The sequence below is a fragment of the Nerophis ophidion genome, linkage group LG11 (genome assembly GCF_033978795.1).
Source record: "Nerophis ophidion isolate RoL-2023_Sa linkage group LG11, RoL_Noph_v1.0, whole genome shotgun sequence".
Classification (NCBI taxonomy): Eukaryota; Metazoa; Chordata; class Actinopteri; order Syngnathiformes; family Syngnathidae; genus Nerophis; species Nerophis ophidion.
This window is the reverse complement of record NC_084621.1, coordinates 13,510,456-13,582,544: the sequence shown is the minus strand read 5'-3', so window position 1 is coordinate 13,582,544 and position 72,089 is coordinate 13,510,456. Positions and strand designations below refer to the sequence as shown.

General features: G+C 41.6%; 1 protein-coding gene across 3 annotated transcripts; it reads left to right on the top strand.

Moving 5' to 3' along the window:
- The first annotated feature begins 22,919 nt into the window (after positions 1-22,919).
- eva1ba (eva-1 homolog Ba (C. elegans)) lies at positions 22,920-69,385 on the top strand. Of its 3 annotated transcripts, XM_061915127.1 has the most exons (5): positions 22,922-23,214; positions 50,689-50,771; positions 57,131-57,269; positions 61,584-61,673; positions 68,501-69,385. In XM_061915127.1, exons 4-5 carry the CDS (start codon positions 61,607-61,609, stop codon positions 68,935-68,937), a joined length of 504 nt encoding a protein of 167 aa, XP_061771111.1. In that variant the 5' UTR covers positions 22,922-23,214; positions 50,689-50,771; positions 57,131-57,269; positions 61,584-61,606; the 3' UTR covers positions 68,938-69,385. The 3 variants fall into 3 exon arrangements, with proteins under 3 accessions (XP_061771112.1, XP_061771111.1, XP_061771110.1); XM_061915126.1 differs by lacking the exon at positions 50,689-50,771; XM_061915128.1 differs by lacking the exons at positions 50,689-50,771; positions 57,131-57,269 and having other exon boundaries at positions 22,920-23,214.
- The last annotated feature ends 2,704 nt before the right edge of the window (positions 69,386-72,089 follow it).

Below are 72,089 nucleotides of genomic sequence, written 5' to 3'. Positions count from 1 at the left end.
CTTGCTTGCCCACCTGCTCGCTCTTTCAATCTCGCTGTCTCCCCCGGCGCCGATGTAACAGTCCGGGCAGGGGAAACTAGCCGGACCGGTAACTTCCGAGGCACTCCGCCGAAGGACCGAGCGACAATACAAGACTGTGGTGCACTGGACCCCAGTGCTGATACTCCGACATAGAGTCGCTGGGCGAATCGGACGTGTAAAACGTTAGTCCTGATGTTAGCAGAGGAACGTTTTGCCGCGTTTCCACTAGACCCGCACGCGCTCTTCCTCCCTCGCTTGCGCGCCTGCTCGCTCTCTCAATCTCGCTCCCTCCCCCGGCGAAGCTGTAACAGTCCGGGCCGGGTAAACGAGCCAGACCGGTAGCTTCCGAGGCACTCCGCCGAAAACTGTGGCGCACTGGACCCCAACGCTGATACTTCGACAGAGAATCGCAGGGCGAATCGGACGTGTTAGTCGTGATGTTAGTGTGAATTATATTTATATAGCGCTTTTCTCTAGTGACTCGAAGCGCTTTACATAGTGAAAACCCAATATCTAAGTTACATTTAAACCAGTGTGGGTGGCACTGGGAGCAGGTGGGTAAAGTGTCTTGCCCAAGGACACAACGGCAGTGACTAGGATGGCGGAAGCGGGAATCGAACCGGCAACCCTCAAGTTGCTGGCACGGCCACTCTACCAACCGAGCTATACCGTTCGGGGCTAATTGTGCTACCGTACACACAGAGACAATTTTTTCTTATTTGGGTCCAAAATGGTTCTTTCAACATTCTGGGTTGCCTACCCCTGCGTTAGTGGAAAAGCGACAAATGAGTGAAAGCGACAGAGACGTTGCCATGGAGATGAGGGTTTTCTTACGTGCCTGGCTGCACTTTTCCGTCAGTAATAACAGTCCCCGATAACCTGGACCAATTCAAACCGTTATTATTTTTTTGGGGATGTTTAATTTGCATTGCCTCACACGATGAAGACTACATATATTTCTATATGACACCGGATAACACTACGGAAGCCATCACTTTTTTTGTGTTTGCTATTCCGGTACTTTCCCGGCTATTATCCACTGACCGCCGTGTTGCCGTAGGGAAGGAAAGCGGAATGACACACATTGCGGAAATAACATTATTCTCTGTGCGTCGGCTAAATACAAATATATTCAACAACCCCAAACATGTCTTTTTCAAAGCCTGCAGTGAAGAAAAGGTTAGTGATGAGCAAAGACAATTCCAGGAAAAGTGGGGGATGCAATATTTCTTTGTTTTATTAGTGTCTTATTTGCACAGAGAAAGTTGCGCTGCACAATTCTCGTTTTGTTCATTTATATTTTCTGAAGACATTTAAAAAATTATTTTTTAAGAAATCTTTTCTTGCAGCCCAGCCTCACCCCGGACTCTGCATCCAGTGGTGAAGTGAGTTTGAGACCCCTGATGTAATGCCAGTTTCCCTTGTTGGAATCAGCTTCTTTTTTGTGCACTTCATGAACTCTCTGTGTAAAGCAGAAAAACATCTTTTTGTTTTGCAAGAGAAAAGAAAAAAAAGATGACATCACAAGACGATCACGACTATCAGACTTAATGCCAGAACAGTCATGACATGCTTTTTCGGGCCGCAGGCAGGAGGTAGATCATTTGGCACCGACAAGCTGAGGCTCCGATGTCATGGTGAATTTGATGTTGATTCCAGCGTGAATGTTGGGATGAGAGCACGAGGCCGGCTGGAAAGGCAGCAAGGAAGCTAAGCAACAAACATTCTCTGTTAGGTTTGTACAGAGCTCGGTTGGTAGAGTGGCCGTGCCAGCAACCTGAGGGTTGCAGGTTCGATTCCCGCTTCCGCCATCCTAGTCACTGCTGTTGTGTCCTTGGGCAAGACACTTTACCCACCTGCTCCCAGTGCCACCCACACTGGTTTAAATGTAACTTAGATATTGGGTATCACTATGTAAAGTAATTTGAGTCACTAGAGGAAAGCGCTATATAAATATAATTCACTTCACACTTATGAAAGGCATCCCCGCGTCTTTGTTTCAAAATGTTTTTTTTGGATCACCCCTTATTTTTTGCAGCTTTTTGATCGATTGATTGAAACTTTTATTAGTAGATTGCACAGTACAGTACATATTCCGTACAATTGACCACTAAATGCTAACACCCCAATAAGTTTTCCAACTTGTTTAAGTCGGGGTCCATCCATCCATCCATTTCTACCGCTTATTCCCTTTGGGGTGGCAGGGGGCGCTGGTGCCTATCTCAGCTATAATAGGGCGGAAGGCGGTGTATACCCTGGACAAGTCGCCATCTCATCACAGGGCCAACACAGACAGACAACATTCACACACTAGGGACCATTTAGTGTTGCCAATCAACCTACGTTTTTCAAATTTATTTGCCAATTCTTATTCTGGAGCAGGGGTGCCCACACTTTTTCTGCAGGCGAGCTACTTTTCAATTGACCAACTCGAGGGGATCTACCTCATTTATATATATCATTTATATTTATTTAGTTATGAAAGAGACATTTTTGTAAACAAGTTAAATGTGTTTAATGATAATACAAGCATGTGTAACACATATAGATGTCTTTCTTTCACAAAGACAAGAATATAAGTTGGTGTATTACCTGATTCTGATAACTTGCATTGATTGGAATCAGACAGTAATGATGATAACGCCCACATTTTCAAATGGAGGAGAACAAAAGTTGTCCTTTCTGTACAATACCACATGAAAGTGGTTGGTTTTTGGCATCTAATTCATCCAGCTTCCATACACTTTACAAGAAAAACATTGGCGGCAAATTCCGTAGCTTGCTTGATTGACATTCACGGCACCCGAGGGTCTTGTGAGATGACGCTGGCTGCTGCCAGTTCATTATTATGAAAAAATGACAGAGAGGAAGGTGAGAAACACTTTTTATTTCAACAGACTTTCGCGCCGTCCCTTCCGTCAAAACTCTAAAGGCCGACTGCACATTTCCTATCTTCACAATAAAAGCCCTGCTTCATGCTGCCTGCGCTAACAAAATAAGAGTCTCGGAAAGCTGGCGTGCACAAGTGATGTGCACGCCAGCTTTCTGAGGGATCGCTTGTGCACGCCAGTTTTCCGAGACTCTGTATTTAGTTAGCGCAGGCAGCTTGAAGCAGGGCTTTTATTGTGAAGATAGGAAATGTGCAGTCGGCCTTTAGAGTTTTGACGGAAGGTACAGCGCGAGAGTCTGTTGAAATAAAAAGTGTTTCTCGCCTTCCTCTCGGTCATATTTTAATAATAATGATCTTGCAGCAGCCAGCGTCATCTCACAAGACCCTCCGGTACCGTGAATGTCATTTAAGTGACGTCTTGGTGAAGATTGATGATCACTAAATTTTAGGTCTATTTTTTTTAAAAGCCTGGCTGGAGATCGACTGACACACCCCCCGCGGTCGACTGGTAGCTCGCGATCGACGTAATGGGCACCCCTGTTCTGGAGGCTTGCATGACAAATGAGGAGTTGTCATTGTGTTTGTGTGTGTTGTTCAACTGTTGGAGTGTCTACAAACCCTGTTTCCATATGAGTTGGGAAATTGTGTTAGATGTAAATATAAACAAAATACAATGATTTGCAAATCCTTTTCAACCCATATTCAGTTAAATATGCTACAAAGACAACATATCTGATGTTCAAACTCATAAACTTTATTTTTTTTTGCAAATAATCATTAACTTTAGTATTTGATGCCAGCAACACGTGACAAGAAGTCTGGAAAGGTGGCAATAAATACTGATAAAGTTGAGGAATGCTCATCAAACACTTATTTGGAACATCCCACAGGTGTGCAGGCTAATTGGGAACAGGTGGGTGCCATGATTGGCTATAAAAACAGCTTCCCAAAAAATGCTCAGTCTTTCACAAGAAAGGATGGGGCGAGGTACACCCCTTTGTCCACAACTACGTGAGCAAATAGTCAAACAGTTTAAGAACAACATTTCTCAAAGTGCAATTGCAAGAAATTTAGGGATTTCAACTTCTACGCTCCATAATATCATCAAAAGCTTCAGAGAATCTGGAGAAATCACTCCACGTAAGCGGCATGGCCGGAAACCAACATTGAATGACCGTCACCTTCCATCCCTCGGACGGCACTGTATCAAAAACCGACATCAATCTCCAAAGGATATCACCACATGGGCTCAGAAACACTTCAGAAAACCACTGTCACTAAATACAGTTGGTCACTACATCTGTAAGTGCAAGTTAAAGCTCTACTATGCAAAGCCAAAGCCATTTATCAACAACATCCAGAAAAGCTGCCGGCTTCTCTGGGCCCGAAATCATCTAAGATGGACTGATGCAAAGTGGAAAAGTGTTCTGTGGTCTGACGAGTCCACATTTCAAATCGTTTTTGGAAATATTCAACATCGTGTCATCCGGACCAAAGGGGAAGTGAACCATCCAGACTGTTATCGACGCAAAGTTCAAAAGCCAGCATCTGTGATGGTATGGGGGTGCATTAGTGCCCAAGGCATGGGTAACTTACACATCTGTGAAGGCACCATTTATGCTGAAAGGTACATACAGGTTTTGGAGCTACATATAGGGACGGCGTGGCGCAGTGGGAGAGTGGCCGTGCGCAACCCGAGGGTCCCTGGTTCAAATCCCACTTAGTACCAACCTCGTCACGTCCGTTGTGTCCTGAGCAAGACACTTCACCCTTGCTCCTGATGGGTGCTGGTTGGCGCCTTGCATGGCAGCTCCCTCCATCAGTGTGTGAATGTGTGTGTGAATGGGTAAATGTGGAAGTAGTGTCAAAGCGTTTTGAGTACCTTGAAGGTAGAAAAGCGCTATACAAGTACAACCCATTTATCATTTAACCCATTTATATGTTGTCATCCAAGCAACGTTAACATGGACACCAATGCTTATTTTAGCAAGACAAGTGTTACAACAGCGTGGCTTCGTAAAAAAAAAGAGTGCGGGTACTTTCCTGGCCCGCCTGCAGTCCAGACCTGTCTCCCATGGAAAATGTGTGGCGCATTATGAAGCGTAAAATACGACAAGACACCGGACTGTTGAACGACTGAAGCTCTACATAAAACAAGAATGGGAAAGAATTCCACTTTCAAAGCTTCAACAATTAGTTTCCTCAGTTCCCAAATGTTTGAGTGTTGTATAAAGAAAAGGTGATGTAACACAGTGGTGAACATGCCCTTTCCCAACTACTTTGGCACGTGTTGAAGCCATGAAATTCTAAGTTAATTATTATTTGAAAAAAAACAAAAAACTTTACGAGTTTGAACATCAAATATGTTGTCTTTGTAGCATATTCAACTGAATATGGGTTGAAAATGATTTGCAAATCATTGTATTCTGTTTATATTTACATCTAACACAACTCATATGGAAACGGGGTTTGTACTTTTCTCCAAACAAGAGACTTGAAAGATGAGGCCAATAGAGCGGATTAGCTGATATATGGTGGCTAAAACCAGAGGACACTTGCAAGTCAGCAGCTGCTCTTGGCCTCCTTCCTCTTTGTCTTGAGTGTTGATGTGCTTTAGTTCACATCTCCAGGCTCCAGCTTGCTCCTGGCAGACCATAATTGCTACCCTGGTGTCAGCCTCCAACTTGACACAGTGTAAGTGTTAGCGGCGGTGGTCCCAACACGCCAACTTTCATTCAACTGTCATCCGACACAACCGCGTCAAGCTTTTGATGTGTCGGATAAAATATTTCCTTGTTTGCAAAAGGTGTTGCTGAGGTGATTTTATATCAGTCGTCATTCCTTTTCCTCCATAATGCTCCCCTTGTTTTCATGTCCGCCAGACTGAAACTTTACACGTCCAATGTTTATACGCACCGTCCTGAAAATACATTTTCTGTAAAGGCTGCTCTAAATTTCAACATTTATAAGACGGAAAGCACAACTTTGCTCTTTTTTTTTTTTTTGCTTATTCTGGGATGCCGAACTTCACCGCGTAAGAGAGAGAGCCCGTCATTATGTGTGGTATGTGGAAAACATGATTTTGGTGGATGTTTGCGCCAATAGAAGTACTGTTCCACACGTGGGCACTAGTGTAGTATCGCTTTACTAAGGAATCAAAAATGGTACTAAACCCTGTTTGAAAAGTAGCGGTTCCCAGGGATGACGTCACGTTGTGACATTGCTGGTTTTACGAGCAGGGGAGCATGTTAGGCAGCGCACAATCACAGAGTAATAATAATAATAATAGATTTTTTGGGGTAAAAAGCACTTTACATTGAGCAAAGAACCACAGAGTGCTACAGTGTATTTAAAAATAATGATAATAATTAATCCATCCATTTTCTACTGCTTGTCCCTTTTGAGGTGTTAGGGGGTCGCTGGTGCCTATCTCAGCTGCATTCGGGCGGTAGGCAGGGTACACCCTGGACAAGTCGCCACCTCAACATTCACACACTAGGGACTACTTAGTGTTGCCAATTAACCTATCCCCAGGTGCATGTCTTTGGAGGTGGGAGGGGCCTATCCCCAGGTGCATGTCTTTGGAGGTGGGAGGGGCCTATCCCCAGGTGCATGTCTTTGGAGGTGGGAGGGGCCTATCCCCAGGTGCATGTCTTCGGAGGTGGGAGTGGCCAATCCCCAGGTGCATGTCTTCGGAGGTGGGAGGGGCCTTCTGAATTGAATTACATTTATATAGCGCTTTTCTCTAGTGACTCAAAGCGCTTTACATAGTGAAACCCAATATCTAAGTTACATTTAAACCAGTGTGGGAGGCACTGGGAGCAGGTGGGTAAAGTGTCTTGCCCAAGGACACAACGGCAGTGACTAGGATGGCGGAAGCGGGAATCGAACCTGCAACCCTCAAGTTGCTGGCACGGCCACTCTACCAACCGAGCTATGCCGACCCCAGGTTCATGTCTTTGGAGGTGGGAGGGGCCTATCCCCAGGTGCATGTCTTTGGTGGTGGGAGGGGCCTATCCCCAGGTGCATGTCTTTGGAGGTGGGAGGGGCCTATCCCCAGGTGCATGTCTTCGGAGGTGGGAGTGGCCAATCCCCAGGTGCATGTCTTTGGAGGTGGGAGGGGCCTATCCCCAGGTGCATGTCTTTGGTGGTGGGAGGGGCCTATCCCCAGGTGCATGTCTTTGGAGGTGGGAGGGGCCTATCCCCAGGTGCATGTCTTCGGAGGTGGGAGTGGCCAATCCCCAGGTGCATGTCTTTGGAGGTGGGAGGGGCCTATCCCCAGGTGCATGTCTTTGGAGGTGGGAGGGGCCTATCCCCAGGTGCATGTCTTTGGAGGTGGGAGGGGCCTATCCCCAGGTGCATGTCTTCGGAGGTGGGAGTGGCCAATCCCCAGGTGCATGTCTTCAGAGGTGGGAGGGGCCTATTGAATTGAATTACATTTATATAGCGCTTTTCTCTAGTGACTCAAAGCGCTTTACATAGTGAAACCCAATATCTAAGTTACATTTAAACCAGTGTGGGTGGCACTGGGAGCAGGTGGGTAAAGTGTCTTGCCCAAGGACACAACGGCAGTGACTAGGATGGCGGAAGCGGGAATCGAACCTGCAACCCTCAAGTTGCTGACACGGCCACTCTACCAACCGAGCTATGCCGACCCCAGGTTCATGTCTTTGGAGGTGGGAGGGGCCTATCCCCAGGTGCATGTCTTCGGAGGTGGGAGGGGCCTATCCCCAGGTGCATGTCTTTGGAGGTGGGAGGGGCCTATCCCCAGGTGCATGTCTTCGGAGGTGGGAGTGGCCAATCCCCAGGTGCATGTCTTTGGAGGTGGGAGGGGCCTATCCCCAGGTGCATGTCTTTGGTGGTGGGAGGGGCCTATCCCCAGGTGCATGTCTTCGGAGGTGGGAGGGGCCTATCCCCAGGTGCATTTCTTCGGATGTCGGCGGGGCCTATCCCCAGGTGCATGTCTTTGGAGGTGGGAGGGGCCTATCCCCAGGTGCATGTCTTTGGAGGTGGGAGGGGCCTATCTCCAGGTGCATGTCTTCGGAGGTGGGAGTGGCCAATCCCCAGGTGCATGTCTTCGGAGGTGGGAGGAAGCCGGAGTACCTGGAGGGAACCCACGTAGTTACGGGAAGAACGTGCAAACTCCACACAGAAAGATCCTGAGCCCGGGATTGAACCAAGGAAAACTCAGGCCCTTCGTATTGTGAGGCAGACGCACTAACCTCTCCTCCACCGTGCTGCTCTGTTGTTTAAGTGTGTTGTACAACTAAAGTGGATTGGATTGAATCAATTAATCAAAAACTACTTGCGGTTAAGGTAAAAGACCAAATTAAATTGCGTAATTAATCTGCGTTTAAATATGATTCATGCAAGTTTTTGGGGAGTAATTTTCTACATCTTTGACAAAGACAACAATGCTCAGTTGTGTTGACTCCTCCATGCACGTGGAGAAAAGTTTACAACACGGATTCCGTGCACGGGAGTTCCCTGCTCCAAAATCCCATCCGCCCCATAAAGAGCTGCTGGCAGATGCCTCCGCTGTTATTTTAATGTGTGTGTGTGTGTGTGTGGGGGGGTGGGGGGGGTGGCAAGCAAGGCCAAAGACATGTGTTTTCTTGTGCTGTAGCTGAGGTGGGGAGATCAGCGCCACTGACGCTTTTTCCAAGGACATTTTTCCTGTTTGTTGGTTGCCAAAGTGAAAGAAACATTTTGTTCCTCTTTTCTTGTCGCTCCGTATTTGCTTATTTTTTTTTGCATCCTTGTTGTCACTTCACGCCAGCCAAAGTTTTTTGCAACACATGTTTGCAGTTTGATAGCGGCGTGTGTTTCTGATTTAAAGAGGGATCAACTAATTCTCTCGGGAAGCCTTCCTGAAATGTTCAGCTCGGGATGAGTCATCGTAGGAGTTGTTCGTCTCATGAGCGTTCATTTTCCTGTCAATTTTTTTTTTTTTTTGTCATGATGTTGTACACAATCCCTCCTTTTGTTAGGGCTTTCCTCACCCTCCAGTTCCTCACGCAGCCTCTCCACGGTGCAGGTCAACAAGCGGTGTTTGGAGAACGAGTGGGCGACTGGTGAAAAAAGCCCTGCGAATACAAACCTCGTTTCCATATGAGTTATGAAATTGTGTTAGATGTAACAATGATTTGCAAGTCCTTTTCAACCCATATTCTGTTGAATATGCTACAAAGACAACATATTTGATGTTCAAACTCACAAACTTTTTTTTTATTTTTTGCAAATAATAATTAACTTAGAATTTCCTGGCTGCAACACGTGCCAAAGTAGTTGGGAAAGGGCATGTTCACCACTGTGTTACATCACCTTTTCTTTTAACAACACTCAATAAATGTTTGGGAACTGAGGAAACTAAATGTTGAAGCTTTGAAAGTGGAATTATTTCCCATTCTTGTTTTATGTAGAGCTTCAGTTGTTCAACAGTCTAGGGTCTTGTTGTATTTTACGCTTCATAATGCGCCACACATTTTCCATGGGAGACCGGTCTGGACTGCAGTCGGGCCAGGAAAGTACCCGCACTCTTTTTTTTACAAAGCCACGCTGTTCAATCAATCAATCAATCAATCAATGTTTATTTATATAGCCCCAAATCACAAATGTCTCAAAGGACTGCGCAAATCATTACGACTACAACATCCTCGGAAGAACCCACAAAAGGGCAAGGAAAACTCACACCCAGTGGGCAGGGAGATATTCACATCCAGTGGGACGCCAGTGACAATGCTGACTATGAGAAACCTTGGAGAGGACCTCAGATGTGGGCAACCCCCCCCCCTCTAGGGGACCGAAAGCAATGGATGTCGAGCGGGTCTAACATGATACTGTGAAGGTTCAATCCATAGTGGCTCCAAGACAGCAGCGAGAGTCCCGTCCACGGGAAACCATCTCAAGCGGATCAGCAGCGTAGAGATGTCCCCAACCGATACAGGCGAGCGGTCCATCCTGGGTCCCGACGAGCGGTCCATCCTGGGTCTCGACTCTGGACAGCCAGTACTTCATCCATGGTCATCGGACCGGACCCCCTCCACAAGGGAGGGGGGGACATAGGAGAAAGAAAAGAAGCGGCAGATCAACTGGTCTAAAAAGGAGGTCTATTTAAAGGCTAGAGTATACAGATGAGTTTTAAGGTGAGACTTAAATGCTTCTACTGAGGTAGCATCTCGAACTGTTACCGGGAGGGCATTCCAGAGTACTGGAGCCCGAACGGAAAACGCTCTATAGCCCGCAGACTTTTTTTGAGCTCTAGGAATCACTAATAAGCCGGAGTCTTTTGAACGCAGATTTCTTGCCGGGACATATGGTACAATACAGTCGGCAAGATAGGCTGGAGCTAGACCGTGTAGTATTTTATACGTAAGTAGTAAAACCTTAAAGTCACATCTTAAGTGCACAGGAAGCCAGTGCAGGTGAGCCAGTACAGGCGTAATGTGATCAAACTTTCTTGTTCTTGTCAAAAGTCTAGCAGCCGCATTTTGTACCAACTGTAACACTTGTCTTGCTAAAATAAGCAGGGGTGTCCATGTTAACGTTGCTTGGATGACAACATATGTTGCTCCAAAACCTGTATGTACCTTTCAGCATTAATGGTGCCTTCACAGATGTGTAAGTTACCCATGCCTTGGGCACTAATGCACCCCCATACCATCACACATGCTGGCTTTTCAACTTTGCGTCGATAACAGTCTGGATGGTTCACTTCCCCTTTGGTCCGGATGACACAATGTCGAATATTTCCAAAAACAATTTGAAATGTGGACTCGTCAGACCACAGAACACATTTCCACTTTGCATCAGTCCATCTTAGATGATCTTGGGCCCAGGGAAGCCGGCGGCGTTTCTGGATGTTGTTGATAAATGGCTTTCACTTTGCATAGTAGAGCTTAAACTTGCACTTAGAGATGTAGCAACGAACTGTGTTTAGTGACAGTGGTTTTCTGAAGTGTTCCTGAGCCCATGTGGTGATATCCTTTAGAGATTGATGTCGGTTTTCTGAGGGATGGAAGGTCACGGTCATTCAATGTTAGTTTCCGGCCATGCTGCTTACGTGGAGTGATTTCTCCAGATTCTCTGAACCTTTTGATGATATTATGGAGCGTAGATGTTGAAATTCCTAAATTTCTTGCAATTGCACTTTGAGAAACGTTGTTCTTAAACTGTTTGACTATTTGCTCACACAGTTGTGGACAAAGGGGTGTACCTCGCCCACATCCTTTCTTGTGAAAGACTGAGCATTTTTTGGGAAGCTGTTTTTATACCCAATCATGGCACCCACCTGTTCCCAATTAGCCTGCACACCTGTGGGATGTTCCAAATAAGTATTTGATGAGCATTCCTCAACTTTATCAGTATTTATTGCCACTTTTCCCAACTTCTTTGTCACATGTTCCTGGCATTAAATTCTAAAGTTAATGATTATTTGCAAAAAAAGATATATGTTTATCAGTTTGAACATCAAATATGTTGTCTTTGTAGCATATTCAACTGAATATGGGTTGAAAAGGATTTGTAAATCATTGTATTCTGTTTATATTTACATCTAACACAATTTCCCAACTCATATGGAAACGGGGTTTGTAGACAATCCCTCCTTTTGTTAGGACTTTCCTCACCCTGGAATTCTTCCCGCAGACTCTCCACGGTGCAAGTCAACAAGCGAGTGGGCGACTGGTGACAAAGCCCTGCAAATATTATCACGGGCTAAACATGGCGGCCTTTTGTTCCTGAGTCTGGTGAGCGAGCGTTATCTAGTTTAAATCTCTCATGCGGTCCCCACCTGGAGACCCTCCACAATCCTTCAGACCCCCTTCTTGCTATCTGGACACTTGACTTGTCCAGAATAAGTCAGGAGAACTTACACATCAAACGCTGCTCTGCAATTAAGATGCCGTCATCTCTGATCTAAACAAGTCTTCACCTTTCTTATTTTTCTGAAGGGGCTCTGCGATGAGGTGGCGACTTGTCCAGGGTGCACCCTGCCTTCCACCCGATTGTAGCTGAGATTAGCTCCAGCATTCCCCCCAAAACCCCAAACGGGACTAGGGGCAGAAAATGGATGGATGGATGAAACTACGATTATGCGTGACAGGAAAAACACCAGGTGCTGTATCATATTCTGCAACAAATGTACACACTCCCTAAAACCTTTTGTCCATAAAAATGTATGCACTCCCTATAACCTCACTTTACAAATGTAAGGGAATAAGCGGTAGGAAATAGATGGATGGATGAAACTACGATTATGCGTGACAGGAAAAACACCAGGTGCTGTATCATATTCTGCAACAAATGTACACACTCCCTAAAAACCCTTTGTCCATAAAAATGTATGCACTCCCTATAACCTCACTTTACAAATGTAAGGGAATAAGCGGTCGGAAATGGATGGATGGATGAATCTACAATTATGCGTGACAGGAAAAACACCAGGTGCTGTATCATATTCTGCAACAAATGTACACACTCCCTAAAACCCTTTGTCCATAAAAATGTATGCACTCCCTATAACCTCACTTTACAAATGTAAGGGAATAAGCGGTAGGAAATGGATGGATGGATGAAACTACGATTTTGCGTGACAGGAAAAACACCAGGTGCTGTATCATATTCTGCAACAAATGTACACACTCCCTAAAACCCTTTGTCCATAAAAATGTATGCACTCCCTATAACCTCACTTTACAAATGTAAGGGAATAAGCGGTAGGAAACAGTTTTTTAAATCAAATTTACACCTAAATCATTCCCCCTTTTCATCAAATGTACACACTACCGCCATTACCTAAAACATTTCCCTTTTTCAACAAAGGTGTGCACTCCTTACAATGCTGACTTTGCTAATGTACTGTACATACTCCCTAAACCCTTTGCCTTTTAGATCAAATGTATGCACTACCAATAACATTCCCTTTTTCATCAAATGTATGCACTCCCTCCTATGTTGACTTTACATATGTACTGAATCCATTACCTAAAACATTTCTTTTTCCATCAAATGTATGCACTCCCTCCAATGCTGACTTTGCAAATGTACTGTACGCACTCCTTAAAACCTTACCTTTTTTCATTCAAAAATACACACTCCCCCCTAAAACCTTTTTTTTTATACAAATGTATGTCCTCCCTAAACCTTTCACCGTATGACCTACGTGAATTGCTAACTTTGGAAATGTACTGCATGCACTCCCTAAAACTTTCCTTTTTTTCATAAAATGTATGCACTCCTAAGAACATTACATTTTTTCAATAAATGTATGCACTCCCTACTATGTTGACTTTACATATGTACTGAATCCATTACCTAAAACATTTCTTTTTCCATCAAATGTATGCACTCCCTCCAATGCTGACTTTGCAAATGTACTGTACGCACTCCTTAAAACCTTACCTTTTTTGATTCAAAAATACACACTCCCCCCTAAAACCTTTTTTTTATACAAATGTATGTCCTCCCTAAAACTTTCACCGTATGACCTGCGTGAATTGCTAACTTTGGAAATGTACTGCATGCACTCCCTAAAACTTTCCTTTTTTTCATAAAATGTATGCACTCCTAAGAACATTACATTTTTTCAATAAATGTATGCACTCCCTAAAACCTCACTTTACAAATGTGCTGTATGCACTTTTTAAAACTGTTTTTCTAATCAAGTATACACACTCCCTTAATCACTCCCTTTTTTCATCAAATGTACGCAGTACCGCCATTACCGAAAACATTTCCCTTTTCAACAAAGGTGTGCACTCCCTACAATGCTGACTTTGCAAATGTACTGTATGCACTCCTTAAAACCTCACCTTTTTCCCATAAAAAAACCCCACACTCCCTAAAACTTTTTTTAATCAAATGTACCTCCTACCTAAAACTTTCCCCTTTTTCTTCAAGTGTATGCACTCCCTACAATGCTGACTTTGCTCATGTACTGTACATACTCCCTAAAACTTTTGCCTTTTTCATCAAATGTATGCACCACCTAAAACATTCCCCTTTTCATCAAATGTATGCACTCCCTACAATGCTGACTTTGCAAATGTACTGTATGCACTCCTTAAAACCTCACCTTTTTCCCATAAAAAAACCCAGACTCCCTAAAACTTTTTTTAATCAAATGTACCTCCTACCTAAAACTTTACCCTTTTTCATCAAGTGTATACACTCCCTACGATGCTGACTTTGCAAATGTACTGTATGCACTCCTTAAAACCTCACCTTTTTCCCATAAAAAAAACCCACACTCCCTAAAACTTTTTTTAATCAAATGTACCTCCTACCTAAAACTTTCCCCTTTTTCTTCAAGTGTATGCATTCCCTACGATGCTGATTTTGCAAATGTACTTTATGCACTCCTTAAAACCTCACCTTTTTCCCATAAAAAAACCCACACTCCCTAAAACTTTTTATAATCAAATGTACCTCCTACCTAAAACTTTCACCTTTTTCATCAAATGTATGCACTCCCTACGATGCTGACTTTGCTAATGTACTGTACATACTCCATAAAACTTTTGCCTTTTTCATCAAATGTATGCACCACCTAAAACATTCCCCTTTTCATCAAATGTATGCACTCCCTACAATGCTGACTTTGCAAATGTACTGTATGCACTCCTTAAAACCTTTTCCCATAAAAAACCCCACACTCCCTAAAACTCTTTTTAATCAAATGTACCTCCTACCTAAAACTTTCCCCTTTTTCATCAAATGTATGCACTCCCTACGATGCTGACTTTGCTAATGTACTGTACATACTCCCTAAAACTTTTGCCTTTTTCATCAAATGTATGCACCACCTAAAACATTCCCCTTTTCATCAAATGTATGCACTCCCTACAATGCTGACTTTGCAAATGTACTGTATGCACTCCTTAAAACCTCACCTTTTTCCCATAAAAAACCCCACACTCCCTAAAACTTTTTTTAATCAAATGTACCTCCTACCTAAAACTTTCCCCTTTTTCATCAAATGTATGCACTCCCTACGATGCTGACTTTGCAAATGTACTGTATGCACTCCTTAAAACCTCACCTTTTTCCCATAAAAAAAACCCGCACTCCCTAAAACTTTTTTTAATCAAATGTACCTCCTACCTAAAACTTTCCCCTTTTTCATCAAATGTGTGCACTCCCTACGATGCTGACTTTGCAAATGTACTGTATGCACTCCTTAAAACCTCACCTTTTTCCCATAAAAAAAACCCACACTCCCTAAAACTTTTTTTAATCAAATGTACCTCTTACCTAAAACTTTCCCCTTTTTCATCAAATGTATGCACTCCCTACGATGCTGACTTTGCTAATGTACTGTACATACTCCCTAAAACTTTTGCCTTTTTAATCAAATGTATGCACCACCTAAAACATTCCCCTTTTCATCAAATGTATGCACTCACTACGATGCTGACTTTGCAAATGTACTGTATGCACTCCTTAAAACCTCACCTTTTTCCCATAAAAAAACCCACACTCCCGAAAACTTTTTTTAATCAAATGTACCTCCTACCTAAAACTTTCCCCTTTTTCATCAAGTGTATGCACTCCCTACAATGCTGACTTTGCAAATGTACTGTATGCACTCCTTAAAACCTCACCTTTTTCCCATAAAAAAACCCCGCACTCCCTAAAACTTTTTTTAATCAAATGTACCTCCTACCTAAAACTTTCCCCTTTTTCATCAAATGTGTGCACTCCCTACGATGCTGACTTTGCAAATGTACTGTATGCACTCCTTAAAACCTCAACTTTTTCCCATAAAAAAAACCCACACTCCCTAAAACTTTTTTTAATCAAATGTACATCCTACCTAAAACTTTCCACTTTTTCTTCAAGTGTATGCACTCCCTACAATGCTGACTTTGCAAATGTACTGTATGCACTCCTTAAGATTTTACCTTTTTTCAATCAAAAATACACACTCCGTCTAACCTTTTTTCATTCAAATGTACGTCCTCCCAAAAACATTGTCCTTTTTCATCAAATGTGTGTATCAAATGTCGACTTTGCAAATATACCGTATGCACTCCCTGAAACATGTTTTCATTTACTTAAGATGTCCGACTTAAGTGTCGGACATCTTGTCATAGTTCACATTTCTATGTCTCACATACTAAGCACGCTCATATTAAAGCACTTACAGTATTGGACCGACCAAGTTGAAAGCTTCTCCTGTGGAAGCTGTGAATCGGTTTTTAGTCCTTGCATAAATGTATTTAGTGACCGGCGTGTCACATTAGAAGCAGTAAGTCTCCTCACTCATGGATGTACTTCATCATCAGAGGGGTGAATTATTGATTGTTTTGAAGGGTATTTCTATTTTAAGCATTTATAGGAGCTTTTAGGACAAAACGATGCCGCACGATAGATAGTGAGGCATCGAAATAGGGCAAACATGTTGAGACATCTGATCATAAATCCGTTAAAAGATGAGTAAACATATCCATCCATCCATCCATTTTCTACCGCTCATTCCCTTTCGGGGTCGCGGGGGGCGCTGGCGCCTATCTCAGCTACAATCGGGCGGAAGGCGGGGTACACCCTGGACAAGTCGCCACCTCATCACAGGGCCAACACAGACAGACAACATTCACACTCACATTCACACACTAGGGCCCATTTAGTGTTGCCAATTAACCTATCCCCAGGTGCATGTCTTTGGAAGTGGGAGGAAGCCGGAGTACCCGGAGGGAACCCACGCATTCACGGGGAGAACATGCAAACTCCACACAGAAAGATCCCGAGCCTGGATTTGAACCCAGGACTGCATGAACTTCGTATTGTGAGGCAGACGCACTAACCCCTCTGCCACCATGAAGCCCGAGTAAACATATCATTTAATGAAATAGTGCTCACTTATTCTAATATTTTTCACAATTTTGAACTAATCACAGAAGTTCCACAATATCCATCCATCTTCTTCCGCTTATCCGAGATCGGGTCGCGGGGGCAGCAGCCTAAGACCTAGACAAACTTTAATGATCCACAAGGGAAATTGTTCCACACAGTAGCTCAGTCACAAAGACGGAAAGTGTAAGGGTGGAAAAGACAATGCAGCTATACAGGGAAGCCCAGACTTCCCTCTCCCCAGCCAGCTCCTCCTGGGGGATCCCGAGGCGTTCCAAAGTCAACTACGAGAGATAGTCTTCCCAACCTGTCCTGGGTCTTCCCCGTGGCCTCCCACCGGTTGGACGTGCCCGAAGCGTGTCTATATGTATGTATTTATGTATGTATGTATGTATGTGTATATATACATACAGGTATAGCTCGGTTGGTAGAGTGGCCGTGCCAGCAACTTGAGGGTTGCAGGTTCGATTCCCGCCTCCGCCATCCTAGTCACTGCCGTTGTGTCCTTGGGCAAGACACTTTACCCACGTGCTCCCAGTGCCACCCACACTGGTTGAAATGTAACTTAGATATTGGGTTTCACTATGTAAAGCGCTTTGAGTCACTAGAGAAAAGCGCTATATAAATATAATTCACTTCACTTCACATATATGTATGTATATAAATATATGTATACATGTACATATGTGTGTATATATCTATGTATATGTATATAAATGTGTATACATGTATGTATGTATATATATATGTATGTATATATATATATGCAGAGGTGGGTAGTAACGCGCTACATTTACTCCGTTACATTTACTTGAGTAACTTTTGGGATAAATTGTACTTCTACGAGTAGTTTTTATGCAACATACTTTTACTTTTACTTGAGTATATTTATAGAGAAGAAACACTACTTTTACTCCGTTCCATTTATCTACATTCAGCTTGCTACTCGCTACTTTTTTTTAATCGATCTATTAATGTTTGTTTTGGTTAATGGCAGAGATTCAAAGTAGGAACTACGCATGCCTGCTTTTCACCAATCACATGCAGTCACTGGTGACGTTGGACCAATCAAACGGAGCCAGGCGGTCACATGACCCGACTTAAACAAGTTGAAAAACTTATCGGGGTGTTACCATTTAGTGGTCAATTGTGCAAAATATGTACTGTACTGTGCAATCTACTAATAAAAGTTTCAATCAATCAATCAAAAGTATAAAAGAAAAAATACACTTTTTATTTCAACCGTACTCCCCGTCAAAAGCCTAAAGGCTGATCGCACAGTTCCTGTCTTCACAATAAAAGTGCCGCTCCATTGCGCCTGCGCTAACAAAATAAGAGTCTCCGAAAGCCAGCGCAAACAAGCTAGCAAACTACGGAGTTTGCCGCCAATTGTATTTATTGTAAAGTGTATAAAAACGAATATGGAAGCCGGACAGATAAGATGCCAAAAACCAACGACTTTCATGTGGTATTAGACAGAAAAGAGGAACTTTTTTTCTCCTCCATTTGAAAACCTGGACGTCTGATTCCAATCAATGCAAGTCATCAGAATCAGGTAATACACCAACTTATATTCTTGTCTTCATGAAAGATAGGAATCTATGTGTTAAACATGCATGTATATTCATTAAAACACCTTCAACATGTGAACAAAAACGGCAAAATAAATAAATATAAATTATATACTGTATATATAAATGTGTATATATATATATATATATATGTGTGTGTATAAATGATATGTGTGTGTATGTATATATGAGGTAGATCACCTCGACTTGGTCATTTACTAAGTAGTTGATAAACGTTGAAAAACTTATTCGGGTGTTAGCATTTAGTGGTCAATTGTACGGAATATGTACTGTACTGTGCAATCTACTAATACAAGTTTCAATCAATCAATCAAAAGTATGAAGGAAAAAATGCACTTTTTATTTCAACCGTAGTCCCCGTCAAAAGCCTAAAGGCTGATCGCACAGTTCCTGTCTTCACAATAAAAGTGCCGCTCCATTGCGCCTGCGCTAACAAAATAAGAGTCTCCGAAAGCCAGCGCAAACAAGCTAGCAAACTACGGAGTTTGCCGCCAATTGTATTTATTGTAAAGTGTATAAAAACGAATATGGAAGCTGGACAGATAAGATGCCAAAAACCAACGACTTTCATGTGGTATTGGACAGAAAAGAGGAACTTTTTTTCTCCTCCATTTGAAAACCTGGACGTCTGATTCCAATCAATGCAAGTCATCAGAATCAGGTAATACACCAACTTATATTCTTGTCTTCATGAAAGATAGGAATCTATGTGTTAAACATGCATGTATATTCATTAAAACACCTTCAACATGTGAACAAAAACGGCAAAATAAATAAATATAAATTATATACTGTATATATAAATGTGTATATATATATATATATATATATATATATATATATGTGTGTGTATAAATGATATGTGTGTGTATGTATATATGAGGTAGATCACCTCGACTTGGTCATTTACTAAGTAATTGATAAACGTTGAAAAACTTATTCGGGTGTTAGCATTTAGTGGTCAATTGTACTGAATGTGTACTGTACTGTGCAATCTACTAATACAAGTTTCAATCAATCAATCAAAAGTATGAAGGAAAAAATGCACTTTTTATTTAAACCGTACTCCCCGTCAAAAGCCTAAAGACTGATCGCACACTTCCTGTCTTCACAATAAAAGTGTCGCTCCATCGCGCCTGCGCTAACAAAATAAGAGTCTCCGAAAGTCAGCGCAAACAAGTTAGCAAGCTACGAAGTTTTCCGCCAATTGTATTTCTTGTAAAGTGTATAAAAACGAATATGGAAGCTGGACAGATAAGATGCCAAAAACCAACGACTTTCATGTGGTATTAGACAGAAAAGAGGAACTTTTTTTTCTCCTCCATTTGAAAACCTGGACGTCTGATTCCAATCAATGCAAGTCATCAGAATCAGGTAATACACCAACTTATATTCTTGTCTTCATGAAAGATAGGAATCTATATGTTAAACATGCATGTATATTCATTAAAACACCTTTAACATGTGAACAAAAACGGCAAAATAAATAAATATAAATTATATATTGTATATATAAATGTATGTATATATATATGTGTGTGTATAAATGATATGTGTGTGTATGTATATATGAGGTAGATCACCTCGACTTGGTCATTTACTAAGTAATTGATAAACGTTGAAAAACTTATTGGGGTGTTACCAATTAGTGGGCAATTTTACAAAATATGTACTGTAGTGTGCAATCTACTAATACAAGTTTTAATCAATCAATCAAATCAATGAATGCCTACTGAGGCTATGGTGCTGTTAAGTTTGAATGTACTATTATTTAATATATATTATTGTTTTAGTTGCTTAAGAGATATCCATTTTCTGCCGCTTATTCCCTTTCGGGGTCGCGGGGGGCGCTGGCGCCTATCTCAGCTACAATCGGGCGGAAGGCAGGGTATTCCTGCCTTTGAATTTGCTCATTGCTATTTTTATGTTTTTGTGCATTATTTGTTGCCGTAATCGGTTTACTCATCAGTTACTCAGTACTTGAGTAGTTTTTTCACAACATACTTTTTACTTTGACTCAAGTAAATATTTGGATGACTACTCCTTACTTTTACTTGAGTAATAAATCTCTAAAGTAACAGTACTCTTACTCGAGTACAATTTCTGGCTACTCTACCCACCTCTGCATATATGTGTATCGGAATACACACACATATACATTTTTTCCCAAGATGGCGCTGCTGTAGTGGCTGCTGTAGGCAGGAGCTCTGTGCTCTTGTGTCATCCTTTTATGTTTCCCGCTTGTTTTCATGTGTTATTATATTTATTTTGCATTTTGGTCCGGGACCCTTTGGGACTGTGTGACAAGGGGTGGCACTTTCGTGACCTCTGTGGTGCTTTTTTTGTGGACTTCTGGATCTGCCTCCCGGGAGCCTTTTGGCCATGGAGACCAGTTGCTGGGTCTCTGCTACACCAGAGTCTGTTTGGAGGGACTGGAGGTGATGCGGATGAGGGGACAGGACTGCGGAGCTAGCACTGAGCGCTGGGACGGAGAGGCTTTGCGGTGTCTTGACTGGGTGAGCAAGTGTCGGACACCTCAGTCTCCTTGGACGTATCCTCGCTCATCCATGCGGACTGGACACTGGCCGAGAGTGGAGTCGGCTGTCTTGGTTGCTTTGTTGGGTCTGCTCCTGTCTCTGGTCATGCTCCCAGACGATGGTGTGGAACACCGCAGAGGCCACCACAGTGGATATGTTTCTTTTACTTTTTATTCATAGCTGTATGTAGAAGTGTCTGCTTGTATCTGCTGCTTTAATGTCTTTAATGTCCCCTGTGTTCTTTGATGTTTGATGGTTCCCTCTTACACACATGTAAGAGGGATGTGTAGATAGATTAGATTAGATAGTACTATATTTATTCCGTCAGGAGAGTTCCTTCAGGAAAATTACAATTTTCAGCACAATCCCATTCAAGATGAGACAAACATTACAGGGAGACAGAACAGGATCGCTGACGGGTCTGCCGGCTTCCAGCGCCCCTTACAAAAAAGATGACATACAGGTAAACAAGGGGGGTGGGGGGGTGGGGGGAAAGAAAAAAATAGAAGATTAAATCAAATTAAAAAATCGGTCTTAGCCTAGGCCCTGGAGTGGCGGTGCAGACTGAGGCCAAGGGAAAAAAACAAAAAAAAAAACAACAACTCATAGCCATAGTACACATCCCTCTTCCATGTGTGTCAGAGGGAAACATCAAATATCAAAGAACACAATGGACATTAAAGACATTAAAGCAGCTGTACTATGGCTATGAGTTGTTGTTTTTCTCCCTTGGCCTCAGTCTGCACCCCCACTCCAGGGCCTAGGCTAAGACCCATCCATCCATCCATCCATCATCTTCTGCTTATCCGAGGTCGGGTCGCGGGGGCAACAGCCTAAGCAGGGAAACCCAGACTTCCCTCTCTCCAGCCACTTCGTCTAGCTCTTCCCGGGGGATCCCGAGGCGTTCCCAGACCAGCCGGGAGACATAGTCCTCCCAACGTGTCCTGGGTCTTCCCCGTGGCCTCCTACCGGTTGGACGTGCCCTAAACACCTCCCTAGGGAGGCGTTCGGGTGGCATCCTGACCAGATGCCCGAACCACCTCATCTGGCTCCTCTCGATGTGAAGGAGCAGCGGCTTTACTTTGAGTTCCTCCCGGATGGCAGAGCTTCTCACCCTATCTCTAAGGGAGAGACCCACCACACGGCGGAGGAAACTCATTTCGGCCGCTTGTACCCGTGATTTTATCCTTTCGGTCATGACCCAAAGCTCATGACCATAGGTGAGGATGGGAACGTAGATCGACCGGTAAATTGAGAGCTTTGCCTTCCGGCTCAGCTCCTTCTTCACCACAGGCTAAGACCGATTTCTTTTATTTTATTTTAATCCTCTATTTTTTTCTTCTCCCCCTCCCCCCGTTTACCTGTATGTCATCTTTTTTGTAAGGGGCGCTGGAAGCCGGCAGACCCGTCAGCGATCCTGTTCTGTCTCCCTCTAATGTTTGTCTGATCTTGAATGGGATTGTGCTGAAAATTGTAATTTTCCTGAAGGAACTCTCCTGACGGAATAAATAAAGTACTATCTAATCTAATCTAATCTATATACATCAACTCTTTAAAATATATATTATTAATTATTATTACATTTTTACTGGTAAAACAATATAAAAATAGTCCTTTTACCAATTGGGTGACCTTTGTCAGAAAACAGTATGTGGTTGTGTAGTTCTGATAAAACTGCTGGTCTGGCAACATGCCTTATTTCGCGAAGTCCATATTTTCTTATCTAAAAAAAAAAATGTTGGTTAAAATTGTCAATCAAAATGTCGCTCGTGTTTCTGTCTGAAGTCTTTTAGTCCCGTCGACACGTCGGTCATCTTCCAACGCCGGAGATATTTGACCTACCGTGCATCCTTTCACGCACCGCTAATCACCCATTGTTTGTTTGGCGGAAAAACATACTTGATAGCCACACCGCCCACTTCCACACTTCCCCTCCCTTCCTCCTACAATCTTGACCATTTTAGGCTGTTCCTTTTTTTTTTTTTCCTCGCTGGAAAAAGAGTATGTGTTTTGAGGGGTGGGGGTGTCAGCTTTTTCTTGCCGCTTGCAGAGAGAAAGAGAGAGAAGTGTGTTAGTCAGCCTCCAACTTGGAGAGGAAGTTACCACCTCTTTCCCAGACTCACGCACACACACACACACTCGCACACACACTCGCAGTCTTTAGGCGACCACAGCAGCGAGAACCGTCTTGGCCGGCTTATTTGTGATGAATGTTTTATTTCCACAGATTTTGGAGGAAATATGTTTTTTGTGCAGCCTGCATCAAGCGCTCGGTGTGGAGCGAAGCATTGACTTGGACATGATTTGTTCTCACTGCACACTGGTGAGTACGCATGTTTTCCACTCTATGGCCAGCTCCATTCATCTTTATTTCACAGAACCTGCTCGCATTGATAAGCATTTTGACTTCAACTTGCGCGTCTTACGTGACTTACCATGAATTGATTAAGGTTCGAAAAACTTATTGGGGTGTTACCATTTAGTGGTCAATTGTACAAAATATGTACTGTACTGTGCAATCTACTAATACAAGCTTCAATCAATTCAATCAAACTTTATTGCTCAGTACTGGCTGTCCAGAGTCGAGACCCAGGATGGACCGCTCGCCTGTATTGGTTGGGGACATCTCTACGCTGCTGATCCGCTTGAGATGGTTTCCTGTGGACGGGACTCTCGCTGCTGTCTTGGATCCGCTTGAACTGAACTCTCGCGGCTGTGTTGGAGCCAGTATGGATTGAACTTTCACAGTATCATGTTAGACCCGCTCGACATCCATTGCTTTCGGTCCCCTAGAGGGGGGGGTTGCCCACATCTGAGGTCCTCTCCAAGGTTTCTCATAGTCAGCATTGTCACTGGCGTCCCACTGGATGTGAGTTTTCCTTGCCTTTATGTGGGTTCTTCCGAGGATGTTGTAGTCGTAATGGTTTGTGCAGTCCTTTGAGACATTTGTGATTTGGGGCTATATAAATAAACATTGATTGATTGATTGATGAGCACTCGGGTTTATTTAGCCAGATAACCACCAAAGACACCTTTGTCTAACCCTGCCTTGCACTTTCACCTCTGTTTCACTTTCGCTATTTTGCCGAGCGTGCAAATCAAGCCTCACAGCGTGTTGTCACCCCAGTATATGTTTGGACCGTGCAAGTTGTTCCAAAGAGAAGCTGCTACACTACGTGTGAGCCAGGATGTGCCGTGAAGGGAAATGCTTTCCCGTGCTCAATAGTTTGAGGACGTTAGAGTTTAGCACCTCTTATTAGGCAGAAAGGAAGAGAAGGGGACCGCATTGCTCTCAGGGGTCTCCTTTAATTAAGTGCACTTTAGCTCCTCCAGTCAATCAGATAAGGCTGATAACATAGGCTTAAGTGTTAATGCTTGCTTTACTGACCCCCCCCTCTGAGGCCACGGTTGACTTCTGCACAACCTCTTTAAGGTATTCAGACCTTACCTTCCTAGACTCCTTCATCAACTTGCTTTGTTTTTATAATTCCCCATCGCATTTATTTATTTTCTAATAGGGACAATGCATATTAATTAACATAAATTGGAATAATGTCGGATTCCAGTTGATGCATTTTTGACTTAGGGGGCCAATTTTAGAGAAAAAAAAATGTGTCTGGGGCTTGTATATTCTTTTTTTTAGGAACACTTAATACAAAACGGGAGTATTAATGAATCAATCAATCAATGTTTACTTATATAGCCCTAAATCACTAGTGTCTCAAAGGGCTGCACAAACCACTACGACATCCTCGGTAGGCCCACATAAGGGCAAGGAAAACTCACACCCAGTGGGACGTCGGTGACAATGATGACTATGAGAACCTTGGAGAGGAGGAAAGCAATGGATGTCGAGCGGGTCTAACATGATACTGTGAAAGTTCAATCCATAATGGATCCAACACAGTCGCGAGAGTCCAGTCCAAAGCGGATCCAACACAGCAGTGAGAGTCCCGTTCACAGCAGGAAACCATCCCAAGCGGAGGCGGATCAGCAGCGCAGCGATGTCCCCAGCCGATACACAGGCAAGCAGTACATGGCCACCGGATCGGACCGGACCCCCTCCACAAGGGAGAGTGGGACATAGAAGAAAAAGAAAAGAAACGGCAGATCAACTGGTCTAAAAAGGGAGTCTATTTAAAGGTCAGAGTATACAAATGAGTTTTAAGGTGAGACTTAAATGCTTCTACTGAGGTAGCATCTCAAACTGTTACCGGGAGGGCATTCCAGAGTACTGGAGCCCCAATTGGAAAACGCTCTATAGCCCGCAGACTTTTTTTGGGCTTTGGGAATCACTAATAGATGATCAAATGAACTGGAAATCTCATATACAAAACATACAACATAAGGTGGCAAAAAATATTTCAATAACGAATAAAGCAAAATACGTCCTGGGTCAAAAATAACTTTATATTCTCTACTGCTCGCTAGTGTTACCATATCTGAGTTATTGTGCAGAAATATGGGGAAACAACTACAAATGTGCGCTACATTCGTTAACTGTGTTACAAAAATGATCGATTCAATCATCAATCAATCAATGTTTATTTATATAGCCCCAAATCACAAATGTCTCAAAGGACTGCACAAATCATTACGACTACAACATCCTCGGAAGAACCCACAAAAGGGCAAGGAAAACTCACACCCAGTGGGCAGGGAGAATTCACATCCAGTGGGACGCCAGTGACAATGCTGACTATGAGAAACCTTGGAGAGGACCTCAGATGTGGGCAACCCCCCCCCCCCTCTAGGGGACCGAAAGCAATGGATGTCGAGCGGGTCTAACATGATACTGTGAAAGTTCAATCCATAGTGGCTCCAACACAGCCGCGAGAGTTCAGTTCAAGCGGATCCAAGACAACAGCGAGAGTCCCGTCCACAGGAAACCATCTCAAGCGGAGGCGGATCAGCAGCGTAGAGATGTCCCCAACCGATACACAGGCGAGCGGTCCATATTGGGTCCCGACGAGCGGTCCATCCTGGGTCTCGACTCTGGACAGCCAGTACTTCATCCATGGTCATCGGACCGGACCCCCTCCACAAGGGAGGGGGGGACATAGGAGAAAGAAAAGAAGCGGCAGATCAACTGGTCGAAAAAGGAGGTCTATTTAAAGGCTAAAGTATACAGATAAGTTTTAAGGTGAGACTTAAATGCTTCTACTGAGGTAGCATCTCGAACTGTTACCGGGAGGGCATTCCAGAGTACTGGAGCCCGAACGGAAAACGCTCTATAGCCCGCAGACTTTTTTTGGGCTCTAGGAATCACTAATAAGCCGGAGTCTTTTGAACGCGGATTTCTTGCCGGGACATATGGTACAATACAATCGGCAAGATAGGCTGGAGCTAGACCGTGTAGTATTTTATACGTAAGTAGTAAAACCTTAAAGTCACATCTTAAGTGCACAGGAAGCCAGTGCAGGTGAGCCAGTATAGGCGTAATGTGATCAAACTTTCTTGTTCTTGTCAAAAGTCTAGCAGCCGCATTTTGTACCAACTGTAATCTTTTAATGCTAGACATGGGGAGACCATGTCTAGCATTAATATCCAACATTGTGTATTAGAATAATACACAATGTTGGATATAGAGAACATACAAACCCTTTATTTATTGAGTCAAAAATATTAAAGCTCCATGACTTGATAAAATTGCAAACAGCTAAATTGATGTACAAAGTCAATTATAACCTGCAAACAAAGAATGTACAACAATTCTTCTCAACTAAAGAGGAGGAATATAACCTTAGAGGAAAATCTAACTTAAAACATTTGTATGCACGTACAACACTTACAACTTTTAGCATATCAGTATGTGGAATTAAATTATGGAATGGATTAAGTAAAGAAGTTAAACATTGTACTGATATGAGCCAGTTCAACCTTCGTCTTGTGTTAGGGTCGGCACCGACCCGTTTTAGTTTTTAAATGCATAAAAACACCACATACATTTGTTTTTTTGCATCAGGAACCTCTTTGTCAAGTAAATAAAACATTTTAATTTTTTTCACTAAATTTTAAAATGCTCTGGTAGAAATTATGCCCTTGGTGTTGTTAGGGTCGGTTTCGACCCAGTTATAAAAATAAGATGGTAAAGCAAAGATAAGAGCCAAAACTGAACACACTGACAGCCAGCTCCTCTCCCAATCATGTGAGCTTTAGTGGATTCTCATTTTACCTTGTTATCCTGTACAAAAACAAACAAAAGACGGACACTAAAAGTGTCACTTTTTGCCACTCTGATTTTGTTTTTTTATTAGTTTTGGAACTAGTAATCTATTTCTCTTGGTTTCATTTGCTTGATTGGTTGTTGGTTGTTGTTTGTTTGATGTTGGATTTCTGTTGCTGAAAAAAATAAGTTTTAGCCTTTTTCTTGAAGTAAATATATATGGGTCGAAATTGACCCGTAACACCATAGATGTTACTATAGTTAAAATTCTTAAAATGAAAAAATAAATAAAACACATGTATTTAAGAGATGTGTTCTAATACCCCTTAGTAATAGTTAGGTAACACAACAACCGTTTTTTTAATTTATATGATCCTCTTGAGGTTCGTTTTACCATTTTTAAAAATTGAAATCGAGGGGTATACTGACAAAAAAAGGCCCAATGGCCCAAACCAAAAATATTAAAACCAATATTTTCAAGGATAGACAAAGACATGCACCTGGGGATAGGTTGATTGGCAACACTAAATTGGCCCTAGTGTGTGAATGTGAGTGTGAATGTTGTCTGTCTATCTGTGTTGGCCCTGCGATGAGGTGGCGACTTGTCCAGGGTGTACCCCGCCTTCCGCCCGATTGTAGCTGAGATAGGCGCCAGCGCCCCCCGCGACCCCAAAAGGGAATAAGCGGTAGAAAATGGATGGATGGATGGATGGATTTTCAAGGATAAGGAAGCCTAACGAGGTAACCAAGAGATGAGAAACAAATTGGATGATAGATAATTGTTTTTAGTGTATTTTATAGCTGATTTAAGACATGGGTCAAAACCGACCCGTTAACATAAGAGATGGTAACAGAAAGCTAACACAAGAGGAAGGTTAAGAGGATGTTTAAATTAATAGTGCTTACAAAGTACAAAGAAGAAGTATTATGAGAAACACTTTCAAAGTTATTGAAAATAAGATATTCTTCATCTTAGTATGTTAATAATGACTGAAATAATTAAGTAGATGTTAGAAAACTGCTGTGTTAATCACTCATAGATGTCATTTTGCTATTTTGATATTATAAAGAAGGTCAGTGAATGAATGTATATATTGTGGGCGCTCTGAAGTGGAAAAGGGGTAGGATTGAATAAGCTTTGCTTCTTCCTACTCCTTTCGGACATGATGTGAAGTGAAGTGAATTATATTTATATAGCGCTTTTCTCTAGTGACTCAAAGCGCTTTACATAGTGGAACCCAATATCTAAGTTATATTTAAACCAGCGTGGGTGGCACTGGGAGCAGGTGGGTAAAGTGTCTTGCCCAAGGACACAACGGCAGTGACTAGGATGACGGAAGCGGGAATCGAACCAGCAACCCTCAAGTTGCTGGCACGGCCGCTCTACCAACCGAGCTATGCCGCCCCCAATAGCCAATCACGGCACCCACCTGTTCCCAATTAGCCCGTTCACCTGTGGGATGTTCCAAACAAGTCTTTGACGGGCATCCCTCAACTTTCTCACTCTTTTTTGCCACTTGTGCCAACTTTCTTGAAACACGTCGCAGGCATCAAATTCCAAATGAGCTATTATATGATGTATTGTGTATTGCGAAATGATGAATTTAACTGATGTATAATGTTGTATGTATGTCATGTGCACCTAATGTACGTATTAATTTTGTTTGTGCTTACCGCCCTCAAATAAATTTTATTTGCTACATGGTGTAATGATAACTGACCAGTAGATGGCAGTCTTTGGACTGCGGGTTGACTGACGCCTGTTCAATAAATTGGCGCAAGTACCCATGAGCAAGCATCACCAAAACTTTGATGTTTCATTGAGAATATAGAACATTACAGACGGCACTCAAAAATGTCCGAATTTTTAAATACGACTTTGGTAAGCTACGATGCCACACCGCTACCATAGTCACAGCTACCATAGTCAGACGTACTGTGCTTCAACGTACAGGTATCATCATGGTGGGTGTTTTAAGGACCCCAAAATGGCACCTATTAGGAGGCATATTATCTAGTTTGCTTTTGCAATATTATGCAAATCCAACTTTTCTTACCTATTGGTACCTGCTGATGTGTATTTGGGATCTGCATAAGTCCTGAAATTGTGTAGTCCACGCTGCAGTCAATAAGGTCCTTCTTTTTCTCTATCTTCTTGTTATGGGACATTCATTCTCCACCGTTGCCATTTCTACCAACATTTGTAATACAAAGTCGTGTAAAGTTCTTACTTTTATATGTCAGTAAACTTGCCATGAAAGCGCTAAAACATCAATCAATCAATCAATCAATGTTTACTTATATAGCCCTAAATCACTAGTGTCTCAAAGGGCTGCACAAACCACCACGACATCCTCGGTAGGCCCACATAAGGGCAAGGAAAACTCACACCCAGTGGGACGTCGGTGACAATGATGACTATGAGAACCTTAGAGAGGAGGAAAGCAATGGATGTCGAGCGGGTCTAACATGATACTGTGAAAGTTCAATCCATAATGGATCCAACACAGTCGCGAGAGTCCAGTCCAAAGCGGATCCAACACAGCAGCGAGAGTCCCGTTCACAGCGGAGCCAGCAGGAAACCCTCCCAAGCGGAGGCGGATCAGCAGCGCAGAGATGTCCCCAGCCGATACACAGGCAAGCAGTACATGGCCACCGGATCGGATTGTACCGGACCCCCTCCACAAGGGAGAGTGGGACATAGGAGAAAAAGAAAAGAAACGGCAGATCAACTGGTCTAAAAAGGGAGTCTATTTAAAAGCTAGAGTATACAAATGAGTTTTAAGGTGAGACTTAAATGCTTCTACTGGTGTAGTGAGTTCATTTTATTCATCCAAGGAACTTTAGTTATTCGAGAGTTCCGGTCGGACGGGACACATTTCGGGTGTTGTTGTTGCACTAGTGAGCTAGTAGTGTACATAACATAACGTAAAATCTTCTTAGTGAGAAGAATGATCTTATCAGACAGAAAATAAGCAAATATCAGCCTTATTTGACATATTTAATCTTACTTAGATTTCAATTTTTGCAGTGCAAGTATGGTCAAAGCGCTTTGAGTACCTTGAAGGTAGAAAAACGCTATCCAAGTACAACCCATTTACCATTCTTCACAAGTGTTTGTAAACTTTTGACCACGGCTGTACATCCCAGGTCCTGGTCTTGTAACCCCCCTGCAGGCAAGACCCTCTGCTGTAGTCCTTGTCATAACATCGGGAGCTTTTGAGAAACGGCATCCAACATTTGGGAGGCAAGCAATCATGGAAAAAAGCAAACAGGTGTGGTGTGTCACACGCTAATAGGCGGCGGCCGTGTAATCGTTGCAGCCTGCGGCGCTGGACGGCGTCCGAGATCGACGTGAGCTCGTGGTTTTTTGTGTTCTCGGGAACACGGGAGAAATGTACATCGTAAGGAATCCGATCATGACTACGCCTTCCTTCCAATGAGCAGCTTGTAGTGTGACAACAGTCTGAACCAGGCCTGGGCTATTATTTTGACTCGGGGGCCACATTTAGAGGCAAAAATATATCAATTTTTATGAACACTAATACAAAACCTCACAATAATGTCTGATTGAATGCTAAAAACGGTATGACATACGCCTTAAAAAATGGAATGGAATTTTACATTTTTCTATAAAGGATAAAACACTGAATATCGACAAAATATGAACATCACACCCCCTTTCCATCGACATATTTTACAATCGAGTGAAATGCAACAAAAATGCAACAAACAGTGAAATATGAACGCGAAGGGTACAAAATAAAGCCACCTACAATCTGATATATCACTAAGATTTAGAACTTTGTTGTGAAAATCTCCTTCCGCCTCTGTGGAAACGCTTCCCGCCCACACTGCTTGGTGCCTCGTCTGAGCTGCTGTGACGTAGATGACCAGAGTAACTAATTAGATGACTATAGTAACTCATTAGATGACCATAGTAACTCATTAGATGACCATAGTAACTCATTAGATGACCATAGTAACTCATTTGATGAGGATAGTAACTAATTAGATGACCATAGTAACTAATTAGATGACCATAGTAACTCATTAGATGACCATCGCCTTCCACCCGATTGTAGCTAAGATAGGCGCCAGAGTCTCAGAAAACTGGCGTGCACAAGCGATCCCTCAGAAAGCTGGCGTGCACATCACTTGTGCACGGCAGCTTTCCGAGACCCTTATTTAGTTAGCGCAGGCAGCATGAAGCAGGGCTTTTATTGTGAAGATAGGAAATGTGCAGTCAGCCTTTAGAGTTTTGACGGAAGGGACGGCGCGAAAGTCTGTTGAAATAAAAAGTGTTTCTCGCCTTCCTCTCGGTCATATTTTCATAATAATGAACTGGCAGCAGCCAGCGTCATCTCACAAGACCCTCGGGTGCCGTGAATGTCAATCAAGCAAGCTACGGAATTTGCCGCCAATGCTTTTTCTTGTAAAGTGTATGGAAGCTGGATGAATTAGATGCCAAAAACCAACCACTTTCATGTGGTATTGTACAGAAAGGACAACTTTTTTTCTCCTCCATTTGAAAATGTGGGCGTTATCATCATTACTGTCTGATTCCAATCAATGCAAGTCATCAGAATCAGGTAATACACCAACTTATATTCTTGTCTTTGTGAAAGAAAGACATCTATATGTGTTACACATGCTTGTATTATCATTAAACATATTTAACTTGTTTACAAAAATGTCTCTTTCATAAATAAATAAATATAAATGATATATATAAATGAGGTAGATCCCCTCGAGTTGGTCAATTGAAAAGTAGCTCGCCGGCAGAAAAAGTGTGGGCACCCCTGCTCTACGACATTCCGAACGGAAGTTAAAAGCAGTTTTGTCTGTGTTTTTTCCTACGGTGTGCTAGAGCGCAATTTTAGGTTTTGGGGTTTGGTTTTTTATTAGATGGCAATTTTCGCCAGTCCTGATGTGTTTGTCACATTTAGTGAGTTTTGAAGCATGTTAAGGGGGTCAAATTACAGCTCAAAGAGGCGGCGGAATAATAAAGAATAATAATAATAAACCCTTATAAATGCAATAGGGTCCTCTGTCCCAAAAGGACGTTTGGTCCCTAATAATAGTAATAAAACCTTATAAATACAATAGGGTCCTCTGTCCCAAAGGGACGTTTGGTCCCTAATAATAGTAATAAAACCTTATAAATACAATAGGGTCCTCTGTCCCAAAGGGACGTTTGGTCCCTAATAATAATAATAAAACCTTATAAATACAATAGGGTCCTCTGTCCCAAAGGGACGTTTGGTCCCTCATAATAATAATAAAACCTTATAAATACAATAGGGTCCTCTGTCCCAAAGGGACGTTTGCTCCCTAATAATAATAATAAAACCTTATAAATACAATAGGGTCCTCTGTCCCAAAGGGACGTTTGGTCCCTAATAATAATAATAAAACCTTATAAATACAATAGGGTCCTCTGTCCCAAAGGGACGTTTGGTCCCTCATAATAATAATAAAACCTTATTAATACAATAGGGTCCTCTGTCCCAAAGGGACGTTTGCTCCCTAATAATAATAATAAAACCTTATAAATACAATAGGGTCCTCTGTCCCAAAGGGACGTTTGGTCCCTAATAATAATAATAAAACCTTATAAATACAATAGGGTCCTCTGTCCCAAAGGGACATTTGGTCCCTAATAATAGTAATAAAACCTTATAAATACAATAGGGTCCTCTGTCCCAAAGGGACGTTTGGTCCCTAATAATAGTAATAAAACCTTATAAATACAATAGGGTCCTCTGTCCCATAGGGACGTTTGGTCCCTAATAATAATAAAACCTTATAAATACAATAGGGTCCTCTGTCCCAAAGGGATGTTTGGTCCCTAATAATAGTAATAAAACCTTATAAATACAATAGGGTCCTCTGTCCCAAAGGGATGTTTGGTCCCTAATAATAGTAATAAAACCTTATAAATACAATAGGGTCCTCTGTCCCAAAGGGACGTTTGGTCCCTAATAATAATAATAAAACCTTATAAATACAACAGGGTCCTCTGTCCCAAAGGGATGTTTGGTCCCTCATAATAATAATAAAACCTTATAAATACAATAGGGTCCTCTGTCCCAAAGGGATGTTTGGTCCCTCATAAGAATAATAAAACCTTATGAATACAATAGGGTCCTCTGTCCCAAAGGGACGTTTGGTCCCTAATAATAATAATAAAACCTTATAAATACAATAGGGTCCTCTTTCCCAAAGGGACGTTTGGTCCCTAATAATAGTAATAAAACCTTATAAATACAATAGGGTCCTCTGTCCCAAAGGGACGTTTGGTCCCTAATAATAGTAATAAAACCTTATAAATACAATAGGGTCCTCTGTCCCAAAGGGACATTCGGTCCCTAATTATTTGGGAATGTCCGGCGGGCCAGATTGAAAATCTTAACGGGCCACTTGTGGCCCCCGGGCCTTAATTTGCCGAGGCGTGGTCTAAACAAATGTGATGTAGACACTAAAGTATTGTGTCTGCTTCACATCAGGAGCACATCTGGCGACTATTAACCACTTGCCCTCACCCCCAGTTACCCGCCTATTACCTGCCAGGGCTCACAGAACACACTCTCCATGGGACCAACGGCAAGACTCTGGTAACATGTTTTCCCCAGCTCGAGAACACGCTGGAATCCATCCGGAGCTGATGTCCCACCGCCGTTGAATTTTCAAGTTTAATCGAAAAGCCTGGTCACGCCGGCGCTGGCCCGGTTCTGTTCTGTTCTTACTGGTGGGCCCCGTGGTTCTTAGAGTGCACGAGGAGTCAAACACAGCAACACTGCGTTCTTTTACATCAGGGGTCTCAAACTCAATTTACCTGGGGGGGGGGGGGGGCACTGGATGCAGAATCTAGGTGAGGCCGGGCCGCGGGAAAATATTTCTTTAAAAAAAAAAATATTTTGAAATGTCCTTATTTTTATTTTCAATGTAAAATAACATCAAAATATAAATGAACCCAAGGTGAATTAAGTCATGCAGATTCCATCCATTCATTTACAACCGCCTGTCCCCTTTTGGGGTAACGGGGGGGGGGGTTGCTGGAGCCTATCTCAGCTGCATTCAGGCGGAAGGCGGTGTACACCCTGGACAAGTCGCCACCTAATCACACTATGGTCATCTAACGAGTTACTATGGTCAAGTAATTAGTTACTATGTTCATTTAATTAGTTACTATGGTCACCTAATTAGTTACTATGGTCATCTAATTAGTCACTATGGTCATCTAACGAGTTACTATGGTCATCTAATTAGTTACTATGGTCATCTAATGAGTTACTATGGTCCTCTAATGAGTTACTATGGTCATCTAATTAGTTACTATGGTCATCTAATTAGTTACTATGGTCATCTAATGAGTTACTATGGTCATCTAATTAGTTACTATGGTCATCTAATGAGTTACTATGGTCCTCTAATGAGTTACTATGGTCATCTAATTAGTTACTATGGTCATCTAATGAGTTACTATGGTCATTTAATGAGTTACTATGGTCATCTAATTAGTCACTATGGTCATCTAACGAGTTACTATGGTCAAGTAATTAGTTACTATGTTCATTTAATTAGTTACTCTGGTCATCTAATGAGTTACTATGGTCATCTAATGAGTTACTATGGTCATCTAATTAGTTACTATGGTCATCTAATGAGTTACTATGGTTATCTAATGAGTTACTATGGTCATCTAATTAGTTACTATGGTCAAGTAATTAGTTACTATGTTCATTTAATTAGTTACTCTGGTCATCTAATGAGTTACTATGGTCATCTAATGAGTTACTATGGTCATCTAATGAGTTACTATGGTTATCTAATGAGTTACTATGGTCATCTAATTAGTTACTATGGTCATCTAATGAGTTACTATGGTCATCTAATGAGTTACTATGGTCATCTAATTAGTTACTATGGTCATCTAATGAGTTACTATGGTCATTTAATTAGTTGATATGGTCATCAAATGAGTTACTATGGTCTTCTAATTAGTTACTATGGTCATCTAATTAGTTACTATGGTCATCTAATGAGTTACTATGGTCATCTAATGAGTTACTATGGTCATTTAATGAGTTACTATGGTCAAGTAATTAGTTACTATGTTCATTTAATTAGTTACTATGGTCACCTAATTAGTTACTATGGTCATCTAATTAGTCACTATGGTCATCTAACAAGTTACTATGGTCAAGTAATTAGTTACTATGTTCATTTAATTAGTTACTATGGTCATCTAATGAGTTACTATGGTCATCTAATGAGTTACTATGGTCATCTAATTAGTTACTATGGTCATCTAATGAGTTACTATGGTCATCTAATGAGTTACTATGGTCATCTAATTAGTTACAATGGTCCTCTAATGAGTTACTATGGTCATCTAATTAGTTACTATGGTCATCTAATGAGTTACTATGGTCATTTAATGAGTTACTATGGTCATCTAATTAGTCACTATGGCCATCTAACGAGTTACTATGGTCAAGTAATTAGTTACTATGTTCTTATAATTAGTTACTCTGGTCATCTAATGAGTTACTATGGTCATCTAATGAGTTACTATGGTCATCTAATTAGTTACTATGGTCATCTAGTGAGTTACTATGTTTATCTAATGAGTTACTATGGTCATCTAATTAGTTACTATGGTCATCTAATGAGTTACTATGGTCATCTAATGAGTTACTATGGTCATATAATTAGTTACTATGGTCATCTAATGAGTTACTATGGTCATCTAATTAGTTGCTATGGTCATCTAATGAGTTACTGTGGTCTTCTAATTAGTTACTATGGTCATCTAATTAGTTGCTATGGTCATCTAATGAGTTACTATGGTCTTCTAATTAGTTACTATGGTCATCTAATTAGTTACTATGGTCATCTAATGAGTTACTATGGTCATCTAATGAGTTACTATGGTCATTTAATGAGTTACTATGGTCATCTATTTAGTTACTATGGCCATCTAATTAGTCACTATGGTCATCTAACGTGTTACTATGGTCAAGTAATTAGTTACTATGTTCATTTAATTAGTTACTATGGTCATCTAATGAGTTACTATGGTCACCTAATTAGTTACTATGGTCATCTAATTAGTCACTATGGTCATCTAACGAGTTACTATGGTCAAGTAATTAGTTACTATGTTCATTTAATTAGTTACTATGGTCATCTAATGAGTTACTATGGTCATCTAATGAGTTACTATGGTCATCTAATTAGTTACTATGGTCATCTAATGAGTTACTATTGTCATCTAATTAGTTACTATGGTCATCTAATGAGTTACTATGGTCATCTAATGAGTTACTATGGTCATCTAATGAGTTACTATGGTCATCTAATTAGTTACTATGGTCATCTAATGAGTTACTATGGTCATCTAATTAGTTACTATGGTCATCTAATTAGTTACTATGGTCATCTAATGAGTTACTATGGTCATCTAATTAGTTACTATGGTCATCTAATTAGTTACTATGGTCATCTAATGAGTTACTATGGTCATCTAATTAGTTACTATGGTCATCTAATTAGTTACAATGGTCCTCTAATGAGTTACTATGGTCATCTAATTAGTTACTATGGTCATCTAATGAGTTACTATGGTCAACTAATTAGTTACTATGGTCATCTAATTAGTTACAATGGTCCTCTAATGAGTTACTATGGTCATCTAATTAGTTACTATGGTCATCTAATGAGTTACTATGGTCATTTAATGAGTTACTATGGTCATCTAATTAGTTACTATGGTCATCTACGTCACAGCAGCTCAGACGAGGCACCAAGCAGTGTGGGCGGGAAGCGTTTCCACAGACCCGGAAGGAGATTTTCACAACAAAGTTCTAAATCTTAGTGATAGATTGTAGGTGGCTTTATTTTGTACCCTTCGCGTTCATATTTCACTGTTTGTTGCATTTTTGTTGCATTTCACTCGATTGTAAAATATGTCGATCGAAAGGGGGTGTGATGTTCATATTTTGTCGATATTCAGTGTTTTATCCTTCATAGAAAAATGTAAAATTCCATTATGTTTTTTAAGGCGGTCTGTCATTTTTAGCATTCAATCAGACATTATTGTGAGGTTTCGTATTAGTGTTCATAAAAATAGAAATACCGGCCCCCAGACACATTTTTTTCTGTAAATGTGGCCCCCGAGTCAAAATAGTTGCCCAGGCCTGGTCCGGGTTATCAGGGACTGTTTTTACTGACGGACAGGTGTCGCGGTGCGACTCCAGCCAGCTGCGTAAGAAAAACCTCGTCTCCATGGCTGAAAACTGGGAAATTTTGGAAATCAGGGATTTTTAAAAAATTGTTGAAGGACAGCACACAATTCCTGAACAGGCTGAATATTTTGAAATTGGAACGCTTTAAAACGTATGGAAAATGTGGGATTTGTGGAATTTTTATGAAAAATGTCTAATTCATTGCGATGGGAATTGCATGGAAATTTGTGATCTTCGGGAAAAGAGGGAATTTTTGGGAAAAATGTAAATGTTCAGAATGGTGTTGAAATTTTTCAATTTGGTCAAGAAATGTTGAAGTAGTAAAGATTTTTTATTGAGAAATGGTATTACGGGATTCCTGGCATTTCGGGAAAACCAGGAATTTGTCCAGTTTGAAAAAACTACTTCACTTTTTGTCCAGATAAGAGGAATGTTTTGACGGTGGAACGGTTGAAGTGGGTTGAAAAATGTGGGTAGAGTAGTCAACAGGGGTAGGAACCTTAGGTTCTGGGTTCGATCCCCGCTTCTGCCATCGTAGTCTCTTGACCCACCTGCTCCCAGTGTCACCCACACTGCTTTAAATGTCACTTAGATATTGGCTTTCACTATGTGAGAGTGCTTTGAGTCACTAGAGAAAAGCGCTATATAAATATAATTCACCCTCACACAACAGAAAAACGGGAATTTTATTTTAACTTGAAAAAAATAGTTTGAATGTGCAGGATGAGTAGAATATGTTGAAGGTGGAATGGTTTGAATCGGTTGAAACATGTGGAAATGGAAATTTGAAAAATGGCCAATTCATTTTGAATGGGGAAAAAATGTTGTCCCTGAAAACTGGGAATTCTTGGAAATCCCGGAAATTGTTATTTAATTATTGAAGGAGAACACACAATTCCTGAACAGCCGGAATATTTTGACGTTAAAACGGTTTGAATCAAATGAAAAATGTTGGAGTTGTGGAACTTTGAAAAAATGTCCCATTCATTGCGATGGGAATTGCATGGAAATTGGGGAATTTTGGTAAAATATGGAATATTGGGGAAAATGCAAAAAAAATGTGAATATTCTGATGAATTGGTGTTGGAAATTTTCAAATCTGTCGAGAAATGTTGAAGTAGTAACATTTTTTATTGTGAAATTGTATTACGGAATTCCTAGAATTGACAATGGAGTTGAAAAATGTGGAAGGAGTAGTCAACAGATAAAAGTGTTTGAAAACACGTGAATTCCTGGAATATTTTTCAACTAGTAAGACTGATAGTTTGAATGTGCAGGATGAGTGGAATATGTTGAAGGTGGAATGGTTTGAATCGGTTGAAACATGTGGAAATGGAAGTTTGAAAAATGGCAAATTTGTTTTGAATGGGGAAAAATTTTTGGAAATCCTGGAATTTTTTTGAAATTATTGAAGGAGAACACACAATTTCTGAACAGGCTGAATATTTTGAAGTTGGAATGGTTTGAATCGGATGGAAAATGTGGGAGTTGTGGAACTTTGATGAAAAATGTCCCATTCATTGCAATGGGAATTGCATGGAAATTAATTGGAAAATGCAAAAAAAAAATAAATGTGAATGTTCTGAATGAACATTGGTGTTGGGATTTTTCAAATATGTAGAGAAATGTTGAGGTACTAAACATTTTTATTGAGAAATTGTATTACGGAATTCGTGGAATTGGCGGTGGAACGGTTGAAGTGGGTTAAAAAACGTGGAAGGAGTAGTCAACAGAAGAAAGGGTTTGAAAACACGGGAATTCAGGGAATTCTTGGAATTTTTTTCAACTAGTAAAACTGATAGTTTGAATGTGCAGGATGAGTGGAATATGTTGAAGGTGGAATGGTTTGAATCGGTTGAAACGTGGAAATGGAAGTTTGAAAAATGGCAAATTTGTTTTGAATGGGGAAAATGTCCCTGAAAACTGGAAATTTTTGGAAATCCAGGAATTTTTTTGAAATTCTTTGAGGAGAACACACAATTTCTGAACAGGCTGAATATTTTGAAGTTGGAATGGTTTTGAATCGGATGGAAAATGTGGGAGTTGTGGAACTTTGATGAAAAATGTCCCATTCATTGCGATGGGAATTGCATGGAAATTGGGGAATTTTGGTAAAATATGGAATTTTGGGGAAAATGCAAAAAAATGTGAATATTCTGATAAATTGGTGTTGGAAATTTTCAAATCTGTCGAGAAATGTTGAAGTAGTAACGTTTTTTTATTGTGAAATTGTATTACGGAATTCCTAGAATTGACAATGGAGTTGAAAAACGTGGAAGGAGTAGTCAACAGATAAAAGTGTTTGAAAACACGGGAATTCCTGGAATATTTTTCAACTAGTAAAACTGATAGTTTGGATGTGCAGGATGAGTGGAATATGTTGAAGGTGGAATGGTTTGAATCGGTTGAAACATGTGGAAATGGAAGTTTGAAAAATGGCAAATTTGTTTTGAATGGGGAAACATTTTTGGAAATCCTGGAATTTTTTTGAAATTGTTGAAGGAGAACACACAATTTCTGAACAGGCTGAATATTTTGAAGTTGGAATGGTTTGAATCGGATGGAAAATGTGGGAGTTGTGGAACTTTGATGAAAAATGTCCCATTCATTGCAATGGGAATTGCATGGAAATTAATTGGAAAATGCAAAAAAAAAATAAATGTGAATGTTCTGAATGAACATTGATGTTGGGATTTTTCAAATCTGTAGAGAAATGTTGAGGTAGTAAACATTTTTATTGAGAAATTGTATTACGGAATTCCTGGAATTGGCGGTGGAACGGTTGAAGTGGGTTAAAAAACGTGGAAGGAGTAGTCAACAGAAGACAGGGTTTGAAAACACGGGAATTCAGGGAATTCCTGGAATTTTTTTCAACTAGTAAAACTGATAGTTTGAATGTGCAGGATGAGTGGAATATGTTGAAGGTGGAATGGTTTGAATCGGTTGAAACATGTGGAAATGGAAGTTTGAAAAATGGCAAATTTGTTTTGAATGGGGAAAATGTCCCTGAAAACTGGACATTTTTGGAAATCCGGGAATTTTTTTGAAATTGTTGAAGGAGAACACACAATTTCTGAACAGGCTGAATATTTTGAAGTTGGAATGGTTTGAATCGGATGGAAAATGTGGGAGTTGTGGAACTTTGATGAAAAATGTCCCATTCATTGCAATGGGAATTGCATGGGAATTTATTGGAAAATGCAAAAAAAAATAAATGTGAATGTTCTGAATGAACATTGGTGTTGGGATATTTCAAATCTGTAGAGAAATGTTGAGGTAGTAAACCTTTTTATTGAGAAATTGTATTACGGAATTCCTGGAATTGGCGGTGGAACGGTTGAAGTGGGTTAAAAAACGTGGAAGGAGTAGTCAACAGAAGAAAGGGTTTGAAAACACGGGAATTCCTGGAATTTTTTTCAACTAGTAAAACTGATAGTTTGAATGTGCAGGATGAGTGGAATATGTTGAAGGTGGAATGGTTTGAATCGGTTGAAACATGTGGAAATGGAAGTTTGAAAAATGGCAAATTTGTTTTGAATGGGGGAAAATGTCCCTGAAAACTGGAAATTTTTGGAAATCCCAGAATTTTTTTGAAATTGTTCAAGGGGAACACACAATTTCTGAACAGGCTGAATATTTTGAAGTTGGAATGGTTTTGAATCGGATGGAAAATGTGGGAGTTGTGGAACTTTGATGAAAAATGTCCCATTCATTGCAATGGGAATTTCGGTAAAAGAAGGAATTTATTGGAAAATGCAAAAAAAAAAAAATGTGAATGTTCTTAATGAACATTGGTGTTGGGATTTTTCAAATCTGTAGAGAAATGTTGAGGTAGTAAACATTTTTATTGAGAAATTGTATTACGGAATTCCTGGAATTGGCGGTGGAACGGTTGAAGTGGGTTAAAAAACGTGGAAGGAGTAGTCAACAGAAGAAAGTGTTTAAAACACGGGAATTCAGGGAATTTTTTTCAACTAGTAAAACTGATCGTTTGGATGTGCAGGACGAGTGGAATATGTTGAAAGTGGAATGGTTGATTTGGTTGAAACGTGGAAATGGTGGATGTTTGAAAAATGGCAAATTCATTTTGAATGGGAGAAACTTCTGGAAAACCTGGAATTTTATAACTTGGAACTTGTCAAGGGAAAGCCTGCAATTCCCGAATAAGCTGAACAGTTTGAAGTTGGATGTGGAAGGTAGAGAGTACGCCAAAATCTGGAGAAGAAGAAGAATAAATAAATACATTTTGGAGCATTCACACAATAAACATCTTAAAGTCAAACATAATCCTTTCCAATTTAAAAAAAAACAAAAAAACTCACCAATATGACAACAGGAAAGTATTTCCTTCCCCGTCATAAAACATTTATTAACAGCAGAGTCAATAGTTTTAACTCTTACCTGCCATAAAAGTACAGTAATAAGTTAACCATTGTTAATATTAAAACAAACACAATGCAGCTCTTGAAGAAAAAGCTGTAGTCCGTAGTCACACATAGGGATTGGTATGGTAAGCAATTATTTGATTGGTAAATAATCACGTCTTTACATCAGGGGTCTCAAACTCAATTTACCTGGGGGCCACTGGATGCAGAGTCTGGGTGAGGCTGGGCCGCCAGAAAAGATTACTTAAAAAAAATACTTTTAAATGTCTTTATTTTTATTTCCAACACAAAATAAAATCTAAATATACATTTAAAAAAAACGAGAATTAAGTAATGTGAGGCAATGCAAATTAAACAATGAAAAAATATATATAACGGTTTGAATTGGTCCAGGTTATCGGGGACTGTTATTACTGACGGACTGGTGTCGCGGTGTGACCGCAGCCAGGTGGGTAAGAAAACTCTCATCTCCGTGGCAACGTTTCTGTCGCTTTCACTCACTTGCCGCTTTTCCACTAATGCAGGGGTAGGCAACCCAGAATGTTGAAAGAGCCATTTTGGACCCAAATAACAATAATTGTCTCGGTCTGGAGCCAACAGGATGGGAAGGGGTTTACTCCGACTAACATGTCGGAGTATCAGCGCTGGGGGGCGGTATAGCTCGGTTGGTAGAGTGGCCGTGCCAGCAACTTGAGGGTTCCAGGTTTGATCCCCGCTTCCGCCATCCTAGTCACTGCCGTTGTTTCCTTGGGAAAGACACTTTACCCACCTGCTCACAATGCCACCCGCACTGCTTTAAATGTTGGATTAGATTAGATAGATTAGATAGTACTTTATTTATTCCGTCAGGAGAGTTCCTTCAGGAAAATTACAATTTTCAGCACAATCCCATTCAAGATCAGACAAACATTACAGGAAGACAGAACAGGATCGCTGACGGGTCTGCCGGCTTCCAGCGCCCCTTACAAAAAAGATGACATACAGGTAAACAGGGGGGGGGGAGAAAAAAATAGAAGATTAAAATAAAATTAAAATAAAAAAAAATGTGACTTAGATATTGGGTTTCACTATGTAAAAGCACTTTGAGTCACTAGAGAAAAGCGCTATATAAATATAATTCACTTCACTTATTGGGGTCCAGCGCACCACAGTTTTGTATTGTCACCCAGTCCTTCGGCGGAGTGCTACGGAAGCTGCCAGAGTGCTACGGAAACTTCCGGACCGCTCGTCTCCCCTGCGCCGGGGGAGGGAGTGAGAGAGAGACACACACACAATGACAGAGAGAGCAGGCGGGCGAGCAAGGGAGGGAGGAAGAGTCCGTGCGGGTCTAGTGGAAAAGCAGCAAAACGTTTCTCTATTTGCATCACGCAGGTAAGATCAATGTTCGGCCCTCGAGAGCCATATACCACACCGTGATTGGTGGATTCCTTCAGCTCCGCCCACAACACTGTCAAGCGCCATTCATATAAATATCGCGGGCCGCACGAACATTGAACTTTCATATTAAGGTGGGGGCCGCAAAATAACATCTGAGACCCCTGCTTTACATGATAGGAGTGCACTACTTGGCTGTAACCACTGGAGGCGCTGTTAATCCAATCACAACAACATGCGTCAACTGTGGAAAGGTCCTTCCATCCATCCATTTTTCTGCCTCTTGTCCCTTTCGAGGTCGCGGGGGCGACTGGAGCCTATCCCGGCTGCATTCGGGTGGAGGGCGGTGTACACCCTGGACAAGTGGCCCCCCTCATGGCAGGGCCAACACATATAGACAGACAACAATTTAGTGTTTACTCTGCAAAGTAAAAATCTGGCATCAAAACATGAGTTCTAAATTTCATATGTAAAGTAATATTAAAAAATAACATATTTGTTGATCATAAATATCCTTAAATAGTTTGTCGAAGATTTTTCTAAATGCGAATTCAAAGTTAACCAGTGTCCAAAATCTAATCTACTTTAACCCTTGTGTAACGTTTATATTGTTGTTACTCAGCCGGCGTTTGTGGGTCTGATGGACCCCTTGCATTTTGTGGCTTTTAATGCCTCACAATCAAACACTTGAATGTTAAAATACAGATGTTTACCTTATCCCAATAAACATCTGTTCAGTATTTCAACATAAAAGTGTTTGATTGTGAGGCATTAAAAGCCACAAAATGCAAGGGGTCTATCAGACCCACAAACGCTGGCTGAGTAACAACAATATGAACGTTCCACGGAACATTTCTCTGCCAGTTTCTGCATCCCACAGGGATTCTTCTTTGGTGTCTCCGCACCTGTGGTTCCCACACAAGGTTGCAACATTGTTGGTAAACACTGTCTGCTCTCATTTTCTCGCACATTTGACCCTCTGATGTTCTGTGTACCTACACTCTGTCCTCCTGCTGTGTGTGTGTGTGTGTGTGTGTGTGTGTGTGTGTGTGTGTGTGTGTGTGTGTGTGTGTGTGTGTGTGTGTGTGTGTGTGTGTGTGTGTGTGTGTGTGGTATACAGAACATCAATTTCCACACCTCTATTAGCCCCTGGTCCTGTGGCTTCGGACATCTTATATGTAATAGAAATGTGTAGATTAATGTGTCATTAAATATGTATTGGGATATATGTTCTTCACAGAAAATGAGCCAAAGTCAGTGAGTCTCAGTTTGAAAAATTAATGAATTGTATCATTTTTCTTTTATTAAAAAATGAAAACGGGTCCCACAAACCCGTTTTCATGTGCAAACATCTGATGTATGACAAAAGCTGAACTTTAAATGTGTCAATAAAACTGGAGAATGGTGCTGTATTTAAGAGTATTTATCCTCTTAATAATGTAGACCCAGCACTATACAGAACAGCTCTAGTCTGAGAAGATGGTGTTAGATCTACAGAATAAAGAGGATACATACACCTCATGTCCGAGTGGACGACGCTGTATCAGAGTACTGATAGTCACTATATTCTTTATTTTGATTTACTAGAACTGTCTTCTAGTCCGAGAGGATAGTGAAGGATCTAGAGCAGGGGTGCCCACACTTTTTCTGCAGGCGAGCTACTTTTCAATTGACCAACTCGAGGGGATCTACCTCATTTATATATATCATTTATATTTATTTATTTATGAGACATTTTTGTAAACAAGTTAAATGTGTTTAATGATAATACAAGCATGTGTAACACATATAGATGTCTTTCTTTCACAAAGACAAGAATATAAGTTGGTGTATTACCTGATTCTGATGACTTGCATTGATTGGAATCAGACAGTAATGATGATAACGCCCACATTTTCAAATGGAGGAGAAAAAAAGTTGTCCTTTCTGTACAATACCACATGAAAGTGCTTGGTTTTTGGCATCTAATTCATCCAGCTTCCATACACTTTACAAGAAAAACATTGGCGGCAAATTCCGTAGCTTGCTTGATTGACATTCACGGCACCCGAGGGTCTTGTGAGATGACGCTGGCTGCTGCCAGTTCATTATTATGAAAAAATGACAGAGAGGAAGGTGAGAAACACTTTTTATTTCAACAGACTTTCGCGCCGTCCCTTCCGTCAAAACTCTAAAGGCCGACTGCACATTTCCTATCTTCACAATAAAAGCCCTGCTTCATGCTGCCTGCGCTAACAAAATAAGAGTCTCAGAAAGCTGGCGTGCACAAGTGATGTGCACGCCAGCTTTCTGAGGGATCGCTTGTGCACGCCAGTTTTCCGAGACTCTGTATTTAGTTAGCGCAGGCAGCATGAAGCAGGGCTTTTATTGTGAAGATAGGAAATGTGCAGTCGGCCTTTAGAGTTTTGAGGGAAGGTACGGCGCGAGAGTCTGTTGAAATAAAAAGTGTTTCTCGCCTTCCTCTCGGTCATATTTTCATAATAATGATCTTGCAGCAGCCAGCGTCATCTCACAAGACCCTCCGGTACCGTGAATGTCATTTAAGTGACGTCTTGGTGAAGATTGATGATCACTAATTTTTAGGTCTATTTTTTTTAAAAGCCTGGCTGGAGATCGACTGACACACCCCCCGCGGTCGACTGGTAGCTCGCGATCGACGTAATGGGCACCCCTGCTCTAGAGTATGCATACAATAAATATTGTAGATAAATCACCATTCTCTCAGACTCCAACTGTCCTACCTAGTCTGTGAGGATAAACTTATGAGGCGAAACGACGTTTAAAATAATCTGAATAGTGTTTTTTTTACTCATTTCCCACCAAATTCCATTAGTATAACGTTTAACACAACCTTATGGGTGTTTAACTTTTATGATCCCACATAATAATAATGGAATTAGATGTAATAATTGATGTTGCTTTTCAACCTTTGTCTGCAGTGTGCTTTAAAACCTATATGTGGTTGTGTCCCAATGTTTGAAAAGAGGTCAGCTCCGTCACTAAATCAAACCATAGACTTGTTTCAAAGTCCTCAGTGACCTAGGTCTGTTTTTGAAGGGGGGGGGGGGGGGGGGGGGGGGGTCAACCGCACGCCTGTCTTGTGTCCAAATACCATAACTAAATGTTGGAGAGCATGGAAAGACCTTGACAAGGAGAGGACAACGTTCTCCACAAAGGACCAAAGAAAATACCGTATTTCCTTGAATTTCCGCCATGTATATAGTATGCGCCTGACTAGAATTACTGCCGGGTCAAACTCGTTTCGCAAAATAATTAGCCCATGCTTAGTATTACCGCCGGTTTAGGATTAACGCCGGGTCAAACTCATTTCGCAAAATATTATTTTTATTAGCGCATGTTTAGAATTTCCCCCGGGTCAAACTCGTCACGTCACGAGTGACACTTCACCTGTCATCATTTTCAAAATGGAGGAGGCTGATTTCAATCATTTGAAATTGCATAAAGGGAAGAAGATTAGGGCTTCACGGTGGCAGAGGGGTTAGTGCGTCTGCCTCACAATACGACGTTCCTGCAGTCCTGGGTTCAAATCCAGGCTCGGGATCTTCCTGTGTGGAGTTTGCATGTTCTCCCCGTGAATGCGTGGGTTCCCTCCGGGTACTCCAGCTTCCTCCCACCTCCAAAGACATGCACCTGGGATAGGTTGATTGGCAACACTAAAATTGGCCCTAGTGTGTGAATGTGAGTGTGAATGTTGTCTGTCCATCTGTGTTGGCCCTGCGATGAGGTGGCGACTTGTCCAGGGTGTACCCCGCCTTCCGCCCGATTGTAGCTGAGATAGGCGCCAGCGCCCCCCGCGACCCCAAAAGGGAATAAGCAGTAGAAAATGGATGGGATGGATGGAAGAAGATTAAGAGCTATTCAGTAGGATTTAAGGTCCAAGCTATTGAATATGCTAAAACGAACAGTAAGCAGCTAGGTTTTATTAATATACCGTAGCTGCGTGTGTCAAATATGAGTCATTTTCATTAAATGACTCCCGCCTCCTGGTGGTAGAGGGCGCTAGTGATCCTTCTTGCGACTACTCGGCTGTAGAAGAAGTGACAACAAGCAGCCATCGTTTATTTTTTCCTCTCGCTTGCACTTTTAACATGGAGGATTACATATCTAAAATAAAACCGTTTTCTAAACTGGACTTTCAATCGAAGCAGGAGGTAATAAAGGAAGATTTCCATCGAGACAGAGAGACTTTTAAAACTGAAGAAAGATAAGGAAGACTTCTATAAACAAGTTATGGATGCTTTTGATCAAAAGGAGCTGCACATGGACTTCATTTATAAGTAAAGGTAAGACCATAATAAAGTTTTTTTTTATTAAATGTGCTTTTCATGATGTCATCCTTACATCACACTCAAATTTATAAGCGCAGGCCTAAATTTACCGCATGCCTTTGGTAAGTGCCGGAGTGAGAAGAGGTTTTAAATTAATTAGCACCCCGGCAGCAATTCAAGGAAATACGGTAATTAAAATCTATTTTTAGTCAGCCATCGCTAAATTTACTCTGTTGTTTGAGTCGTGCTGAAATTTCAGGTGCTGAAAGTATCGGTTGTGTCAGTAAAAGCAGGAAATAACGGGGACATGCTCCCTTCGGTGCGTATATCAAGTGTTTCCACTCCCTACATACATTCCACAGGAGCTCTTGGTTGCTTTAATCATGTTTTGCAACTCTGTTTGGATAAATGATGAGGTCTAAGGACCGGGACCACATCTGTGGACAATAGACAGCAGACGTCCTCAGCTCAGCCGGCTGGACTTGGACAAGACCCTCATGTATTTCCTCAAGGAAGGGCCGTTGTTATTTTAGGGTGATAAGAAAAATAATCGCACAAGGTGATGGTTGGGAATTGTCATCCATACAATATTTCAAAAAGCAAACAATGCCTGGACAGAAATAGCATTTCCCCTAATTTCTTCGGACCCAAAAAACATTTTAATTTGTGTCTTTTGGCCTTGACATTAGTTTGTGTTGTTGTCTGCAGTTTTTGAGGGGACTTTAGATTTTGCATGAATCTGAACTAAGACTATGGACTAGACTCTCACACTATTATGTTAGATCCACTATGGATTGGACTCTCACTATTATGTTAGATCCACTATGGACTGGACTCTCAATATTATGTTAGATCTACAATGGAATGGACTCTCTCACTATTATGTTAGATCCACTGTGGACTGGACTCGCACTATATGTGTGTGACAATCATGGGTACTTTAATTTTAACTAACTTTACGTTAAGTCCACTATGGACTGGACTCTCACTATTATGTTAGATCCACTATGGACTGGACTCTCACACTATTATGTTAGATCCACTATGGACTGGACTCTCACACTATTATGTTTGATCCACTATGGACTCTCACACTATTATGTTTGATCCACTATGGACTGGACTCTCACTATTATGTTAGATCCACTATGGACTGGACTCTCATTTTATTATGTCAGATCCACTATGGACTGGACTCTCACTATCATGTTAGATCCATTATGGACTGAACTCTAAAACTATTATGTTAGATCCACTATGGACTGGACTCTCACTATTATGTTAGATCCACTATGGACTGGACTCTCACTATTATGTTAGATCCACTATGGACTGGACTCACACTATTATGTTGGATCCACTATGGACTGGACTCTCACTATTATGTTAGATCCACTATGGACTGGACTGTCACTATTATGTTAGATCCACTATGGACTGGATTCTCACTATTATGTTAGATCCACTATGGACTGGACTCTCACTATTATGTTAGATCCACTATGGACTGGACCCTCACTATTATGTTAGATCCACTATGGACTCGACTCTCATACTATTATGTTAGATCCACTATGGACTGGATTCTCACTATTATGTTAGATCCAGTATGGACTGGACTCTCACTATTATGTTAGATCCACTATGGACTGGACTCTCACTATTATGTTAGATCCACTATGGACTGGACTCTCACACTATTATGTTAGATCCACTATGGACTGGACTCTCACTATTATGTTAGATCCACTATGGACTGGACTCTCACACTATTATGTTAGATCCACTATGGACTGGACTCTCACTATTATGTTAGATCCACTATGGACTGGACCCTCACTATTATGTTAAATCCACTATGGACTGGACTCTCATACTATTATGTTAGATCCACTATGGACTGGACTCTCACTATTATGTTAGATCCACTATGGACTGGACTCGCACTATTATGTTAGATCCACTATGGACTGGACTTTCACTATTATGTTAGATCCACTAGAAGGCCCTGTCTCCCCTGGTCTTAAGTCTGGTCTTGGGCACCACGAGCTGGAACTGGCTCTCGGACCTCAGAGCGCGCGCAGGAATGTAAGTTTGGATGAGGTCCGAGATATATTGAGGTGCCAGTCCATGTAAAGATTTAAAAACAAACAGCAATGTTTTAAAATCAATTCTAAAATGAACAGGGAGCCAGTGCAAACTCTGAAGAATTGGGGTTATATGCTGGCCTTTCCTGGCCCCTGTTAAAAGTCCTGCTGCCGCGTTCTGGACTAACTGCAACCGGGAGAGAGCTTTTTGGCTAATGCCAGCATAAAGTGCATTGCAGTAGTCCAGGCCACTTGAAATAAAAGCATGCACGACTTGTTCAAAAATGTTAAAAGATAAAAACGGTTTAACCTTTACTAAAAGACGAAGGTGATAAAAACACGATTTTAAAACGCCATTGACTTGTTTGTCTAGTCTAAAATGGCTGTCTATAGTGACGCCAAGGCTGGTGATCCATCCATAGACAGTTAAGGCAGTGCAGGAAGGGGATGCCTGATTGTTTCAGCTCATGATATAAATCCAAGAAAGACAAGAATAGGGAGCAGAAATAGAAGTGGGTGTGAACTCATTGTGACTCCTCCAGTATGTAAATGAAAGTTGCTTTCAAGAGCCGCACATGAGCAGCCACTGCAGGAATATTGTGTTAGGAACTTAGCATCTTCCCACTAACCACAGCCTGCTGCACACTTGTATTTTCTTTTTGCACGGCAATTTTGCAGCGCTCAGCACTCCCTAACAATGTGCGCTATAGAGTGTGCACTAAAGGGTTTTACTCCTGCGTGACGCCTTTGTTAAAACGACGGGATTGCAGTAATGTTTGTTAGAGGAAAGCTAACTTGGCACGCTTCAAAAAGTTGTTTTAGGGAGGTCTGTTAATAATTCCCCTCTCCATGGAGCAAAAACGCAGCAGAACAACAAGGGCGGTGTCATTAATATTTACTGTAAAAGGGCTTTAAACAGATCCATCTTGATGGAACTCAGGTTTTTCACATTTCAGCGTAAGTGTCAACGCTGCAAAAATCTAAGTAGGATGAAATATCTCCAAAAAAGGTTATTTGCTTATTTTCTGGTCTTGATAATATCATTCTTCTCACTAAGCAGATTTTATAGTATAGCGTTTTACTTCTTTTAAGGCATGGGTGTCAAACTCTGGCCCGCAGGCCAAATTGTAATTTCATTTGGCCCTTGAGGCAATAATAAATTAACCATAGAGCTGGCCCTCTAGTATTATACAGTGGTGGTGCCGCTAATTCTCATACTTGCCAACCCTCCCGATTTTTCCAGGAGAATCCCGAATTTCAGTGCCCCGGGGCAACCATTCTCCCGAATTTCCACCCGGACAACAATACTGGGGGCGTGCCTTAAAGGTACTGCTTTTAGCATCCTCTACAACCTGTCGTCACGTCCGCTTTTCCTCCATACAAACAGCGTGCCGGCCCAGTCACGTAATATATGCGGCTTCTACACACACACACACACACACACACACACACACACACACGTGAATGCAAGGCATACTTGGTCAACAGCCATACAGGTCACACTGAGGGTGGCCGTATAGTATAAACAACTTTAACACTGTTACACCACACTGTGAACCCACACCAAACAGGAATGAAAAACACATTTCGGCAGAACATCCGCACCGTAACACAACAAAAACACAAAAGAACAAATACCCAGAACCCTTTGCAGCACTAACTCTACCGGGACACTACAATAAACACCCCCGCTACCAACAAAACTCGATTTTTGCATTTCACTATAAAGTTATATAAGCCTTGCTTGTTCAATATTCAATGCAAAACTTGCTTGGGTCCCTATTAAAAGGTTAAGTTGTTCAACTTTGGCCCGCGGCTTTGTTCAGTTTAGAATTTTGGCCCACTCTGTATTTGAGTTTGACACCCCTGTATTAAGGGTTTTGGTCCTAAATGATGTCAGTAAGATATTACAGCTTGTTGCTGAGATTTTAATGACCTATATTGAGTAAAACATGCTTAAAACTAGAATATCAAGTGTTGCAAAGCTGTGTCATCAACACTCACAAGTAGAAAACTACTTTTTAAAAGTAATCATTTTAATTAATCATGATTTTGACACAATTGTGTCTCATATTAAAACAGATGACAGCCAAATGGACTTTGCTGTTTTATTTTCAATGAAACAATAGAAAATAGCAGCGCAGAGATGTCCCCAGCCGATACACAGGCGAGCAGTACATGGCCACCGGATCGGACCGGACCCCCTTCCACAAGGGAGAGTGGGACATAGAAGAAAAAGAAAAGAAACGGTAGATCAACTGCTCTATAAAGGGAGTCTATTTAAAGGCTAGAGTATACAAATGAGTTTTAAGGTGAGACAGTAAGGTGTGCAAGCCTTAACTTTGACCTCGAATACTCAAACTCTTGCGGTATACCGGTCCTAGTATAGTATCGCGCTACTAATGAATCAAAAACGCTACTATACTCAGTTTGAAAAGCACCGGTTTACCATGTTTTTTTTTAACGGGCATGAAGGCACGTTGTTACGTGGTGACATTGCTGGTTTTACGAGCAGAGGAGCATGTTCGACAGCGCACGATCACAGAGTACTTACAAGCACGCACAGTGTGTAGACAGAAAAGGACGAATGGACGCATTTTGGCTTAAAAAGTATAGATAAAGGTGAAGTTATAACACTGAAACACCCTCAAGGAAGAGGTGCTTTAAAACATGGCTAGCTGGTTAGCGGCTGTTTATTAGTAGATTCCACAGTACAGCACATATTTCGTACAATTGACCACTAAATGGTAACACCCGAGTAAGTTTTTCAACTTGTTTAAGTCGGGGTCCACGTTAATCAGTTCATGGGCCAACAAGTTTCCCATCCTGGGTCTCAATTTGGGTTAGCTGATCAATGATTGATATCTTTGATATCAATGTGTAATATATCCACCAGACTGCTACCTTTCCTAGGCCACCTGGTATGGTCTCCAGACAGGAGAGTTAAAGTACCAATGATTGTCACAAACACACGTGGTGTGGCGAAATGATTCTCTGCCTTTGACCCATCACCCTTGTTCACCCCCTGGGAGGTGAGGGGAGCAGTGGGCAGCAGCGGTGGCAGCGCCCGGGAATCATGATGGTGATTTAACCCCTCAATTCCAACCCTTGATGCTGAGTGCCAAGCAGGGAGGTAATGGCTCCCATTTTTATAGTCTTTGGTTTGAACTCACAACCTGCCGATCTCAGGGCAGACACTCAAACCACGAGGCCCCGGACGGGGGAGAGAGCAGAAAAGCGGCCAGTCAATTGGTCTAAAATGGGGTGTAGAGTAAATAAACTCAGAAATGTATTTAATCAAGAAGATAATTTGGCGCTAGCATTATTAACACAGGCAAACTCTGTCACAATCCACAATGTTTTACACTAGCAAACTACTAGAAAACCAGGCTAGGGCTTGGTGGAATCATCAAAGACCAGCATGGCGAGCACTTTCAGAGTCTTGCAGTCTTGTCTGGGACTCAATTGTATTTGAACTGACTCTTCGGATCCGTTTCCAGTGGGGGTTGGTCTCCTCTGTCACCTATCCTGTTTGTGACTTTCATGGACGGGATTTCTAGGCAGGGTCGTGACCATGGCGGAGAGGGTATACGTCTCGGGGGGCTAAAGGCTGCGTTACTGCTTTTTGCAGATGATGTGGTCCTGATGGTACCTTCGGTTCGTGACTTTCAGCTCTCTCTGGATCGGTTCGCAGCCGAGTGTTCAGCGGCTGGAATGAGGATCAGCATCTCCAAATCTGAGGCTGTGGTTGTCAGCAGGAAACCGATTTTTTTGTACAGTCCAGGTATAGAACAAGACTCTGTCCCAGGTGGAGGAGTTTAAGTATCTTGGGGTCTTGTTCCCGAGTGAGGGAAAGATGGAGAAGGAAATCAGCCGGAGAATGGGAGCAGCTGGGGCAGTATTGCAGTCTCTCTGCCCCACTGTTGTGACGAAGCCAAAAAGCAGAGCTATCTACATTCCTACTTTCACCTGTGGTCATGAAGTGTGGCTCATGACCGAAAGAGTAAGATCACGGATACAAGAGGCCAAAATGAGTTTTCTCAGAATGGTGGCTGGCGTCTCCCTTAGAGATATGGTGAGAAGTTCAGTCACCTGAGAGAGACTCTGAGTAGAGCCGCTGCTCCTTCGCTTGGAAAGGAGCCAGCTTAGGTGGTTTGGGCATCTCATGCGGATGCCTCCCTAGGGAGGTCCTCGTTGGACGTCCCACTGGGAGGAGACCCTACGCCAGACCAAGGACCAGATGGGGGGGGATTACATCTCCTCTCCGGCCAGGGAACGCTTCGGGATCCCCCAGGAGGAAGTTGCTAATGTTGCTCTGGAGAGGGAAGTCTGGGGGTCTCTGCTAGAGCTGTTGTCCCCGCGACCCGATTCCGGATAAGCGGTTGAAGATGGATGGATGGATCTTCTCCGGGACAGACTTCGGGCTCGAGTTCAAAACCATTATACACTTATTTTATTCTGTTGCCTTGTTCTTCACTCAGTCTCACGTTGCCTCGGTCCTGGTCTTGGCTTTGTCACGATTCCTCAAAGTATTCTGAGTACAACACGAGTAAATGTGTCTCAAGTCAGGTTCAAACCCGAACTCTTCCCCTTCAATGGAGCTGGCAGCTGGGCCATTTTTTGACACAGCGGTACGAGTTGTAAAAAATCAATCAATCAATGTTTATTTATATAGCCCCAAATCACAAATGTCTCAAAGGACTGCACAAATCATTACGACTACAACATCCTCGGAAGAACCCACAAAAGGGCAAGGAAAACTCACACCCAGTGGGCAGGGAGAATTCACATCCAGTGGGACGCCAGTGACAATGCTGACTATGAGAAACCTTGGAGAGGACCTCAGATGTGGGCAACCCCCCCCTCTAGGTAACCGAAAGCAATGGATGTCGAGCGGGTCCAACATGATACTGTGAAAGTTCAATCCATAGTGGCTCCAACACAGCCGCGAGAGTTCAGTTCAAAGCGGATCCAAGACAGCAACGAGAGTCCCGTCCACAGGAGACCATCTCAAGCGGAGGTGGGTCAGCAGCGTAGAGATGTCCCCAATCGATACAGGCGAGCGGTCCATCCTGGGTCTCGATTCTGGACAGCCAGTACTTCATCCATGGTTATCGGACTGGACCCCCTCCACAAGGGAGGGGGGGACATAGGAGAAAGAAAATAAGCGGCAGATCAACTGGTCTAAAAAGGAGGTCTATTTAAAGGCTAGAGTATACAGATGAGTTTTAAGGTGAGACTTAAATGCTTCTACTGAGGTAGCATCTCGAACTGTTACCGGGAGGGCATTCCAGAGTACTGGAGCCCGAACGGAAAACTCTCTATAGCCCGCAGACTTTTTTTGGGCTCTAGGAATCACTAATAAGCCGGAGTCTTTTGAACGCAGATTTCTTGCCGGGACATATGGTACAATACAATCGGCAAGATAGGCTGGAGCTAGACCGTGTAGTATTTTATACGTAAATAGTAAAACCTTAAAGTCACATCTTAAGTGCACAGGAAGCCAGTGCAGGTGTAATGTGATCAAACTTTCTTGTTCTTGTCAAAAGTCTAGCAGCCGCATTTTGTACCAACTGTAATCTTTTAATGCTAGACATGGGGAGACCCGAAAATAATACGTTACAGTAATCGAGACGAGGCGTAACAAACGCATGGATAATGATCTCGGCGTCTTTAGTGGACAAAATGGAGCGAATTTTAGCGATATTACGGAGATGAAAGACGGCCGTTTTAGTAACGCTTTTAATGTGTGACTCAAAGGAGAGAGTCACAGGTCAAAGGTCAAAGTGCTGCATTTTTCACAGCCCACCCGCCAAGAAGCAACTAAGACTTTTGTGGGTTTGGGACTTTTGGAAGTCCATGTTAAATGTCTGATGTCAGATCAGTCATTCTTACTGAAGTATCCCTTAAATGTATACGAGCAAACTTTAGGAGGTGTAGTGTCCCAGGTAGTTAGCTTCTGTTCTTTGTCATCAAGTCCCTTGTTATAGAAAGCTTGAGGGGTTTCTGCAGTGATCTTAGGCCAAGTCTAACAGCCTGTCATTGGACTACTTGGAGTTCCTTCGGGCCAAATACGACAGCTTGTTAAATGTACTGGCAAGGAATAGAAGTCGCCTGGACTGGTTAAGGGATGGTTTCTCCGCTTTGATGCTGATGGAAGTCCCCTTTCTGTACAAAAAAAGTCCCCTTTCTGTACAAAAAAAAAAAGAGGAAAGGATGTTTTAAAGTTGCTTACATGTGAAAACAACAACATAGTTGTTTGAACTAGGTGATAGCGGACTTCCTGCGTCTCTGGGCTTTGGAAGTGTGTACTTTAAACTTAGAAACGTGGCTTGTGTGGTGTTCGGGTCTGTGGGACCCGTTTTAATTTTTATATTAAAAGAAAAATGATACAATCAATTCATTTTTCCAACTGAGACTCACTGACTTTGGCTCATTTTCTGTGAAAAACATACAAACCCCGTTTCCATATGAATTGGGAAATTGCGTTAGATGTAAATATAAACAGAATACAATGATTTGTGAATCATTTTCCACCCATGTTCAATTGAATGCACTACAAAGACAAGATATTTGATGTTAAAACTCATAAACTTTTTTTTGTTGCAAATATTAATTAACTTAGAATTTAATGGCTGCAACACGTGCCAAAGTAGTTAGGAAAGGGCATGTTCACCACTGTGTTACATCACCTTTTCTTTTAACAACACTCAATAAACATTTGGGAACTGAGGAAACTAATTGAAGCTTTGAAAGTGGAATTCTTTACCATTCTTGTTTTATGTAGAGCTTCAGTCCTTCAACAGTCTCCGGTGTCGTATTTTATGCTTCATAATGGGAGACAGGTCTGGACCGCATGCGGGCCAGGAAAGTACCCGCTCTCTTTTACTACAAAACCACGCTGTTGTAACATGTGGCTTGGCATTGTCTTGCTGAAATAAGCAGGGGCGTCCATGACAACATATGTTGCTCCAAAACCTGTATGGACCATTCAGCATTAATGGTGCCTTCACAGATGTGTAAGTTACCCATGCCTTGGGCACTAATACACCCCCATACCATCACAGATGCTGGCTTTTCAACTTTGCGTCGATAACAGTCCAGATGGTTGTTTTCCTCTTTGTTCCGGAGGACACCACGTCCACAGTTTCCAAAAACAATTTGATATGTGGACTCGTCAGACCACAGAACACTTTTCCACTTTGCATCAGTCCATCTTAGATGACTGATGACACACGCAGCTACGGTATATCAATAAAACATAGCTGCTTACTGTTCTTTTTAGCATATTCAATAGCTTGGACCTTAAATCCTACTGATTAGCTCTTAATCTTCTTCCCTTTATGCGATTTCAAATAATTGAAATCAGCCTGTTCCATTTTGAAAATTATGATAGGTGAAGTGTCACTCGTGACGTGACGAGTTTGACCCGGTGGAAATTTTAGGCATATGCTAAATATTTTGCGAAACGAGTTTGACCCGGCGTTAATTCTAGGCAGGCGCATACTATATATTCAAGGAAATACGGTACAAGGCTTGAAGGCAAAAAAGCTAAATTTTTTTTTGCAATGGAAAGAGTGTCAAATGAAAGTGCTCCCTCTGGTCCTCCTTACTGTTTGCATTGCGGACGCCTCAGTGACCTTGGATCTAACGCAGCCTGACGCGTGTGTTTGCTCTTGTCTCAGGCCGGCCACATCAACTGTTTATACTGAGGACCAAAGATCGCCGTAATCCGGAGAGGGACAAAGACCGAGCCTGATTGTTTCACATCCACTCTGCACACCATGAGCTGGGACTGAAGACCGGCGTCTCAGTTGGATCGTGGTGAGTTCTCCTTTCTGTTGACGTCCTCGTTTACAAGCGTCTGTTTGTGCTCCACTTGGGTTTCCTAAGCCACATGACAGACATATGGGCTACATGTGCGCTTTTTTTAAATTTTTTATGGCTGAACGTTCCCAAAACAATCAAATGAAGTATAAATCTGAAGCATTGACATGATGGTAGAGACCCTTCATTCAGGTCAACTGCGGGTGAGATTTGAACAGACATAAACACGCCGTTAGTGCAATTTAGAGTAAAGTATTACCGTATTTTTCGGAATGTAAGTCGCAGTTTTTTTCATAGTTTTGCCGGGGGTGCGACGTATACTCCACAGCGACTTATGTGTGAATTTATCAACTAATATTATTTACCGTATTTCCTTGAATTGCCGTCAAACTTATAACTTAATTTTAGTATGCGCCTGCCTAGAATTACTGCCGGGTCAGACTCGTTTCGCAGAATAATTAGCATATGCTTAGCATTACCGCCGGCTCAGGATTAACGCCGGGTCAAACTCGTTTCACAAAATATTATTTTTATTTGCCCATGTCTAGAATTTCCACCGGGTCAAACTCGTCACGTCACGAGTGACACTTTACCTGTCATTTTCAAAATGGAGGAGGCTGATTTCAATCATTTGAAATCGCATAAAGGGAAGAAGATTAAGAGCTATTCAGTAGGATTTAAGGTCCAAGCTATTGAATATGCTAAAAAGAACAGTAAGCAGCTATGTTTTATTAATATACCGTAGCTGCGTGTGTCAAATGTGAGTCATTAAATGACTCCCGCCTCCTGGTGGTAGAGGGCGCTAGTGATCCTTCTTGCGACTTCTCGGCTGCAGAAGAAGTGACAACAAGCAGCGATCGTTTATATTTTCCTCTCGCTTGCACTTTTAACACGGAGGATTACATATATAAAATAAACAGTTTTCTAAACTGGACTTTCAATGGAAGCAGCAGGTAATAAAGGAAGATCTCCATCGAGACAGAGAGACTTTTAAAAGTGAAGAAAGATCAGGAAGACTTCTATAAACAAGTTATCGATGCTTTTGATCAGAAGGAGCTGCGCATGGACTTCATTTATAAGTAAGACCATATTAAGGTTTTTTTTTAAATTAAATGTGCTTTTCATGATGGTATCCTTACATCACACTCAAATTTATAAGCGCAGGCCTAAATTTACCGCATGCCTTTGGTATGCATCAGAGTGAGAAGAGGTTTTAAATTATTTAGCGCCCTGGCGGCAAGTCAAGGAAATACGGTATATATATATATATATATATATATATATATATATATATATAATATATATATATATACATGAATAAAATAAGTACTTGACTTTCTGAGCTGACGATAAGTGTTATATTTGCTCTATAGTCAGTTGTTTTTCTGTATGGTCAGCCATAAGACAAGGTCCATATAGTTTCTCACATCAGCTGGGAGTGTTAGAATTACAAGCGCCTCCTTTTGTTCTCTACTTGCTTCACGTGTCCATTGGACTGCCAGCATGACCGCGTGGAAACTGCAAAACAGATGAGAAAACAATTGGGTGTCCTAATTTTTTCACATAAGTAAATAACGTCCGTGGCGGCCCCTGTGGCGTGTGTTTTTTTTTAGAGCGACATCATGTAATAATTTAAGTTTTATAACCATTAAAAAATGGTCGATAACTGACGATCAGTAAGTCCCGCTTTCAACGACTGTCGGTCAAATGTTACACATGTGCTTGTCAGGCCTCAAACACTGTGGACTGAATGTCATTGTGTTTCAGACAAACACTGTCAAGTGGTCTTTACAAAAGCACATTAAACTGTGCGGGGAATATTGAGTCAATCCCAATATGTGTCTTTTATTTGTCAGAAAATAGAAAAGAATAGAAAGTACTTAATTGACCACTGGGGGAAATTCAGCATCACAGTTTGCTCACAATAGACAATAAACACTTAGGTATTTGTTACATGTGAATAACGTAAATACAGTCTATTATACAGCATTATTCACACATACATAATATAAATGACTATGAGAAACCTTGGAGAGGACTGCATATGTGGATGACTGGACTCTCATAATTATGTTAGCTCCACTATGGACTGGACTCTCACTATTATGTTAGATCCACTATGAACTGGACTCTCACTATTATGTTAGATCCACTAAGGACTGGACTCTCACACTATTATGTTAGATCCACTATGGACTGGACTCTCACTATTATGTTAGATCCACTATGGACTGGACACTCTCACTATTATGTTAGATCCACTATGGACTGGACTCTCACTATTATGTTGGATCCACTATGGACTGGACTCTCACTATTATGTTGGATCCACTATGGACTGGACTCTCACTATTATGTTAGATCCGCTATGGACTGGACTCTCACACTATTATGTTAGATCCACTATGGACTGGACTCTCACTATTATGTTAGATCCACTATGGACTGGACTCTCACTATTATGTTAGATCCACTATGGACTGGACTCACACTATTATGTTAGATCCACTATGGACTGGACTCTCACACTATTATGTTAGATCCACTATGGACTGGACTCTTACTATTATGTTGGATCCACTATGGACTGGACTCTCACTATTATGTTAGATACACTATGGACTGGACTCCCTCACTATTATGTTAGATCCACTATGGACTGGACTCTCACACTATTATGTTAGATCCACTATGGACTGGACTCTCCCACTATTATGTAAGATCCACTATGGACTGGACTCTCACTATTATGTTAGATCCACTATGGACTGGACTCTCACTATTATGTTAGATCCACTATGGACTGGACTCTCTCACTATTATGTTAGATCCACTATGGACTGGACTCTCACTATTATGTTAGATCCACTATGGACTGGACTCTCCCACTATTATGTTAGATCCACTATGGACTGGACTCTCACACTATTATGTTAGATCCACTATGAACTGGACACACACTATTATGTTAGATCCACTGTGGACTGGACTCTCACACTATTATGTTAGATCCACTATGGACTGGACTCTCACTATTATGATAGATCCACTATGGACTGGACTCTCACTATTATGTTAGATCCACTATGGACTGGACTCTCACACTATTATGTTAAATCCACTATGGAAAGGACTCTCACACTATTATGTTAGATCCACTATGGACTGGACTCTCACTATTATGTTAGATCCACTATGGACTGGACTCTCACACTATTATGTTAGATCCACTATGGACTGGACTCTCACTATTATGTTAGATCCACTACGGACTGGACTCTCACACTATTATGTTAGATCCACTATGGACTGGACTCTCACTATTATGTTAGATCCACTATGGACTGGACTCTCACACTATTATGTTAGATCCACTATGGACTGGACTCTCACACTATTATGTTAGATCCACTATGGACTGGACTCACACTGTTATGTTAGATCCACTATTGACTTGACTCTCACACTATTATGTTAGATCCACTATGGACTGGACTCTCACATTTCTATGTTAGATCCACTATGGACTGGACTCTCACAATATTATACTAGACCCATTCAACATCCATTGCATCCAGTCTCCCCTAGGGGGGTGGTCACACACATCTGCGGTCCTCTCCAAGGTTTCTCATAGTCATCCATATTGGCATCCCACTGGGTTGTGAGTTTTTCCTTGCCCTTATGTGGGCTCTGAACTGAGGATGTCGTTGTGGATTGTTCAGCCCTTTGATACACTTGTGATTTAGGGCTATATAAATAAACATTGATTGATTGATTTCTGAATATAAAAAAATACTGCGTTAGACTACTAGTTTCTGCAGAAAAAAGCAGCGTTACAGTAAGTGTTTACCTTGTAAGGCTTTAGTCCCAACACTGGCTATTGACTCCTTCCTTGGGGAAGTCATGGAAAAGTTTAGAAGACAACAGAGAATGTTACACGTCAAAGACAAGGCCGCCTCACAGGTGTTTCTGTGGACGGGGTCAGGCATCATGAAGTCCTGGGCGACTACTACCAAATGGACCTGAACTCTGTCCTAAGGACGTGTGTGTGATGGAGGAGGAGGAGCGTCAGAGGCAGGGTGTCATGTGCCAGATGCATGATGTCCTCCTCCAGATGAAGCGGGTGCTAAAAGAGCACACAGACAAGCTTTTGTCTGACCCTCAGAAGGCGTGGTTCCACCCACCCGCCAGGCATGTGTTCCCTGGCTTTGACATCCAAGTGCAGCACGTGAAGAGCATGCATGCATAAACACTGTGTAGTCTCGCCATGTTGGACTTGACACCAGGATGTGTGTGATTTGTCTGTTGCAGCTTGGAAGGAAGCGAGCGCCACCATGGATGTGAGGAAGAAAGAAATGGACCTCCTGAGCAACAGCATAGCTGCTTATGCGCACATTAAAGGTGAGATGGAGGGAGATTTATTAGTGTTCATTCGTCTGTTCCAGGGTCAAACTGTCATCCCGGTAAAATCACTAGAGATGTCCGATTATATTGGACTGCCGATATTGTCAGCCGATAAATGCGTTAAAATGTAATATCGGAAATTATCGGTATCGGCTTCAAAAAGTAAAATGTATGACTTTTTAAAGGGAGAAGTACTGAGCGCCAATAAACTTAAAGGCCTACTGAAATGAGGTGTTCTTATTTAAACGGGGATAGCAGGTCCATTCTATGTGTCATACTTGATCATTTCGCCATATTGCCATGTTTTTGCTGAAAGGATTTAGTTAGAGAACATCCACGATAAAGTTGGCAACTTTTGGTCGCCCATAAAAAAAAGCCTTGCCTGTACCGGAAGTAGCAGACGATGTGCGCGTGACGTCACGGGTTGTGGAGCTCCTCACATCTGAACATTGTTTACAATCATGGCCACCAGCAGCGAGAAAGCGACGATTTCCCCATTAATTTGAGCGAGGATGAAAGATTTCTGGATGAGGAAAGTCAGAGTGAAGGACTAGAAAAATTAAAAATGTAAAAAAGGACTATACAGTGGCAGCGATTCAATCCAATCCAATCCAATCCACTTTATTTATATAGCACATTTAAACAACAATGACGTTTCCAAAGTGCTGCACAGCCATGTTAAAAACTATTAAAAAAAAAACAATATTATGCTCCACCAATGACTGAATGAAACAAAAAATAAATACAAATAAAACCATCCATCCATCCATTTTCTACCGCTTATTCCCTTTCGGGGTCGCGGGGGGCGCTGGCGTCTATCTCAGCTACAATCGGGCGGAAGGCGGGGTACACCCCGGACAAGTCGCCACCTCATCGCAGGGCCAACACAGATAGACAGACATTCACACTCACATTCACACACTAGGGACCATTTAGTGTTGCCAATCAACCTATCCCCAGGTGCATGTCTTTGGAAGTGGGAGGAAGCCGGAGTACTCGGAGGGAACCCACGCATTCACGGGGAGAACATGCAAACTCCACACAGAAAGATCCCGAGCCTGGATTTGAACCCAGGACTGCAGGACCTTCGTATTGTGAGGCAGACGCACTAACCCCTCTGCCACCGTGAAGCCCTAAAAAAATAAAAACAATATAAAAACAAATATGATTAAAAACTATTTTAAAGGGTAAAATCAATTAAAACAGTAAAATAGAAATCAAAGTGTATAAAAAACACAGGACAACAGAGGACAGAGGACCACACAACTCACGTAGTGTTAAAAGCCAAAGAATAAAAGTGGGTCTAAAGACGAGACTTAAAACACTCCACTGTGGAAGCAGTTTGAACATGGAGCGGCAGAGTGTTCCAAAGCTTAGGGCCGACCACAGAGAAGGCCCTGTCTCCTCTGGTCTTAAGTCTGGTCTTGGGCACCACGAGCTGGAGCTGGCTCTCGGACCTCGGAGCGCGCGCAGGAATGTAAATTTGGATGAGGTCCGAGTCCATGTAAAGATTTAAAAACAAACAACAATGTTTTAAAATCAATTCTAAAATGAACAGATGTTATTAGACAAATTTACTCGGATAATTCTGGAAAATCCCTTATCTGCTTATTGTGTTACTAGTGTTTTAGTGAGATTATATGGTGGTACCTGTACAACCTGAAGGTGGGCCCCGCACCTTTCTTCGGCACCAGTCGACGGGTGGTGGCGATGCCCATCTCTGCCCTTCGCAAGGGACCCTCTTCGAAACACAATCTTTCGAAATAATTGTTGCGTAATACACTGTACTTTGGGTGTGTGGTCCAATCCAACCGTGTCCGCTCATTTCCATAGTAAAGCTTCACCGTCATCTTTCGGGAATGTAAACAATGAAACACCGGCTGTGTTTGTGTTGCTAAAGGCGGCCGCAACACACCATTTCCCACCTACAGCTTTCTTCTTTGACGTCTCCATTAATCATTGAACAAATTGCAAAAGATTCAGCAACACAGATGTCCATAATACTGTGGAATTATGCGGTGAAAAGAGACGACTTAATAGCTGGGAACGATGCTGGAACAAAATGTCCTCTACAATGCGTGCCATCACGTGCACGCGTCATCATACCGCCACGTTTAAGCAGGATATTTGGCGGCGAAATGAAAAATTAAAATTTAGTAAAGTAAAGCGGCCGTATTGGCATGTGTTGCAATGTTAATATTTCATCTTTGATATATAAACTATCGTTAGCCGGCCCAGTCACATAATATTTCCGGCTATATATATATATATATATACACACACACAGTCTACAGCCATACATGTCACACTGAGGGTGTCCATATAAACAACTTTAACACTGTTACTAATATGCGCCACACTGTGAATCCACACCAAACAAGAATGACAAACACATTGCGGTAGAACATCTGCTCTGTACCACGACAGAACAAATACCTGGAATCCATTGCGGCATTAACTCTTCTAGGACACTACAATATACACCCCCTGCTACCCCCTACCCTTCACCCACCTCAAAATAGTTTACAGTAAAAAAAACTTTACATTTGCAAAATTTTACTGTAAAATCAATCAATCAATCAAAGTTTACTTATATTGCCCTAAATCACAAGTGTCTCAAAGGGCTGCACAAGCCCCAATGATATCCTTGGTTCAGATCCCACATCAGGGCAAGGAAAAACTCAACCCAATGGGACAATGAGAAACCGTGGAGAGGACTGGAGATACAAAAAACAAAACAGTACCATTGTTTTCAGGGGGGTTCCATGCAAAATGCTGGCAGCTTAGTTGCCAGAAATGTTGTGTTAAATTGACATTGGTTGTACAACATTATATTATTCATGGAAAAACGTTACAAGTTCTGTTTTTATTCGGGCAACTTAGCTGACAGTTTTTCTACCGTTAAAAACAAATGTACCGTCTTCCCATTTACAGTAATGCACCAAAAACAACAATTGTACATTTTACAGTCAAAAACTGGCAGTTCGGTCAACAGAATTTTAATGCAAAAAAAGAGTACTCTTTTTTTTCAATTTACAGTAATATGCTGTAAAGAACAACAGAACATGTATTGTCTCTTTTAATTAATTTGATAAGTAGTTTGCTGTAAAGTTAAGGTTTTTTTTCTTATTTATTCAAAAAGATGTTTGGAAAGTATGATAATATACTGTAATATTGGTTGCAGTAGTGGAAACAATTAAAGTTTAAAAGGCGTGCAATTTCAAGCAGTATGTTTATTTTTTCTGTCAAAATTTTAAAAAATCTGTTACATTTAGTGAGAAAATATGAAGTATTTTATTGTCACATATCATTTCCGGGTGTGTGCGGGCCAGATAAAATGAAGTGGCGGGCCAGATCTGGCTTCCGGGCCTTGAGTTTGACACCTGTGCATTAGAGCTGTCTTAAAGGGGAACATTACCACAATTTCAAAAGGGTTAAAAACAATAAAAATCAGTTCCCAGTGGCTTTTTGTATTTTTTTAAGTATTTTTCAAAATTTTACCGGTCCCGGAATATCCCTAAAAAAAAGCTTTAAAGTGCCTTTTTTTCGCTCTCTGCGAAGACACTATCCATTTCCCTGTGACGTCACACAGTGCTGCCAACGTAAACAAATAATGGCGAATAGCACAGCAAGATATAGCGACATTAGCTCGGATTCGGACTCGGATTTCAGCGGTTTAAGCGATTCAACAGATTACGCATGTTTTGAAACGGATGGTTGGAGTATGAAAGTATTGAAGAAGAAACTGAAGCTATTGAGCGAATAGCTATTGACGCTATTCATAGCCATAGCATGGCCGAATAGCTGCGTTAGCATCGCCGGTAAAATGTGCGGACCAAACGATCAGGACTTTTGCATCTTGTGACACTGGAGCAACTTAAATCCGTCGATTGGTAAGTGTTTGTTTCGCATTTAATGTGGGTGGAAGGAAACGTAAAATACTTGCAAATGCATCTGCAGGTTATCCATACATCTCTGTGCCATGTCTGCCTTAGCACTGCCGGTAAATAGCATGTTAGCATCGATTAGCGTAGCATGTTAGCAACGATTAGCTGGCGGTCACGCCGCGACCAAATATGTCTGATTAGCACATAAGTCAACATCAACAAAACTCACCTTTGTGATTTCGTTGACTTTATCGTTGCAAATGCATCTGAAGGTTATCCATACATCTCTGTGCCATGTCTGTCTTAGCACTGCCGGTAAATAGCATGTTAGCATCGATTAGCGTAGCATGTTAGCATCGATTAGCTGGCAGTCACGCCGCGACCAAAGATGTCTGATTAGCACATAAGTCAACAACATCAACAAAACTCACCTTGGTGATTTCGTTGACTTTATCGTTGCAAATGCATCTGCAGGTTATCCATACATCTCTGCCGGTAAATAGCATGTTAGCATCGATTAGCATAGCATGTTAGCATCGATTAGCTGGCAGTCACGCCGCGACCAAATATGTCTGATTAGCACATACGTCAACAACATCAACAAAACTCACCTTTGTGATTTCGTTGACTTTATCGTTGCAAATGCATCTGCAGGTTATCCATACATCTCTACCGGTAAATAGTATGTTAGCATCGATTAGCATAACATGTTAGCATTGATTAGCTGGCAGTCACGCCGCAACCAAATATGTCTGATTAGCACATAAGTCAACAACATCAACAAAACTCACCTTTGTGATTTCGTTGACTTCATCGTTGCAAATGCATCTGCAGGTTATCCATACATCTCTGTGCCACGTCTGCTTTAGCACCGCCGGTAAATAGTATGTTAGCATCGATTAGCGTAGCATGTTAGCAGCGATTAGCTGGCAGTCACGCCGCGACCAAATATGTCTGATTAGCACATAAGTCAACAACATCAACAAAACTCACCTTTGTGATTTCGTTGACTTTATCGTTGCAAATGCATCTGCAGGTTATCCATACATCTCTGTGCCATGTCTGCCTTAGCACTGCCGGTAAATAGCATGTTGGCATCGATTAGCGTAGCATGTTAGCATCGATTAGCTGGCAGTCACGCCGCAACCAAAGATGTCTGATTAGCACATAAGTCAACAACATCAACAAAACTCACCTTTGTGATTTCGTTGACTTTATCGTTGCAAATGCAACTGCAGGTTATCCATACATCTCTGTGCCATATCTGCCTTAGCACTGCCGGTAAATTGCATGTTAGCATCGATTAGCGTAGCATGTTAGCATCGATTAGCTGGCAGTCACGCCGCGACCAAATATGTCTGATTAGCACATAAGTCAACAACATCAACAAAACTCACCTTTGTGATTTCGTTGACTTTATCGTTGCAAATGCATCTGCAGGTTATCCATACATCTCTGTGCCATGTCTGCCTTAGCACTGCCGGTAAATAACATGTTAGCATCGATTAGCGTAGTATGTTAGCATCGATTAGCTGGCAGTCACGCCGCGACCAAATATGTCTGATTAGCACATAAGTCAACAACATCAACAAAACTCACCTTTGTGATTTCGTTGACTTTATTGTTGCAAATGCATCTGCAGGTTATCCATACATCTCTGTGCCATGTCTGCCTTAGCACTGCCGGTAAATAGCATGTTAGCATTGATTAGCGTAGCATGTTAGCATCGATTAGCTGGCAGTCACGCCGCGACCAAATATGTCTGATTAGCACATAAGTCAACAACATCAACAAAACTCACCTTTGTGATTTCATTGACTTTATCGTTGCAAATGCATCTGCAGGTTATCCATACATCTCTGCCTGTAAATAGCATGTTAGCATCGATTAGCGTAGCATGTTAGCATCGATTAGCTGGCAGTCACGCCGCGACCAAATATGTCTGATTAGCACATAAGTCAACAACATCAACAAAACTCACCTTTGTGATTTCGTTGACTTTATCGTTGCAAATGCATAAGCAGGTTATCCATACATCACTGTGCCATGTCTGCCTTAGCACCGCCGGTAAATAGCATTTTAGCATCGATTAGCGTAGCATGTTAGCATCGATTAGCTGGCAGTCACGCCGCGACCAAATATGTCTGATTAGCACATACGTCAACAACATCAACAAAACTCACCTTTGTGATTTCGTTGACTTTATCGTTGCAAATGCATCTGCAGGTTATCCATACATCTCTGTGCCATGTCTGCCTTAGCACCGCCGGTAAATAGCATGTTAGCATCGATTAGCGTAGCATGTTAGCATCGATTAGCTGGCAGTCACGCCGCGACCAAATATGTCTGATCAGCACATAAGTCAACAACATCAACAAAACTCACCTTTGTGATTTCGTTGACTTTATTGTTGCAAATGCATCTGCAGGTTATCCATACATCTCTGTGCCATGTCTGTCTTCGCCGGTAAAATGTGCAGACACTCCGGCACATTCAATGGGGGTCTGAAAGAAGATTTCTTGCCACTTTGGCATCTTCGGGCCAGTGGTGCAACTTGAATCCCTCCCTTTTAGTGTTGTTACACCCTCCGACAACACACCGACGAGGCATGATGTCTCCAAGGTTCCAAAAAATAGTCGAAAAAACGGAAAATAACAGAGCTGAGACCCGGTGTTTGTAATGTGTTGAAAATGAAAATGGCAGGTGTGTTACGTCACGTTCTGACGTCATCGCCAAAAGAGCCATAAACAGGAAGGCGTTTAATTCGCCAAAATTCACCCATTTAGAGTTCGGAAATCGGTTAAAAAAACATGCGGTCTTTTTTCTGCAACATGAAGGTATATATTGACGCTTACATAGGTCTGGTGATAATGTTCCCCTTTAAGAAAAAAAGATGTCAGGTTTGTGTGTAAAATGATGTGATGTTGTTCCCTTCAGCAAACCCAGAGACTTTCGGCCTCTACTTCGTGCTGGGCGTGTGTTTCGGCCTGGTGCTGACCCTCTGCCTGCTGGTCATCCGCATCTCCTGCAAGCCCCGCACCGAGCAGGCCTCGTCCGCCGCCGCCACGCCCGAGAAGAAGCCGCCGAAGGACGTCGCCGGCCAGGACGAGGAGGAGAGCGAGGAGGACGAGGACGAGGAGAGGTCTCAGGACGTGGAAGCGCCCGCCCCGCTGCTCTCCACCGAGATCCCCGTCTGCAACCACGGCAGCAACCACTCGGACGGCACGCTCAACGTTTTCACTTCAGCGGACGAGCTGGAGAGGGCGCAGCGGCTGGAGGAGCGGGAGAGGATCATACGGGAGATCTGGAGGAACGGACAGCCGGACATCCTGGGGTCGGGAACGGGGACCATCGGAAGGGTGCACTACTACTAAGTCACATGACACTTGGAGGCCTGTGACCTTGCACTTGCTCAGTTCTCTACCCACCAGAACTGTCTCAGAAGACTGGAGAGTGACTGGAGCTGATGATGCTTCTTGTGTTATGCGTGTGGTGAGTACAACATGGAAGCATTCATATGGACCAGGGGTGGCCGTTACGTGGATGGCGAGCTAGCGGTGGATGGCGAAGGGTGTGTCAGGCCATTACAAGAATACACCTAAAAATGAGTGACCATCAATCTTCACCAAGACGTCACTTGATTGACATTCACGGCACCCCAGGGTCTTGTGAGGTGATGCTGGCTGCTGCCAGGTCTTTATTAAGAAAAAACGACCGACAGAAAGGCGAGAAAGATTTTTTATTGTGCCGTACCTGCCGTCAAAACTCTAAAGACCGACTGCACAGTTCCTGTCTTCACAATAAAAGCGCTGCTTCATCCTGCCTGCGCTAACAAAATAAGAGTCTCAGAAAGCTAGCCTACTCAAGCTAGCAAGCTACGGCATCAATCAATCCAGTTTTACTTATGTAGCACTAAATCACAAGTGTCTCAAAGGGCTGCACAAGCCACAATGACATCCTCGGTTCAGATCCCACATCAAGGCAAAGAAAAACTCAACTCATTGGGATGACAATGAAAAACCTTAGTGAGGACCGCAGATGTGGGTGACCCCCATTACTGCTATGTATGTATGTATGTATATATATATATATATATATATATATATATATATATATATATATATATATATATATATATATATAGCGCTGTAATTCCCTGAAATTCAAGTATTTCTTATATACATATATATATATGTATATATATATATATATATATATATATGTATATATATATATGTATATATGTATGTATATATATATATATATATATATATATATATATATATATATATACATATATATATATATATATATGTATATAAGAAATACTTGAATTTCAGTATGTATTATTGTAATTCATTGAAATTCAAGTATGTCTTTTATTTATATATATATATATATATATATATATATATATATATATATATATATATATATATATATATATATATATATATGATTGACATTCACAGCACCCAAGGGTCTGGCTGCTGCTAGATTATTATTAATAAAAAACGTATATATATATATATATATATATATATATATATATATATATATATATATATATATATATATATATAAGACTAGAGATGTCTGATAATATCGGACTGCCGATATTTTCGGTCGATAAATGTTTTAAAATGTGATATCGGAAATTATCCAGATTGGTCCGAAATTATTGGTCAACAGCTATACAGGTTACACTGAGGGGTGGCCGTATAAACAATTTTAACCCTGTTACAAATATGCGCCACACTGTGAACCCACACCAAACAAGAAACAAGAATGACAAACACATTTCGGGAGAACATCCGCATCATAACACAACATAAACACAACAGAACAAATACCCAGAACCCCTTGCAGCACGAACTCTTCCGGGACGCTACAATATACACCCCCTGTGACTCCCTAACCCCCCCATGTTGGCATTATTTTACCTAACTTGAGTTGATCTATTTTGGAAAACCTTCTTACATTGTTTAATGCATCCAACAAAATGAGGCATAATAATGTGTTCATTTCACCACTGTATATATCGGTATCGGTAATTAAGAGTTGGACAATATCGGAATAGTGGCAAAAAAAAGCCATTATCGGACATCTCTTTTTAGGACAGGCCTTTTTTTTCCCTCCTCCATTTGAAAATGTGGATGTTATTCCAATCAATGCAAGTCATCCCAGTCAGGTCATACACCAACTTATATTCTTGTCTTCATGACAGAAAGGAAGCTTCATGTTACGGTTTGAGTTTTTTTGGGACCATTACAACATGATCCATGTGTTTTTTTATTAAACACCTTCAACATGTTTACAAAAAATGTCTCCTTCATAAATAGATGAATATAAATGTTATACATGAATGAGGTAGATTATCTCCACTTGGTCAATTGAAACGTAGCTGGCCTGCAGAAAAAAGGTGTGGCCACCCCTGGTCTAGAATGTACTAAGTTGCAATGAAGGTTCTTATCTACAATGTCTCCTTTGCTATGATGGAACTGCCTGGAAATTTCTCCCAAGTGAGAGGAAATAATAGTCACGTCATCCAAGATCAGATAGTGTTACAAATAAAACATCAAGTAATGACATATTTTCTACTTTATACCCACCAAGAACGGAAATTAAAGCATTAAGCAATTAATCTGAAAAATGTGGTGTTGATTCTTCACAGGACAAATCATTGTGTTGCCTTTTTAGCTAAGGCAGGGGGTGTCCAAAGTGCGGCCCGCAGCTAATAGTTTACCGACTCGCCTCACATTCTGCAAAAATTGTAAAATTGATAGTATTGCAAACATTTAAAAAAAAACATTTTTAAAAAAAGTGGAATGTGGTGAAATCTCATGAGAAAAAGTGCAGGCAGTTTTTTTTTTTCTTTTGTCTTTATTTTCATTTTTTTCCATTGCTCAAAATAAAAAGGACAAATTTATGTTATAATGAATTCTTACTTAAAAATGATCACTTTAAAATGTTCTAAATTGAAGAAATATTGCATATGTTGTGTGGTTGCCATATAAAAACATCAAAGTTTGGACAAAAGAGCATAAAACAAACATAATAGTTCAAACTTAAAATCGACAGATATATCGGAAGTTCCATCCATCCATCCATCCATCATCTTCCGCTTATCCGAGGTCGGGTCGCGGGGGCAACAGCCTAAGCAGGGAAACCCAGACTTCCCTCTCCCCAGCCACTTCGTCTAGCTATTCCCGGGGGATCCCGAGGCGTTCCCAGGCCAGCTGGGACACATAGTCTTCCCAACGTGTCCTGGGTCTTCCCCGTGGCCTCCTACCGGTTGGACGTGCCCTAAACACCTCCCTAGGGAGGCGTTCGGGTGGCATCCTGACCAGATGCCCGAACCACCTCATCTGGCTCCTCTCAATGTGAAGGAGCAGCGGCTTTACTTTGAGCTCCTCTCGGATGGCAGAGCTTCTCACCCTATCTCTAAGGGAGAGACCCGCCACCCGGCAGAGGAAACTCATTTCGGCCGCTTGTACCCGTGATCTTGTCCTTTCGATCATAACCC

Coding starts and splice junctions, on each gene's coding strand:
- eva1ba (XM_061915128.1), top strand. CDS start 61,607: ATGGATGTGAGGAAGAAAGAAATGGACCTCCTGAGCAACAGCATAGCT. Junction 61,674..68,500: donor TGCTTATGCGCACATTAAAG/GTGAGATGGAGG, acceptor TGTTCCCTTCAG/CAAACCCAGAGACTTTCGGC.